The sequence below is a fragment of the Ruditapes philippinarum genome, unplaced genomic scaffold (assembly GCF_026571515.1).
Source record: "Ruditapes philippinarum isolate M1 unplaced genomic scaffold, ASM2657151v2 ctg242_1_1_1_1, whole genome shotgun sequence".
Taxonomy (NCBI): domain Eukaryota; kingdom Metazoa; phylum Mollusca; class Bivalvia; order Venerida; family Veneridae; genus Ruditapes; species Ruditapes philippinarum.
In genome coordinates this window covers 207,153-272,003 of record NW_026855075.1, presented here as the reverse complement: position 1 = coordinate 272,003, position 64,851 = coordinate 207,153, and the positions used below count along the sequence as shown (strand labels likewise).

The following is a 64,851-nucleotide window of genomic DNA, read 5'->3' as shown; positions in this document are numbered from 1 at the left end:
AGTGTTTTTCTAAAGTAGTTGTGAATTTTGTATATTTCTTTTACATATCTGTTATTAGTGTATTTAGTTACACATAATAATCTGGTATAGAATTTGAAGAGGTTCATTGTTAAATAAAGGGATTTTTCAAATAATATTGATAGAATTTAGCCAGAAGCATTAACTACATATACACTGGCCTAACTCTAAATGATGGCATAAACTTGTTGATATTGCCATACATATTTAGATTGATAAATGGCATTATTTGCTACAGAAGACATGAAAATACATAATGTTCAATATAAATGTTGTAGAACATTTTAGTTGTGTTTTTCTAAAGTAGTTGTGAATTTTGTATATTTCATTTACATATCTTTTATTGGTGTATTTTGTAACATTATTATCTGATTTGTAAACTCCTAATCTGCTGAATTTATGTAATGGTTTTGACCAATTTTGAATCTGGAACAGTCCATTATAGGATATGGATATCAAAACATAAAAAGAGCTGTCAGGTTAGCTCAATAGGTAGAGCGTTGGACTGTGAATTGGGCGACCTGGGTTCAATTCCTGGACAGTTCAGGTCACTTTCGTTGTGATTGATCATGAAATCTTTGAAAGTGAAGGCCACTTGTACTGGTAAACTGCTTGACAGCCTGTTCAGAAACAATGTGGTGGCTGAACTGTGCTCTGGTAAATTCAATGTGGGCTACTGCCATGATCAGGAGTGAAAACTACCAATACCACCAACATCAAAACACAAGATTCATCCATCAACTGAGCCTGGTCAGACTGTAGGGATATGCGGACTGGACTGGCTCTATACTGGTGGCAAATGCTAATCACTTTATTAGCAAAGAAAGGGTTAACCAGTTAATTATTTAGAAACCAGTCTAAGGCAACCAGAAATTAGTAATAATTGCAAGTACTCATTGAATATTGCATCAAGTCATGACATATGCCAAAATAGTGAGAATTTAGCACCAATATTCAAAAGATTGTATCCTAAAAATATTTTTTTAACCTTATCACAATTCTATATTTATATATAGCCATTTTGAGAATTTGGAATTATGTAATCAAATTATTATTGGGACCAAATTTTTTACATGACAATTTTACATTATTGTTATACTTGCAATTTGAAGCATTTACATTTACTTGTATTTGTATCATTTCTAGAATTTTAATTTATAGATATGAATATATATATGAAAGATAGATAATTACTATATTTGTTTAAAAACCATATATACTTACATTTACATTGTTGTCTATTATGCTACTATTTTGTTGTGATTTTTATGCCACCGCAGCATCTGCGATGCGGTGGCATATAGCGATTCACCTGTGTGTGTGTGTGTGTGTTTGTTTGTGTGTGTGTGTGTTATATAGATTATATAGTGAACTTAAAAAATCTTCTTGTGAAAAACCACTAGTCCAATTTCAACCAAACTTGGCATGGTTGATCCTTGGGTGAAGGGGTTCCAAAGTTGTTCAAAGAATTTCATTCCATGGAGAAATCTGGTTGCCATGGCAACCAAAAGGAATTATAAGAATAAATTTAAAAAATCTTCTTGTAAAGACCCAAAAGGCCTAGAGCTTAGATATTTTGCATAAGGCATTGTCTGGTAGACCTCTACCAAGATTGTTCAAATTAAAGCCCTTGGGTCAAAATCGGCCCCGCCCCGGGGGTCATTGATTTTCACTATATGTACATATAGTAAAAACTTAAAAAAACCTTCTTGTAAAGACCGAAAAGGCCTAGAGCTTAGATTTTTTGCATAAGGCATTGTCTGGTAGACCTCTACCAAGATTGTTCAAATTATAGCCCTAGGGTCAAAATCAGCCCCGCCCCGTGGCAACCAAAAGGAATTATAAGAATAAATTTAAAAAATCTTCTTGTAAAGACCCAAAAAGGCCTAGAGCTTAGATATTTTGCATAAGGCATTGTCTGGTAGACCTCTACCAAGATTGTTCAAATTATAGCCCTGGGGTCAAAATCGGCCCCCGCCCCGGGGGTCATTGATTTTCACTATATGTACATATAGTAAAAACTTAAAAATACCTTCTTGTAAAAGACCGAAAAGGCCTAGAGCTTAGATTTTTTGCATAAAGCATTGTCTGGTAGACCTCTACCAAGATTGTTCAAATTATAGCCCTGGGGTCAAAATCGGCCCCGCCCCGGGGTCATTGCTTTTCACTATATGTACATATAGTAAAAAACTTAAAATACCTTCTTCCAAAGACCCAAAAGGCCTAGAGCTTAGATATTTTGCAGAAGGCATTGTCTGGTAGACCTCTACCCAGACTATTCAAATTATAGCCCTGGGGTCAAAATCGGCCCGCCGGGGGGTCATTAGTTTTCCTTATATGTATCTTCAATATATACTTATAGTAAAAAATCTTATTGTCTTTATTAGAGCTTAAATATTTTTTAAATGATATCATCTATAGGAACTCTACCAAAGTTGTTTAAATTTTGCCTCTAGTGTCAAAATTAGCCCCGCCCAGGGGGCCATAGGCTTTCCTTATATGTATATATATATACATATATATATATAGTAAAAAAATAAAAAAAATATATTTTTATCTGAAGGTACAAGGCATAGAGCTTCGATGTTTGCTATATAATATCATCTATAGGTCCTCTTCCAAAGTTGTTCAAATTATTCCCCTGGTGTCAAAATTGGCCCTGCCGGGGGCAGTGATTCTCATTATGTACACATAGTAAAAACAGAAAATAAAACAAATGTTTTCTGAATGGGAGAAAGCTACAGCTTAGATATTTGACTTGAAATGTTGTTTGGTGGACTTGTATCAAGATTGTTTTGAATGAAACCCTTGGGTCCAAAATTTTGCCTTGCCCAAGGGGACAGTGACCTACTTTCTTGTCCTTTGATGTACAGCAATGAAATTTTGACCATGTGCACAGTTTTAGTTGTAAAATTGAATTTTGATATCAGGTGACCTAGATTTTGATGATGTGACCTACTTTCTTGTCCTTTGATGTACAGCTATGAAATTTGAACCATGTGCACAGATTAAGACATAAAGTGAACTTTGATTTCAGCTGACCTAGATTTTGACAAAGTGTCTTACTGTGTTGTTCTTTGATGTAGTCATGAAATTTAGGCTGTGTGAAATATGACCTTCACCACCAAATTCACTAGACTCGAGTGCATTGATATATTCCTACTCTGATCTTTTATTGAGTTAACAACAGATTTAACCACTAATCTCATAATAAGAATAAGATAGGTCAGGGATCTATGCATTATGACAATCTTCAAAATTGTATAGAAACAAAAAAAAATCTGTTCCAACACTACTATTTAGTGTTGTATTAATGCGGTGGCATAGCATTTTTCTCAAATGCAATCTTGTTTTTCTTCTATTTTTTGGTGCTATTTTTTCTACATGTCTAGATTTGTTTTGTTTATCTCAAAATGTTATTCATTATATTTACTTATTTGCAAATACAGAAATCAAATATATCAAAAAAACATAAGTGAAATTGGCAGTGGTATCACATTGCCTGGATCTGAGGTTATAAAGAAATTCTATAAGATGAAACCCAGATTTCAGGTATTTGATTGGTCAGAAACTGCCACAAAATGTACACTGACCAATGAAAATCCTTAGATTCAAGACGGAGTTCAGAAAAATTTTATGACCATAATACTTGAAATCTTATTCACGTTTTCAACTGTGAAATCAAAATTTAATTGGCTGAAACTGAACTTGAGTAGCATTCATTGACTGTAACTTCTTTAAGGGACTGCAATGTCAAAAATCTTTGTCAGTTAAAAGTATAGTGTACAGATTACACTGGAGTACTGTAGGGTAGCCTGGGTCTTTACACCCCAGTTACACAGAGACATCGGTGATTGATCAGTAGTTTTTTAAGCCAAATTATGGAGTGAACCGATGACAAAGTATTTATCACCGATATCACCTATTGGTCACCTGTTTAACACCTATCAACTGCTATTGGGGAAAGATAAGTTTCATCGGTGAAAAATTACCGATTGGGATTTTTAAACACGTTTAAAATTCTCGATCGGTGAAAATATTTTAAAAATAACCGACGGCAACCTATATCACGAGATATACAAGCTCTTAATCACCGATATCGCCGATCGGACAAAGATAACCAAATATGAATCACCGGCCATATCTGACGGAAAGTGTTTAACCACTAATGACTAGCTATTAAACACCGATTAATCAGCGTTACGCCCGACTTAGCTCCGATTTACAAACGATAAAAACCAAAAGTATTTCAGCATTTAATCATCGACCCATTCCCGTTTGAGTTTGCTTTCTGTCACCGATGGCCGTTTACACAGAAAACCAGAAATAAAATCACGCATGACAACCGATCAAAACAGCGAGTAAATTTAAAATTAAATGACCGATTGGGGACCGACCGTCTGTGTAACTGGGCCCTTAGTTATGGCATAAACCTGTTATAACAGCTTGTTCTTAAATCTTTAATAAAGTGTTCATTTTTCCCTCGCATAATATGCATAAACGTTTCTCAGACAGCCTTTGAAAAACAATCAAATTATTTTCTGATTTTCTATGTTGACATTTTAAGAGACAGAAAATATTGAAGGATCACTAACTTATGATTTAATTTTCTACGTACTGCATAATATCAAAGGACCAAAGTACAAACATTCCTCAATTAGACATTATCATTTGATTTGATTGCATTACTGCTGACAGCAACTTTAATGTTGATTTTTAAATTAAATGTCATTTTTTTTAAAGCAACTTTTAGTTTAACCCTTTTCTTTGAAATCAGCAAGAATTTGTGTTGTGTATGTTTATTTTTTCATAAATTAATGTGTTGTTTGCATTATACAGCTGAGACTTGCTTTATTTTAATTGTGTTTGTGTTATTAATTTATGGCTGTATATTAAAAAAACATGTATGTGATATTATTTATATTCAGTACATGCTGAATTTGGCTCGCTTTGATAGGTGAAAGGCAGTGAATAGTTAACATTTACACTTGTGTAAAAAAAAACATGAGAAAAGTGATAAAAACACTCTGAAATTTTCCTGGTATGTTATCAACTTGCCCTCTAGTATGGAAACTAATCTGTCTAACATTTTGAATACAATTTTGTGTAGTTTTCTATTATTAGTGATTGATATCAATACCTGAATATTAAGATTGATTTGAATTTCAAGGTATATGAAGAAGGCAACATATCAACATACTTTGAGGTCCCAAAGAGAGTTGCCTTTACAAGGAAAAAAAAAGTACTCATTGGTTCATTTTGTACATTTCAAATTCGTAAAGATAGAAAAAATGACTTAACTTATTGTGTTCTTATCTCTAATCTTTATCAATTTTGAACATACATTGTACTCCGAGCATTATCAATTTCTATCGCTGAAACACATATACATGTACTGTATTTTAAAGTTTCACCAACAGAAGACAAACACTTTTGTTATGATGTTGCTTAAGTAGATGTAAAGTTATTTATGTAAAAACTTATATTTTCTTTAAATCATGTTGTTGTTGATTTTGTAAAAATTATATATTATATTGAAATTCTTATTTTTACCTCTAAACAGCATTTTATTTGTGATCTGATTTTTGGTACCATATCTTTATTTTTTTTTGTTTTGATCTGAAAGACCATGTTGTTTCACCAAAACATAAATGAAAGTTATTTACAAGGGGTTTACAATGTTCTTGAGGTAGTTCCAATTTCTGTCTTATTGGCTGTTCTGTGCTCATTTTTACCTCCATTGACATTTTATGTGATATCTGGTGATCTTATATTGTATTGCAGTTACAGTCAAATCTTTAAAGGGATATTCAGGCAAATAAATGACAAAAATATCAAAATGATTTAATGTACTAAAATCATGCTAAAATGACATTTTCTAAAGTCCCAGCAAAAAATTCTGTTTAAATTCTATTTATTTTGGGGTTGAAGCGTAAATATATCTAGATGTATTGAAAGAAGTTTACCGCCGACATAATCACCGAGTTTTTTTTAATCGAGCCATGTGACTTGAACAAACCCTGGAAGTTACAATAACAGATTTTGTGGATATTGAATAATTGAAACAAGTCTAAGTCATTCATTTGATATGTTCTTTAACGTTTCCATAGTTCACTGTGGCAACTTATGTGAAATCTTAACGCTCTAACCTGACCCACGCGGGTCAAGTTAGGAAACCAGCATTTTATTCTTTATAAGGAGAAAAGTTTTGTTCCTAAGACTGCCTAGTTTATTTATTTTGAGGACATTTACAGAAAGATGAATGAAAAACTCAAAACGAAGAATTGAACATTTTGCCTGTGTCTCCCTTTAAACAAAGGCCATCGAAGGGAGAGACAAAGTATGGTCTTTATACACAAGTGGTCTTTATATAGAGGTTACTTTAATCCATTATAATAAAGAAATTTACAGGGTTATATTTATTCAGATGTGGTCTTAAACACATGTTTGACTGTATTATTATTAAGGGAACTTTGTTGTTATTTATTTGTTACATGTATACGGATTATTTTGATCTAGTCAAATCTATAAGATTTCATGTAGGAAATGTTATGCTGTTATTTTGTTTAATATCAGTTACACCTGAAGTGGCTGGACATGTTGAATTCTAACATCTGTTAACAGTAGAATGTCACTGGGCCTTAAAATATAAATAGTATTGTTTACTTCGTTAAATTTTAAACATATTATAAAAGGAAACAAAACTATCAAATTTTTCAAAGAAATGTTTGATTCACAAATATGTCATGTGATTAAAAATTGTAAGTATAGTACTAGGTTGTCTTTTTAAGTCTATTTATACTATATAAATCATAATTATTTTATATGTTGTTATTGTTGCAGAGTATATAAATGTTGTTCATAAATAAAAACATGAAAAAAACTCAGTGATAAGACTTTACTTTTTATTTCAGTTTTCATTTAACAATAGCACAAGATAATAAACAACATACACTACATTTGTATCCATCTCTTAGTTAAAATACCAAGTCCTCCAAAACTTTATACCTTTCAAAGTTCCTCCCCCACACTGATTCCCAAAAAATCTTTCGGTATATTATTAAAAAGGTGTTAATAAAGTTTTTAAAAAAAAGAAAAAAAGCAATGCTTTGTCACTGAAAAAAAAATCTTTTATTTTTCTTGCTTGTAGTGAATCGCCTTCAAATGTTAGCACCCTGGCATGCTTACTGACTGCCTTGACCAAAAGAGACAGTTCTGACAGGGTCGTAACTGGTTATTATACGCTCGGAGCCACGTCTCTAAAGTTGTATACACCATGTCTGTTTATGCTATCTATCGTTCATAGATGGTTTTGAGTCGTCATCCTTGAGCTGAAAGTACAATGTATAAAAGTAAATAATTATAAATATAATTATGTAAGTAGTTGTAAATTCACTCTAAATAATCATATTCTTAAATATGTGAACTTTGTAAATAGCATGCAGTTACTGTAAGAAAAAGTTTATCTTTACAAATAATTATTAACATAATTATGTAAGTAGTTGTGAATTCACTCTAAATAATCATATTCTTAAATACGTGAACTTTGTAAATAGCATGCAGTTACTGTAAGAAAAAGTTTATCTTTACACTTTAAATTTATGCAGCTGACTTGCCCCAGTTTCAAGTTGAAACTAACCATGGTGAATGTACAATATTGCAATAAATATATCAAACAATAAAATTAAGCTACCAACAGTATAGAGCCTGGTCAGACTGGATGTACAGTCTATATTGGTGACATAGGCAAGTAATTATCACCTAGAGAAAGAACTTACAAAATTTATTCAAAGTGGTAACTATTTAAAATAAATTCATGTACTATTGTTAAAATCCTTTGCCAAACTAAAGATCTAAAATGGACTTTTTTCAATGTGAACAAGACCATTTATTGGTTTTTAGGGAAATGTTCAAAATGTGTACTGCAAAAGTTTAACCAAAGTATGAGGATGACGCATGGCTAAGTACAACAGATTTCCCTATTCTTCAAATAGTCAAGCTAACTATGTGCCAATTCAGTAGCTGTCAGCAGTGTAAGGATTATTGTACAAGTAACCATCATTATACTAACTTTATAAGGTCATGTTGATCACCATATAAAGAAAGGTTATTAACCATTATGTGTATAATTATATTGCCTTTTCAATTGTAAAATATTAAATTAAAGTACTTTCTTTGATATGATTTATAAACAAACTTCCATAGACATGTATTTTGATAAAATGCTGAAATTATTTACGAATTTTTGTCAATATATCAGAGTTCAAAGTTAAAACGAAATTCTCAAAGTTCAAACTCAGACTTCGGGCAATTGTTTGGTATGAAACTACCTCAGAATGTACACTGATCAATAAAAATCTTGAGATTTGAGACAAAACTCAGAAAAAAAGTTATATAACCTTGAGGCCTGGTTAAAGTATTACAGAGCATTAACAAATTTTAAAGGCTAAAAGGAGGGAACCTTTTCTCATAGCATTTACCCTAGATTTTTTGCCATTTACTAAATCAAGGTTCTTGCAGTCCCTACATTTGTCTTCAAAGAATCTAGCCCTATCTCAATAAGAGTATAATGTTAACAACACTAATAAGTATTAGTTTTTTAGATACAGAAAAAGAAAAATATTAAAAAACAAAAATTACCATGAAAATTGAACGGATAAAAATCTACGGTAAACTTTAATGAAAAGATAATAATGTTTATAAAAAAATATATAATATTTACTTAAACAAGAATAAGAAAGAGTAAATAAACAATAGGATAAAAAAGATATTATAGGTACAAACAAAATACTCACCTACCAAACACTTTGTAAAACATGTTTGTCAAATTAAAAGACGGACGGACATACATACAATACTGAAACCTGAAGACAACAGCCATTGGATAAAACAATTCTCCCCAAGTGAAGACTTTAACTAGCTTATATATAGGCAGCATGCATCCAGGATACAAAATACATGTATGCAAATACAGGAACAAAGAAAATTTGTTGGCTTACAATATACATTGTATAGAGATTTGGTGATTTGCACATAACTGCTTAAAATACACATAGTGTTAAATTTGTAAATTTACATCTGGCAAAAATTATTGTGTTGTCCAAAATTTAAGGGCTAATGAGTCATACAAAACTTATCATTCAAATTTAGAAATTTCTATAACAAAATATATGTCAAAATGTTTTCAGGTATACAATATCGGGTACATGTATATAAACTAAGGTTAAGTGCGCTACGGTTACATGTGCATTATAATCAAAACAGTGATTGTGAAAATTAAATCTAGGAGTCAGTAAATTACAGTACAATAAACTACATATTTAGTGAAAATCATAGGTGCTCTATTTTTTATTGCCCATCATTATCATGTTTCTTGGTTTTTGTTGTAGTTTTTTTTTCTTCAAAATTTGCTTGTGAAACAAGCATTGTATTGAATAAATCGTTTTCTGGTTCATTTCTATAACAGACTTATTGTCTTTGTATAACTGTCACATAACTGGCTACCAACCGGGCTTAAAACCATTATTTCTTCGTTAATTAACAACTCTGCACCTTACTGATTGCTTTGACATACAAATGTTAAATCAAAGAAAGAAGTGTACATTTTACATAAAATAATAATACTTTTTCAACACACATATTTTTGGCAGTGAATCTTTCATAGTTTTCACTAATTTCGAGACTTAATTACAGTTATAATACAAAACATCTATATCTTATTTCTAGCATATTCAAGAATTCTATATACTTGCAACATGATAATGGAAGTAAACATACATATAAACAAGAACATAAAAATAGCAAAAATAACTTTATTCTCAAAACATAATAAAAGCAAACCCAACATAAAAGTATATAAAATAGATATATAAAAACTACACTACACTATCGCATCAGCTGTCACAGTAAAGTTTTCATGGTTAGAGAGAGGTTTAAAAAGAAAGAGACAAAAAATATTAGGATATACAGAGATAAAATTCAAACAAAAATTTGCTTTCATAAGTAAATTTGGTAAGTTTTCTCATATTCAAAGTTTACATGGTGTTTTTGGTGAAAAAAGTCACTGTTGTATACAAAATGTGAAGTGCAAAGTTTGGTTAAAGCATCCAATACTATATTTTTTTTTAAGGTAAAACAAATGGTGAGCTGTTACAAAAGGGAGGTAATCTAGCTACATAGCATCCCAGCGTGCTATCATATCACTTACTCCTCGGTTTAATCCATCAATTCTTGTTAGAAGCACCTGTAAATATAACACAATTATGACATAAAATTATGTACAACATCATTATTAAGTTAAAGCAAATAAATAAGAAAATATTCATATATACTGCCAAAATTATTTTCCAAAATATCTAAGGCTTGCTCTAAAAGCTAAATGTCTTTATCATAAAATTGTGAGTACCCTGGTACACAACTGTATGGCAGTTACACAAAAGTTTGCCTTTAGACTTGTATCTGTTCATAAGATTTAGTTTGTCAATAGAAAATGCAGCAATCTAGTCTGTTATCTGATATTACTAAAAGAAAACTGAGCAACAAAATGTTAACTTGATGAAATTTTAACCAAGTATTTTGAAAAATCTACCAGATATTGCAAATTCTTCCCATTTGCTTTATGAAAAGAAGTAACACTTTGATCTGGTATTTTAGGAATTGTTCGCTCGTCTGTTTTTTGTTTGTTTGGTTTTATGGTGCACCAACACAGTTTAATTCATGTGGCTGCGAAACAGGCAGGATTATTTTGACTCATTATTTTGGGAACAAGACCTGTCTGTAAGGCAGGCTGCTCAACTATACTAAGTGCTTGATAGTAAAACAAAAGCTTGCATAATGTGGAATTTTCCAAAAGTTCAAAAAGGGCCAAAATTCTGTCAAAATCCATGTAAGAAATATGGGCCTTCTATAGTGACCTCCTGTTATGCTCTCAAAAAAAGTGAGAAGTTTTAACCTATTCCCATTAGCAGTTTTGGAAATACTAGCTTGCACACAAAAACTTGACCAAAATGTGACGAGTACAATAGCTCTCAATATTCTTCAAATAGTCAAGCTAATGAAATGCCATTACATCATCTAAAATAAGAGCATTGGTTTTGCTGTTTACACAGCCATTTAACTGATATTCTTTTTTTTAATTATACCTGCAAAGTATTAATCTGACCAATGAAAATGAATTATGTGTCCAAACAAATATTCTCCAATTGCTTGCCTTATCTACTGTTGATTAAATGTTAAATTCTCTTTATGCATACACTTCAATCAGATCAAGAAAGATAATCCTTTTAAATATACCACCAAAAAAAATCTTTCAGTAAGTTGTAAACTTAAAAAGTTATAAACTTAAATAAAGAACTGCAGTGATTGCTATATACAAATCTTTTAGCATACTTTGCTGAAAGAAAGATCTATCCCACCAGTTACCTTAGTGCAGTAATGGGCTAACTCCTAATATATAAGGAATTAACCCATTACTGCACTAACAATTTAGAGCCAGGGCAGTCAGATGTAAACCAGTACAGAGCCAAGTTAGGTTCGAACATTTGTGAAAAATGACCAGGCTCTATGGTGCTGACAGCTTTTTTTTTGTATTTTGTTATTAAAATCCATTTCAATTTTACTGGACTGTCATATTCAAAGCAGGACAAATCCATCACACTATCAATGGGCGGCTCCAACTTCAAAGAAGGTTCAGAAATTTTATAGAATAAAGAGTAAAGGAAATATACCTGTATTTTTGTAACAAGAGACTTGCGTTTGCCCCTGCCACCTTTATTAGACTCCTCAAAGCGAAGAGCATCTAGTTTCTCTAATAATCTCATTAAAGTCTCGGCTACAACAGCTAAACGTTTCTCCAAGTGTTTCACAGATTCAGACTGCTGATCTTTGTTCAAATATCCCTGTAGAAAATCAAATTAAATCAAATTAGTACTTATATGAACTTTTACTAGGGTTCAAACAACCAAGCAAGCAATCAAAACAATGTTAAAAGACTGTCTCATGACTTTTTGTTTCAGATATAACTGCAATCATAACTTTTCACAAACAAACATTTATGTTCCCATTAAGGTAACAGTAAAACACTAAGGAACACATATCTCCTACTTGTAACAATGACTTTTTTATTTTGAAAGAATGGAAGCTATCTTGCACCTGTCTAAAATGATTGTAGTATTACATGTATTATGTTTTTTCCCATATTTACTGAAAAAAGTCATGTATTCAAAAGTACGGAATGGTTGAATAGATTGAGCAGCCTTTTTTTTATTCATCTCAAGTTTTTATTACACTGATACTGAATTCATTTCATACAGATAGAGCAATCATTAGAAATAATAAACTAAACATTTTCTAATAAACAATTTCAAATTCAGTATATAAATGAAAGAACTAGCTAAGATAGAGCAATAAATGCATTAATTGATACAACCCTACTGGTACTTTGACTTTTTATTTGAATAATAATAGATTTAACCACAAACATGCGTTCTATTTGTGGTGAAGTACTTATTGTAATCCACTAACCTGATAATTAGAATTAGACAGGTTAAGAATCTATGCATTTTAATTGTAAATCAACATAATTTCAAACTAACTTATAGCAAAATGTACATACTCTATGTACACCATCAAGTTCATATGTAATATCACTGAGTTTCTTGTCCTGTTTCTCAAGGTTTGCCTCAACTTCATTCATTGCACGAGTATCTTCATCATCTTGTGGTACTGGCTATAAACAATAAAACATAACAAAGCTGATTTCCGGAAAATTCTGTACATTAATAGTGACCATTTCATGTCATGCAGTTACTTAACTCTCATTTATGTAACAGACTCCTCCTGTTAAGAATTTTAAGATCAGTCCACTGTTAATGGTAGGGATTTAATGATGATAATAATACATCAAAATTGAACAACCTGAGGCACAGTCTGGTAAAAAAAAATGCTAAATAGTGAATGATTTTGCTCTTTTAACTGCATTCTATGAAATGTTAGTGCTGATAATACTAGGTGAATTCTTAAAATTCCATTTAGTACACCAACGTTTCCCCTGAACAGACTTCTTCTGGGTACAAAAATATAATTATATCAAACAATAAACTGGGAATTATCTCAGCGTCACATGACGTCAATAGAAACGATGTCAAACAATTTAGTTAACTGATTGTAAATAATCTCATATCTCTCTTCAAAATTGATTAAACTGAACTATTACTGTACATGTACTAGTATATTGTTTATGCTTAATGGAAGTCCTGTCCTGGTTTAGGACTTATAAAGTACAAACCGGCATCATTGTTCACCTTGACTCCTTACCTTTTTACCAATCAGCATCACCTTTGCTCCAGATTTTAAGCCAAGACTGGTAAGCTCCTCACCTAGGTCTTTCAAGGATTTCCCTGCAACAGCATTTCTAGTTTTATCATAAAATACATTTAAACCTGCTTATAAAGCAGGTCTTGACAGTGGCAGTGTGGCCAAGTGGTTAAAAGCATCAAGACTAATAATCTAAGGAGTCTAAGGGTTCTTACTTCTAAGCTGTTCTTTGTGTGAGCAAGAAACTTTACATTCAGGCTTAGTACTGATTGGTTCCAGGAATGGATTTAAGTGTGTTTCAAATTAAAATAAATTAGTTTAAACTAAAATAGGTCCTCTGAAATAAAAAAATATATGGTGCTATTTTATGTTGCAGGGTAGGAAAATTGTGCAGCCTGACTGCCCATGACTTGGAATTTGGGAAGGGGGAGTAGGGTCTTGCAATAGTATTCTGAAGCTCTACTGACTGAGTTACCTGACCACTTCAAAATCTTCTGCCTTAGTAGTGAAAAGTTCTATATTGTACCTTAGCAGTGAATAGTTCTATACTGTAATATTTAATAATTAAATAAAGGTTTCTTTTTAAATGTTCAAATGGAACAATTAGAATGAAGATATTTAGCAATAGGGATTCTGTCTATGGTATGTCTTCCTTGCAGAATTTTCAAGGACTGAGGACTAAAGATGTTGTTTATGACATTGCCAAAATGACTGAAGGTTCAAAGTCAAACATATTTGAAAATGGATTAATTTAAAGTTACAATATGCCAATCTTGAATAAGTCAATTTATCACTGCTATGTAATATTTATATCTAGAATGCACTTGAAATTACTGTAAAATGCACCAAATAAACTAACATAACAAAATGAGTCAACAAATAAAGCAAAAACCTAGATCATTACATCCTTTCCACTTTATGTTTTAAGAGGCAACAAAAATTAGATTCACATAATATTGTATGCAAATAAACATCTTAATAATGCACTATAGCTTTTCAATGAAATGTCCTTTATTGAAAATAAAATAAGTGATATTATATAAATGTACATCAATCCAATTAAATACTTATAATTATATCCAAAATTGGAAATATTACTTACTAGGTAACATAACAGTTATTCATACAATATTACTTTATTTATTCACTTTAATGAAAATGTGCTTTAGATTTATTACACCTGGTTAACTAAAATGTAATTAGGCCGAGTAAACTTCCTGTCCTCAGGTCAAAAAAATGTCACATGATTAATTCTCCACATGTTGCTTTTTTTGTAGTGCTCTATTCAATTAACAACATTGCAGTACAAAAAGATAACTTGGTTTTAAATATACACAGGTAAAAAAAGAGAAAACCTAACTTTCAAAATACATTAATGTGTGTTTTCTTCTGCAAAAATCATTTAGGTTTAATATAGTTAATGCCTGAAAATCTCTGAAAAGAAAGAAAGCCTTGTAGAAGCAATGTTAAAAATGTATGTCATATAGACTTTTAAAAAGGCACTGGGGAAAAATGTCTGAAAAATGAAACACTGGTGTATTGATGTAGAGGTTGATCTATCTTAATATTCTTTATATGCCCTATTTCAGTGGCATTTCTTGCACTGCTTTAAATTCAGAAAAGGCCTGAGGCCATTTAAATTTGTATAAAGACATCTGCATAGACAGAATGGAACTTTTTAACACCTTTGATAGAGCTTCATGCAAGTATCATTCCTGCCAAGTTTCATCAACATTCACTTGGTGGTATCAGAGATGACATTTAAGGAAAATGTTAAAGGCTTTATGACATACATGTACAACCTACAGGTTTTTTTTTCCAGGATTTTGGGAACATGACCAATACCCATGGAATTGGAAACTTCAGCGATGTTTTGTTAAAAATTGGGAAAAAATGCATGAATTAAATTTTGCAAAGTTTAAATGAATGCAAAGAATCAATGTCTAGGATGGCACCTTCAAAAATCTAAGCACTATAACAGTGAAGAGGGCCTTATTTTCAAAAATATTAGAATTTGTTGTTCAATAATTTTATTTTGTAACTTTCAATTGCGAATTTTTTCCTGTGGATTGGGAAAATAACATACTATTTTTAATTGGGAATATGACTGAATATCGGCTATAAAATAAGCCAAAAAAAAATCCCTGACCTACAACTGAAGGAGTGGTCAAATTTGCTCACTGTATAGGTGATCTAACATAAAAAAGTGGCAAACGTTTTAAAGTTTACCTTTATAAATAAGCTTCTGGGCTTCAGCTGGGATTTCAGTTAACTTGTAAACAGCATCAGTCAAATGTTTGACACACAAAGCATCCCCAGCCTCATTTTCTGCCAATCCTAATTTCACATCATACTTCTGAGGGCCTGAAATTTAAAACAAGTAAAACATACTCTTTCAATTTGTGATTTTTTTTCCGATCTATTTGCAATTATATTCAGTAAATAAAGTTTGCTTTCATTAAATACTAAAGTTTAATAAGATGAATGCCAAGTGTTCAAAGACTCTTTCACTATACATTTCATTAGGAAAAATATTGCTGATTTGTGTCATCTAAAACTTGTGTAGTTTTTGGATGGTTTATGATATACTAGCTAAAGATACTTCAGCAAACAGGTTTAATAGTACTGCTAGACCTGTTCCCTGAAGCCAATCCCGTATCAAAAGTCAACCAGAAACGTGACATATTTATGTCATGCTGTAATTCAATAAATTTGTGTGATCAGGACAAAATCTATTTTAATACAGGTAGTTTGATATATTTGGGACACTTCAGTCTATATTTTTGAACAAAGAACGTTTGATGAAATAATGCCTCAAAGTTTATCAGTGGGTTCAGATTTCATAAAATTCGCCGCAATTGCTGCCCTAATAATCATGTGACTAGCGAGAAAGTAGGTTCGCATACCTTTGCATGACATCTGGTGACCCATGACCCAAAAGCTATTTTTAATTGAAAACATGGCTTTGAAATTATGAATAACGGTGTATTTATTCAATAACAGACATTGTACCAAAAACATGTTCGATTTATATTATTTTGAGTGATGATTCATAATTTATTTGCTTGTTTTTATTTAAAATCGTACACTTACTAAAATAGTGTATGGTCCGTTACTAAAAATAGATGCTATAATTCCCAAAACTTGAAGTCCCACGAGATTTCATTTGTTTTGAAAGCAGACTCCATATTGGTAAACATTCTCTACATATTTCCCTAACAAATAGTTAGGTTCACAATGTCATTGAAGTTTCATTTAAAAACAAAACATGAATTGATTCAAAATTGATTTGTTTATCAAATGGTATTTTTATTTGACCCAAATTTGATTAATAAGGGTGATTTTAATAGGTTTTTATGTACTGCACACGAACTGCCAAAATTTTGGTAGCCTTTACAAATAGGGTTGACCCATACCTTTATTGTCGCACAACGTCAAAACAAAAGCGACATATAAAGTTATGGAAGCCAGAACTAATGATATAAAAGCGTTTATAGTGACCAGACATTAATTTAGGTCACAAATGATGGTAAGTCATGAATAGATGATGATAATAAGACAGGCAATAAAATTGAATGTGTGTGTTACATATATTCATCCGTCCATCTACATGTTGTATCTTCTATTATTGTCAAACCCCTCACCGGGGATGTAGACATGACTCTAGACTTAAGAGACGGCTATAAGATACAAGGGAATCCCAGAACAGTACACCTCTATGTAGATGGGAAACACTGAAAGTGTCTCCAAAAAATTCCAATCCAAGGGTGTTACACAGGATCGAACCAGGGACCTCAGGAGTGACAGGAACCCGGGACCTCAGGTGTGACAGTCAGTGGAACCAACTGAGCTATCACGCCACCACAATAACAATACATATGGCTTATGCTATAGCTGATAGCTACATTTAATAGTTAATTAAAATCTTTATTTTGTATTGAAAGAATTCAGATGTCAAATCTCAAAAACTTAATTTTTCTGAAAATATTCAATGTCAAGTAATTTTTATGAAAGTAAACAAATCTGTAGTATAAATATTTCATTTGAGCCGGTAAATGAATATTTTAGACTCTTCAAATTTGTTAACTACCGTGAATAACTTGCAGTGTCAAAGACTGCCCTGTGGCCATTTTGTGGGTTGTCGCTTTGTATCAACACACTCAGTATTATTCCCTATCAACACACTCAGCGCTTTTCCTGTTGACTCCGCCCAAGTCACGTGACATAGTATCACTTCCTGCCTCTTCTAACTATTTCCTAAAGAGCGGAAGTATTAAACCTTAGTGAAAAATCATTTAATGTAGCGTTTATTATAAAATACATAAAATACATGATTTATTGAAATTTAGATTAAATAATGAAATGAATAATTTGCTTTCATTTTTCATAATAGAAATATTTTAGTTGTTATTAACAAATCTGTAATTAAAATGACTTTGATAATAGTCTAGTTTGCGTATAACGTTACTTAAAAATATTGATTAACTTCGCAAAAAGTCAGGGGCGGATACAGTATGGTTTCCTGGGGGGCTGACATATGGGTGGAAGATTTTGACAAAACTAAAGCAACAGGCGAAAATTGTGCATGTGACCAAAAAAATGTAATAGATGTGTTTTATAGCTCATCTGATGAGTGGCAATGCACTTTCGCTTTATATATGTGTATGCTAATATTTTAGATGATATGGAATTAAGAAAAATATATGTAATTGGGGTGGGCCAGGGAGGGGAGGGGTGTCCCTCCCACAGACTGAGAAAATTTTGAAATATGAGGTTGAAAATGGTGTTATTTCCTTGACTTTCTAGTGCTGTTTATGGTACCTTTTGGATGGTTTTACAGGCTAGTGTTTGCAAGCTATTTCAAATAGAATTACCCTGGTATTAGTTTCACTATCTGTGACTATTAATTTCATTAGACCTTGGGAAAGTAATAAACCAATAATGCACAATTATGCAGTTTAAACATTGAAGTCATTCAAGCATGTTGATAGAGAATGATCTCTGCCAAGCCCCCGGGCAGGAGATTAACAACTGGATGACAGCAATTAATGTTTTGATAAGGGAGTACACTACAGCCAATAAAGTTTGAAACTGACAAAAATATTTTCCAGCCCAGCTGGTAAACGTATCTTTGGGCCGAGTTGGGGGCGGGGCTGCAGCCCTGAAGCCCGGGCCTGAATCCGACACTGAAAGTACATGTTTTAATGAACAAAAAAAAAAATACATAAAAATATATTGTTCTTCGAAACCTCTTCGTGACGAGTTATTTACTTGAAAAGAAGAATGGCAGATGATGAGGAAGGTATGTACGTGCGAACATGACTTTAAATATATTATTATAAACAAAATACACAACTACAAAGAGTTCGGATTTAAATCTTTTGAAAAACTTTACAACTCATGTGTTATACCAATACTTGACTACTGTGCGTCTGTTTGGGGGAATAAACATTTCCAACAGATAGATACTATCCAAAATCGCGCAATGAGATATTTCATGGGCGTTCATAGATTCACACCCGTACTTGCCATGCTTGGAGACACAGGCTGGTTACCCAGCCGTTACCGTAGATGGACCTCTATGTTACGCCTCTGGAATCGATTAGTGTGTATGGATACTAACAGACTGACATACAAATTGTTTGAAACAGACTATAGACAGTGCTCAAATAATTGGTGCAGTGATTTTAAAAAAACAGTTATGTACACACTGGGATTGAATGATAACTTTGACCATTTATTCCCGGTCAATCTCTCTCAAGCAAAAACTCTCATTAATAGTTATTATTCAAACATATGGGCTCGAGACATTCAAAACTTACCAAAAAATTAAGAACATACAGACTGTTCAAAAGGGAATTTAAAACTGAGGAATATTTATTATTAAACTTAAAGAAAAATGAAAGGTCATTATTAGCTCAATTCAGGACTGGCATTTTACCTTTACGGATAGAGACAGGTCGATATGTCGGCGAATCTGTAGAAGATAGACACTGTACACTGTGTAATTCCGGAGCCATAGAAACAGAGACACATTTCTTACTAGAATGCAGTTTATATTCAAATGTTAGAAATACTGTATTTTGACAACTTATTAACAGACATTTCATTTGTAAACCTAGTGACCGAACACAAACTCGAACACTTAATGACAAAATATCCTCGTAAAATGTCTAAATATATTGTTGCTGCCTTTATGTGTAGGCGAAACCGAATTTATTCATAAACAAAACAAAAAAAACTGTGATATCCAAAAATAATGACAATGATAATAATAAAAAGTTCCATATAGAACGTTAAACGTTTTGAAGCCCTTGAAATATTGTTTGTAAGCATTAACCAGAATCAGGTTACACTTTATATTTGTTTATACCATGATTTATACATTCTATGTTTTATGTGATGCATTATGAAATCATTACATTGGTGACTTATAGGCCCATTGGGCCGGGTGCTATAATTGTACACATATACGATTGTTATTTGTATTTGACTATGCACATGTCACAATAATAAATAATTTACTTACTTTACTTACTTACTTATAGCTTTTTTCTTACTTATAGATATACAAATGTACTAGACAGCGCATAATTGCTATATACACTTTTTATGCACCCAAACAAATATTTAATTTTTATGCAAAGTAGCGATTTGCAGTAGAAAAGTCATTATAATCATGTATAATTAGTAAACTTTTTTCAAAGATTCATAAAAATGTTATCTCTTTCTACATGTATTTGATTTGCAAAAGTATAAATACATTTTCTTAGATTAATTCATAAGTTCTGTAAGAAATTTGCTTGTCATCTATAAATTCAAGCTTTTAACAGACTATCTTAAAAGAAGTGTTGTTTAAGATAATCTTTTCGTGAAGTTATAACAATTTTTACGACTTAAGACCCATTATCTTTCTTCCCGGTTAGTGCACGTGCTTTTCAAATGAAAAGTTTGGTCAAAAAGACTGAAATGAGTTAGTGCAATTCTGATGATTTGTTCCGATAACCATATGTTAAAATCGTGCGTTAAGTATTCCTTCGTATGATATACTTCTGTTGTGTGATAACCAATACCCGTTTCTTATAGAAATTAAATAAATTTGCATTTTAACATATTCTTAGAATAAACATCCATTTTTTCAGGAAGAGTATGATTTTTTTCTCTATATGAATAATATTCGTGTGCAGAATATAATGCAATTTATAACATATAATCCGTTCAGTTTCTAGTGTCTTACCAAAATCATTAAACAATATAAACAAGTTAGACTAACTTTACAAAATACCGACCAATTATTTTCCTGATTTTGGTTAAGAAAATCTGCATCAACCTTTTCAGAAAAATTGTAAGTATTTAGTATATCGTTTCAGGCAAGGAAGAGAACTTGTAACTATGTCTTTAGGTCAAATTGAAGTGTAAAATATGCACCGGTTAGATTGTTTTAAACGTTCCAACAATATTGCAAGAAATGATAAGAAAATATGCATCAACCTTTTCAGATGATTTATTAATGCATCAAATAATGTTAAGTTAAGCGCTAAAATATTTGCCAATCAAAGTTATGATACAGTTAAATAATGTTCATGTTGAATAATCAAAACCTAATTTTTAAGAATTGTTTGAAATTTAATCATTTCTCTTCTTTCTAGAGTGAAATTTTGGCATCAACATTTTCAGCCAAATTACAAGTATTTACCACATCGCTCAAGGCAAAGTAGAAAAATAGTAATTATTGTGCTAAAAATATTTGCCTATCAAAGTTATGATACACTTCAATAATGTTGAAGTTGAATAATATCAACCTAATTTTAAAGAATCGTTTGAAATCTAATCTTTTCTCTTCTTTCTATATTGAAATTTCGGCATCAACCTTTTCAGCGGAATTATAAGTATTTAGCTTATCGCTTCAGGCATAGTAGAATAAGCTTTAAATATTTGCGTATCAAAGTTATGATACAGTTAAATAATGTAATAATGTCCAAGTTAAATAATCAAAACCTAATGTTTAAGAATTGTTTGAAATCTAATCATTTCTCTTCCTTCTATAGCGAAATTTCGGCATCAACCTTTTCAGCCGATTTGTTACAATAATTATATTACATTTCGTACAGAAATCATACATTTAATGGAAAAGGGCTTTTTAATCCGTTAAATCAATTCTGAGCATTGTTCATATATACTCAGGTAAGGCTAACTTTACTGTGAATTGACACATTTTTATCGTCACAATGATTCCTGTTAGAAAATCTGCATCAACCTTTTCAGCCGAATTATAATTATGTAGCATATCGCTTCATGCAAAGTAGAGAAATTGTAATTATGTGTTAAAAGTCAATGGAACTGTGAAAAAATGCCACTTTAGATTGTTTTAACTGGATGATGGAAAATAATCGAACAATATTACAAGAAATCGTTAGAAAAACTGCATCAACATTTTCAAATGATTTATTTATGCATCAAATAATAATAAGTGCTTAATGTATTTGCCTATCAAAGTTATAATACATTTAAATAATGTTGAAGTTGAATAATCAAAACCTAATGTTTAAGAATCGTTTGAAATCAAATCATTTCTTTTATTTCTACAGCGAAATTTCGGCATCAACCTTTTCAGCCGATTTGTCACAATTTGATAACTTCTATGCTTCAATCATTCATTGAACGGAAAAGGGCTTAATAATCTGTTAAATAAATTCTGAGCATTGTTCATATATACTCAGGTAAGGCTAACTGTTCTGTGAATTGACACATTTTTATCGTCACAATGACTCCTGCATCAACCTTTTCAGCCGAATTATAAGTATTTAGCATATCGCTTCATGCAAAGAAGAAATATTGTAATTATGTGTTTAAGTCAATGGAACTGTGAAAAGGGCCACTTTAGATTGTTTAAACCGGATGATGGAAAATAAACGAAAAATATCACAATAATTGGTAAGAAAAACTGCATCAACCTTTTCAGATGATTTATTTATGCATCAAATAATGTTAAGTGCTTAATGCATTTGCCAATCAAAGTTATGATAAGTTAAATAATTTTCGAGTTGAATAATATTAACATAATGTTTGACAACTGTTTGAAATCTTATCATTTCTCTTAGTTCTATAGTGAAATTTCAACATCAACCTTTTCAGCCGATTTGTCACTATAATTATATTATATTTTGTACATACATTAGCTGCTTCAATCATACATTTAATGGAAAAGGGCTTCATAATCTGTTAAATAAATTCTGAGCATTGTTCATATATACTCAGTTAAAGAAATTGTAATTATGTGCTTTAAGTCAATGGAACTGTGAAAAGGGCCACTTTCGATTGTTTAACCCTTTCCCCCATGAGCATATTGTGAAAAATGGCCGTTTTCACTGAAAAGCCTCCTGTTACAAGTTCAAACTGCTATGAAACTATGAAAAATGCTTCAATACTAATCAAACTTGGCACAAATGTTGACTGGACCGTTGCCTTTGTAACGACATGCTCAGTCTTAAATTTCCTGTTACCATGGCAACGAGGGGACATCTCAAAATTGCCAAAAATCACTATTTTGCCTCGATCTTTTCCATCAAAATTTATTTCAAAGTGCTGCAACTGCTCAAGGGATTGAGATAGAGTCAAATGTTTTTCAGCGTTGGTTAAGCGTTACATTATGATCGACCTGGGGTCATTTTTAGCCTCTCACAAGTGCAAAATTTTCTTGGCGATGAGGGGTACTCCGCCCCCCTTCAAACCCCCCTAACAGAAGGGGGCACATCCCCCTTCTGGCAACCCCCTGATGTATCTTTTGCATGGGGAGCGGCCCGAAAAAGTGCTCAATTTTTTTAGCAACATTTCTCAAACGAAACCTTATGTTTGGGGCCCAAATAGGACATTTTTTCACTATTTGAGGCCTAAAAAAGGGGGGGGGGTCGAAAGTGCGTTGTTTCGCGTATATATGTGGTAAAGGGTTAACAAAAAATGATGAAAAACTTTGGAATCACCTAAAAACTAGTTTTTCCATGTTAACATGTGGTCTTTCACCTAATTTGGGTGAAAAATTGTTGTTTTGTAACATTTATAATTTTTTTAGTTAACCCTTTCCCCCATGAGCATATTGTGAAAAATGGCCGTTTTCACTGAAAAGCCTCCTGTTACAAGTTCAAACTGCTATGAAACTATGAAAAATGCTTCAATACTAATCAAACTTGGCACAAATGTTGACTGGACCGTTGCCTTTGTAACGACATGCTCAGTCTTAAATTTCCTGTTACCATGGCAACGAGGGGACATCTCAAAATTGCCAAAAATCACTATTTTGCCTCGATCTTTTCCATCAAAATTTATTTCAAAGTGCTGCAACTGCTCAAGGGATTGAGATAGAGTCAAATGTTTTTCAGCGTTGGTTAAGCGTTACATTATGATCGACCTGGGGTCATTTTTAGCCTCTCACAAGTGCAAAATTTTCTTGGCGATGAGGGGGACTCCGCCCCCCTTCAAACCCCCCTAACAGAAGCGGGGCACATCCCCCTTCTGGCAACCCCCTGATGTATCTTTTGCATGGGGGGCGGCCCGAAAAAGTGCTCAATTTTTTTAGCAACATTTCTCAAACGAAACTTTATGTTTGGGGCCCAAATAGGACATTTTTTCACTATTTGAGGCCTAAAAAAGGGGGGGGGGGTCGAAAGTGCGTTGTTTCGCGTATATATGTGGTAAAGGGTTAACAAAAAATGATGAAAAACTTTGGAATCACCTAAAAACTAGTTTTTCCATGTTAACATGTGGTCTTTCACCTAATTTGGGTGAAAAATTGTTGTTTTGTAACATTTATAATTTTTTTAGTTAACCCTTTCCCTCATGAGCATATTGTGAAAAATGGCCGTTTTCACTGAAAAGCCTCCTGTTACAAGTTCAAACTGCTATGAAACTACGAAAAATGCTTCAATACTAATAAAACTTGGCACAAATGTTGACTGGACCATTGCCTTTGTAACGACATGCTCAGTCTTAAATTTCCTGTTACCATGGCAACGAGGGGACATCTCAAAATTGCTAAAAATCACTATTTTGCCTCGATTTTTTCCATCAAACTTTATTTCAAAGTGCTGCAACTTCTCAAGGGATTGAGATAGAGTCAAAGGCTTTTCAGCGTTGGTTAAACGTTACATTATGATCGACCTGGGGTCATTTTTAGCCTCTCACAAGTCCAAAATTTTCTTGGCGATGAGGGGGACTCCGCCCCCATTCAAACCCCCCTAACAGAAGGGGGCACATCCCCCTTCTGGCAACCCCCTGATGTATCTTTTGGATGGGGGGCGGCGCCGAAAAAGTGCTCAATTTTTTTAGCAACATTTCTCAAACGAAAACTTATGTTTGGGGCCCAAATAGGACATTTTTTCACTTTTTGAGGCCTAAAAAAGGGGGGGGGTCGAAAGTGCGTTGTTTCGCGTATATATGTGGTAAAGGGTTAACAAAAAATGATGAAAAACTTTGAAATCAACTAAAAACTAGTTTTTCCATGTTAATATGTGGTCTTTCACCTAATTTTGGTGAAAAATTGTTGTTTTGTAACATTTATATTTTTTTTAGTTAACCCTTTCCCCCATGAGCATATTGTGAAAAATGGCCGTTTTCACTGAAAAGCCTCCTGTTACAAGTTCAAACTGCTATGAAACTATGAAAAATGCTTCAATACTAATCAAACTTGGCACAAATGTTGACTGGACCATTGCCTTTGTAACGACATGCTCAGTCTTAAATTTCCTCTTACCATGGCAACGAGGGGACATCTCAAAATTGCCAAAAATCACTATTTTGCCTCGATTTTTTCCATCAAACTTTATTTCAAAGTGCTGCAACTTCTCAAGGGATTGAGATAGAGTCAAAGGCTTTTCAGCGTTGGTTAAACGTTACATTATGATCGACCTGGGGTCATTTTTAGCCTCTCACAAGTCCAAAATTTTCTTGGCGATGAGGGGGACTCCGCCCCCATTCAAACCCCCCTAACAGAAGGGGGCACATCCCCCTTCTGGCAACCCCCTGATGTATCTTTTGCATGGGGAGCGGCCCGAAAAAGTGCTCAATTTTTTTAGCAACATTTCTCAAACGAAACCTTATGTTTGGGGCCCAAATAGGACATTTTTTCACTATTTGAGGCCTAAAAAAGGGGGGGGGGGGTCGAAAGTGCGTTGTTTCGCGTATATATGTGGTAAAGGGTTAAACCGGATGGTGGAAAATAAACAAACAATATTACAAGAATTGGTTAAAAAAACTGTCTCAACCTTTCAGATGATTTATTAATGCATCAAATAATGTTAAGTTAAGTGCTAAAATATTTACCTATCAAAGTTATGAAACAGTTAAATAATGTTCAAGTTGCATAATCAAAACCTAATTTTTAAGAACCGTTTGAAATCTAATCATATCTCTTCTTTCTAGAGTGAAATTTTGGCATCAACATTTTCAGCCAAATTACAATCTGTTATACCAATTCTGAGCATTGTTCATATGTACTCAGGTAAGGCTAACTGTACTGTGAATAAACACATTTTTATCATCACAATGATTCCTGTTAAGAAAATCTGCATCAACCTTTTCAGCCGAATTATAGTTTTTACCATATCGCACAAGGCAAAGTAGAAAAATAGTTATTATAGCGCTAAAAATATTTGCCTATCAAAGTTATGATACAGTTAGATAATGTTCAAGTTGATTAATATTAACGTAATGTTTAAGAAGTGTTAGAAATCTTATTATTTCTCTTATTTCTATAGTGAAATTTCGGCATCAACCTTTTCAGCCGATTTTTAAGTATTTAGCAAACCGCTCAAGGCAAACTAGAAAAATAGTAATTATTGTGCTAAAATACTTGCCTATCAAAGTTATGATTCAGTTTAACAATGTTCAAAATAAATCAAAACCTAATGTTTAAGAAGCGTTTGAAATCTAATCAGTTCTCTTATTTTTATAGTGAACTTTCGGCATCAACCTTTTCAGCTGAATTATAAGTATTTGCTGTAACAATGTTGATATAGAGGACGAATACCATTTCATATTGATATGCCCATGTTCTTAGAAAAAAATATTAAATAATACTACCATAAAAGACCTTCCGTGATAAAGTTTATTGAACTACTATGTAACAATCAAAAGAATATATTATTTAATCTGGCAAAATATATAAAAGAGTCATTAAATTACAGAAATACTATAATTGTTAATTCTGTCAGATAAATATGATTTATGAATATATATGTCTTTATTAAAGAATATATAAATTCCATTCAACATTTTTATTTGTAGATTTTTCCTGATGATATGTCTGCTATGTAAACATGTATATTTAATTATGTTTAAAACAGTTTATCCTCAACACTCTAATATCAATATTTGTTAATTCGAAATTACATTCTAGAATAATTACTAAAGCAACGTGATATTGTCTTTAAAGTTTGTTTTGATGCATTGAAAATTAGTATTGAAAATGTATTGTAATGTATTGCAATGTACTATCACACTATGTATGATTATGAAAATCTGCATCAACATTTTCAGCCGAATTATAATTATTTAGCATATCGCTTCAAGCAAAGTAGAGAAAATGTAATTATGTGTTTTAATTCAACGGAACTGTGAAAAAATGCCACTTTCGATTGTTTAAACCGGATGATGGAAAATAAACGAACAATATTACAAGAATGGGTTAGAAAAATGGCCTCAACATTTGCAGATTATTTATAAATGCATTAAATAATACAATTTATTAATGGTGAAGTTGAATAATCCAAGCATAATTTCTAAGACTTGTTTGAAATCTAATCATTTCTTTTATTTCTTTAGTGATATTTCGGCATCAACCTTTTCAGCCGAATTATAAATATTTACCATATCGCTTCAGGCAAAGTAGAGAAATTGTAATGAATGTGCTAAAATATTCGCCTATATAAATTATATACAGTTAAACAATGTTAAAAGAAATTAAACATAATGTTTAAGAATCGTTTGAAATCTAATCATTTCTTTTCTTTCTATAGTGAAATTTCGGCATCAACCTTTTCAGCCGAATTTATTTAGTATTTATTTAGTATATCGCTCAAGGCAAAGTAGAAAAATAGTAATTATTGTGTTAAAAATATGCCAATCAAATTTATGATACAGTTATATAATGGTTAAGTTGAATAATCTAAACATATTGTTTAATAATCATTTCAAATATAGTCATTTCTTTTCTTTCTTAAGTGGAATTTCGGCATCAACCTTTTCAGCCGATTTGTCACAATATAATATATTTTTTACAGAAATTAGCTGCTTCAATCATACCTTGAATGAAAAAGGGCTTTATAATTTGTTAAAATCTTAACTTCAGGTAAGACTAACTGTTGAATGAATTGAGATATGTTCATCATCTCACTTTTCTTGTTGAGAAAATCTGCATCAACCTTTTCAGCCGAATTATAAGTATATAGCATATCGCTTCAGGTAAAGTAAAAAAATTGTAATTATGTGTTTCAAGTCAATTGAACTGTTGTGAAAAAGGTCACTTTAGATTGTCTTTACCAGATGACGAAAAATAATAGAACAATATTGCAAGTAATGGTTAGAAAACTGCATCAACCTTTTCAGATGATTTATTAATGCATCAAATAATGTTAAGTAAGGTGTTAAGAATATTTGCAAATCAGAGATATAATACAATTTATTAATGGTGAAGTTGAATAATCTAAGCATAATTGCTAAGAATTAGTTGAAATCTAATCATTTCTTTTCTTTCTATAGTGATATTTCAGCATCAACCTTTTCAGCCGAATTATAAGTATTTACCATATCGCTCAAGGCAAAGTAGAAAATTAGTAATTATTGTGTTAAAAATATTTGTCTATCAAATTCATGATACAGTTAAAATAATGTTTGATTTGAATAATCTGAACATACTGTTTAATAATCATTTAAAATATAGTCATTTCTTTTCTTTCTTTAGTGGAATTTCGGCATCAACCTTTTCAGCCGATTTGTCACAATATAATATATTTTTACAGAAATTAGCTGCTTCAATCATACCTTGAATGAAAAAGGGCTTTATAATTTGTTAAAATCTTAACTTCAGGTAAGACTAACTGTTGAATGAATTGAGATATGTTCATCATCTCACTTTTCTTGTTGAGAAAATCTGCATCAACCTTTTCAGCCGAATTATAAGTATATAGCATATCGTTTCAGGTAAAGTAAAAAAAAAATGTAATTATGTGTTTCAAGTCAATTGAACTGTTGTGAAAAAGGTCACTTTAGATTGTCTTTACCAGATGACGAAAAATAATAGAACAATATTGCAAGTAATGGTTAGAAAACTGCATCAACCTTTTCAGATGATTTATTAATGCATCAAATAATGTTAAGTAAGGTGTTAAGAATATTTGCAAATCAGAGATATAATACAATTTATTTATGGTGAAGTTGAATAATCTAAGCATAATTGCTAAGAATTAGTTGAAATCTAATCATTTCTTTTCTTTCTATAGTGATATTTCAGCATCAACCTTTTCAGCCGAATTATAAATATTTACCATATCGCTCAAGGCAAAGTAGAAAATTAGTAATTATTGTGTTAAAATATTGTTTATCAATTCATGATACAGTTAAAATAATGTTTGATTTGAAATCTGAACATACTGTTTAATAACTATTTAAAATATAGTCATTTCTTTTTTTTTTAGTGGAATTTCGGCATCAACCTTTTCAGCCGATTTGTCACAATATAATATATTTTTACAGAAATTAGCTGCTTCAATCATACCTTGAATGAAAAAGGGCTTTATAATTTGTTAAAATCTTAACTTCAGGTAAGACTAACTGTTGAATGAATTGAGATATGTTCATCATCTCACTTTTCTTGTTGAGAAAATCTGCATCAACCTTTTCAGCCGAATTATAAGTATATAGCATATCGTTTCAGGTAAAGTAAAAAAAAATGTAATTATGTGTTTCAAGTCAATTGAACTGTTGTGAAAAAGGTCACTTTAGATTGTCTTTACAAGATGACGAAAAATAATAGAACAATATTGCAAGTAATGGTTAGAAAACTGCATCAACTTTTTCAGATGATTTATTAATGCAGCAAATAATGTTAAGTAAGGTGTTAAGATTATTTGCCAATCAGAGACATAATACTATTTATTAATGGTGAAATTGAATAATCTAAGCATAATTTCTAAGAATTGTTTGAAATCTAATCATTTCTTTTATTTCTATAGTGATATTTCGGCATCAACCTTTTCAGCCGAATTATAAGTATTTACCATATCGCTTCAGGCAAAGTAGAGAAATAGTAATGAATGTGCTAAAATATTCGCCTATATAATTTATATACAATTAAACAATTTTCAAAATAAATCTAAACATAATTTTTAAGAATCGTTTGAAATCTAATTATTTCTCATTTTTCTATAGTGAATTTTCGGTATCAACCTTTTCAGCCGAATTTATTTAGTATTTATTTAGTATATCGCTCAAGGCAAAGTAGAAAAGTATTGTGTTAAAAATATTGGCCTATCAAATGTATGATACAGTTAAATAATGTTTAAGTTGAATAATCAAAACATACTGTTTAATAATCATTTAAAATATAGTCATTTCTTTTCTTTCTTTAGTGGAATTTCAGCATCAACCTTTTCAGCCGAATTATAAGTATTTACCATATCGCTCAAAGCAAAGTAGAAAAATAGTAATTATTGTGTTAAAAATATTTGTCTATCAAATTTATGATACAGTTAAATAATGTTTAATTTGAATAATCTAAACATACTGTTTAATAATCATTTAAAATATAGTCATTTCTTTTCTTTCTTTAGTGGAATTTCGGCATCAACCTTTTCAGCCGATTTGTCACAATATAATATATTTTTACAGAAATTAGCTGCTTCAATCATACCTTGAATGAAAAAGGGCTTTATAATTTGTTAAAATCTTAACTTCAGGTAAGACTAACTGTTGAATGAATTGAGATATGTTCATCATCTCACTTTTCTTGTTGAGAAAATCTGCATCAACCTTTTCAGCCGAATTATAAGTATATAGCATATCGCTTCAGGTAAAGTAAAAAAAATGTAATTATGTGTTTCAAGTCAATTGAACTGTTGTGAAAAAGGTCACTTTAGATTGTCTTTACCAGATGACGAACAATAATAGAACAACATCGCAAGTAATGGTTAGAAAACTGCATCAACCTTTTCAGATGATTTATTAATGCATCAAATAATGTTAAGTAAGTTGTTAAGAATATTTGCCAATCAGAGACATAATACAATTTATTAATGGTGAAATTGAATAATCTAAGCATAATTTCTAAGAATTGTTTGAAATCTAATCATTTCTTTTATTTCTATAGTGATATTTCGGCATCAACCTTTTCAGCCGAATTATAATTATTTACCATATCGCTTCAGGCAAAGTAGAGAAATTGTAATGAATGTGCTAAAATATTCGCCTGTATAATTTATATACAGTTAAACAATGTTCAAAATAAAATCTAAACATAATTTTTAATTATCGTTTGAAATCTAATTATTTCTCATTTTTCTATAGTGAATTTTCGGTATCAACCTTTTCAGCCGAATTTATTTAGTATTTATTTAGTATATCGCTCAAGGCAAAGTAGAAGGTATTGTGTTAAAAATATTGGCCTATCAAATGTATGATACAGTTAAATAATGTTTAAGTTGAATAATCAAAACATACTGTTTAATAATCATTTAAAATATAGTCATTTCTGCTCTTTCTTTAGTGGAATTTCGGCATCAACCTTTTCAGCCGATTTGTCACAATATAATATATTTTGTACAGAAATTAGCTGCTTCATTCATACATTTAATGGAAAAAGGACTTAATAATCTGATTAATTCTGATCATTGTTCATATATACTCAGGTAAGGCGAACTTCACTGTGAATTAATCACAATGATTCCTGTTGTGAGAATCTGCATCAACCTTTTCAGCCGAATTATTTAGTAAATAGCGTAATACTTCGACAGTTAAAGAAGAGAATTTAAGTATGTGTTAAGTCATTTTAAATGTAAGTCATTTATATGTTCAATTAACACTCACGTTAGACTGTTTAAAAAAGATATGAAATTTTTTCTACATTTTGTAAGTTATCCTGAGAAATTGCACGTCAACCTTTTCAGTCGATTTTTTACTTTAATATCTAGATCTACTGCATAAAAGTTTTCTGAGTTAGGTGCCTGTTTAATTAATCGCATATTAGTTTAATAATGTTCAAGCTCAATTAATAATCTATAGATCTATAGATACTGGGACTTAAAATATGTATGTATGTATATTTCAAGTCCCAGATCTATATAAAATCTAAAAATTGCGTAGAAAATTTAATATTTTTTCTTATTTTTTGGTGAAATATCGGCATCAACCTTTTCAGTCGATTTGATACAATTGCTTTAAAAAAAATGGTGCTTTGGTTTTTTCAGTTCCACTGGTTAGTTAATACAGAATTACAAAATTTGACCCCCCCCTCCCCCTATAAAAAAACAAAAAAAAAAACAAACAAAAACAAACAAAAAACAACAACAACAACAACAAAAAACAAAAAATGTTTCGTGCCAATAAAATCGATCTATATGTATATAAATACAGCGATTCTGTTTTTCACTGTTTTACTTTTTTAATATCGCTTCTATCCTGTTGAATCATTTTGTACAGTAAACTATTACTCAATGCTTTATATTAATGGTTTATTAATGAATAACTTCTTTTATTACCGAGTAATTTAATCTAGAGTTTCTGTTCAAAGTAAAACTGTAAAGAGTTAAACGTAAGGCGGAGTTAAATTGGTCATGCTGAGAAGGTTGATAGCGTTTATATCTGAGTGAGTTGATATAAAGTTTTAACCCCATTTTGTGATCTTGGATACGATTTGTCTGTGTCACAGATCTATAAGCGAGTCACCTCTGTTAAACGAAATGTCTGAGAAGCAGTCCAAATTCGCCGTGGTTAACAGACGCTTGTGATCATCATACCAACAACAACAACAAGTATACGGATCGCAAGTGTACATATAATTTTCGTTTTCCTATTTTATTCCAATCCTGTACTGCTTAAAAAGTGTACTGGTTGGAGAGATAACTCCGACACTAAATCACATATTTTTTGCAATATTTTAATTATCTTCCAGTATATTTTAAATATTGAACCACCTAATCAAAGTTCAGTTCAAACACTTTACATTACCATGATTACACCACAAAAACTATGTATAAAAATGGAATCTGGTACTTCTTTAAGGTATTGAATGAGGGAATTAGTAACGATTCGCCACACTAACGATTCGCCACATAACGATTCGCCACAGAGTAATAACGATTCGCCACAGTTAAATAACGATTCGCCACAGTATGATTATAACAATGATTTTTTAGTAATCAACAAACTTTTTCCTTTTGTTTTAATAATTTGACAATGACAATAATTTAATAATGTTTCTTAATACAAGTAATATGAAGTTAAGGCCCCCATCGCGGATTTTCAATTTATCAAAGTAACATTATTACAGGAGTACATTAACAAGAAGGTAATTATATGTTGAAATAATTATTGAATTACTCATAAACATAAGTATATGTCAATTAATATTTATATATAAATTATAAATATATAGTTCATATATTATAATATATGTCAAATATTTAAACAAAGTATTGCGAAAACATGTGTTCATACGAAAATTGATTTACGATAATTGATTAAAGAACGCATATGTAAAACATTTGTCACACCTTTAATTTAAACAAGCCAATCACCATAGGATTGTTGTAGAAATATTTAATTGACGCCGAAATTATCCTTTAATTATCTGACAATGTATTCAGATTTCAAAACAATGCGGCAATTAAGCTTATGTTTGTTTACAAATTAATTTGAGCGAGCCGATATATGCCGATTAAGAGGGTTTAAATAGCTTAAACACATACATAAAATAGTATACAAACGAAAAATAACGAAATCAGAATCATGTTTGTATTCGTAAGAAGTTCTTCTAATTGTAGGTATGGCTATAACTTAAGAAGGCAATGAAAACATCTACTAGAAAAGACGTTAAAAGTAGTAGAAGGCATGACTTATCCATTTAAAAAATGTCATATTTAAAGATTGTCCGTGTACAAAACATTACAAACATAATGGCATTTAAATATATTCAGAAATTCAAGACAAACTAAATATACGTACACGTATATTTTTCCAGTTTATATAAATAACGAAGTTATAAAATGTGTTATGTAATTTTGTTAATAAAATATTTGGTTTTCGTGTGTTTTTATTCAATAAAATGTGTATTTAGTGTAATTAATTTATGTAATTAACAAATGAAATATAAAATGGAAAAAAGTTTTCCATCAACAGTTTGAAAACAGATGTGAAAAAGTTTGTATTTGAACACGTGGCGAATCGTTATTACTCTGTGTCGAATCGTTATGTGGCGAATCGTTAGTGTGGCGAATCGTTACATTACCGAATGAGGTATACAAAACATGGTCTTTTTACCCCACAACAGTAGATAAAGTCGACACTTAAATTTTTAAGTAAAAAATGACTGGAAAATCAGCATCAATAATTTATTTTTACATCTTATATGGTTTATCTATTTTTTGTAAATATTTAAACAATTTTTCAAAAATCTTTCCCAAGTCAGTGGCCTGTGGTCAATACATTTCTAACTACCTTACTGTAATTTAGTAAAAAGAACGTTTTGAAGCAGTTTTTGCCTACAAAAAGTTTAGGTTATTTGAAAAACATTAAAAAGTCTACCAAATTATAACAAATCATCACATTCTGTCCTGTTCCTATACTGTTAGGTGAGCATGTGCTTATTTGTTGAAAAACAAAGCTAAAACAATTATATTTATCAAGTGTCGGGGTTATCTATGCGTCGGAGTTATCTCTCCGACCAGTACATATAATTTTCGTTTTCCTATTTTATTCCAATCCTGTACTGCTTAAAATTGTTGATGATCATTTTGATAAGTATTATTGTTTATCAAGTATTCATTGAAATAATTATATAGCGTTTGTGGGTTTAGATACGTTTTAAATTTAAGCTGGCTGTTTCGACCTCAAGCTGTTTCGAACCAAACATTTCAAATCTTTCTTAAAGATTTTAAACGGAGAATGAAGGGTGTTGGGTGTTGCTTATCTTGTTTTTGTTGTTTAAATTGCTAAATTGTCAAACTCATTTCTGGAATTAAAAACGCCTCTTTTAATGGCATCTTATTACAGCTGCCAGCACAGACACTGGTGGTGTGGAGCTAAAAACGCCTTTAAAATCCAAATAAAGTGCATATTTGTCAATCCCAGCACATTGAAAAAAAATGTTTTTTTTAGTCATTATCATGCTTATTGACGTTATTCGTTTGTCATGGTGTATACAAAAGCATTTACAGTTTGCGTACATTGAATGACTTGGATTTTATTTGCTTCTAGTAGGTGTAATCCTTTGTTAAAAGGATAGTAGCAAGCAGGGCTCATGCTGTCGGTCACCATAGTCGCGATTTGCGATTAGTTTATAAGATTAGCGATTATTTTTGCATTTTGGCTACAAAATCTGGCGATTATTTTTTACTTCCAACAGTGTTTATATAAGGTGTAAAAATCGATAAAGAATGCAGTAGACCTAAATAACACCAGCGAGGTGGATTTAATTGAGTGTCAACTTTTTACCGGTCACGTGCTGCTTACTATATTGCCCGAGGTGATAAAATACATGCAAGATGTATAATAGATGTATAATTGTATAAGTACTTTAAAGATATTGTCCAGCATTTATAATAGCCATCAAATATCTGTCAATTAGCCACAAAAATCGTTTTACAATTGATAAACTGTATATTGACTTACCCAAAATTTACTGTGAATTGCAAATTTTGATTTTTTTAATTTTAAGCTACTTGACTAAATCGCCAGTGGAAAACAATGGTAAAATATTTAAAAAGTATTAACTTCCAAACAACTATTTGCACAACAACCAAAATTGTGAATATTTCTTCAGAAAATAGAAAAAATCCGATTGTCACATATTTTCGTGACACCGATAAAGGTGCAATAAGCTATGTTCTGTTTAAAAATCTTTACTACTATGGCAGAAAATTTGTATTACATTGGTGATAATGATATTTTTCAGTAAATTATTCAGAAAAAAGGCAGCATTCTGTAAATGAGTTTGCAAACTTGTGTTATTTCTATAGGCTAATATGACCTAGATCTTCTCCAATTCTGTGTGAAATGTGGAAATTGACAGTGGTTATAGCTGACAAAATTTGATTAGAACAAACAAAAGAAGTTGTCTGATAACAGCATTATGTAAAATTATAATGAATCTTTAATATTATTGTTAAACAGTAATTATACTAATTATAACGTCTTTATTCTGTTCTATAATAAGAATTAAAGTTGTGGTTCTATTTTAAAAAAGGTAGTTATCAATATACACAAATGTATCAGTTTATTTGAGAATCCTTATAAAACTGAAAGAAGTTTTATATAAATGTAATGTTTATTTAATCAACTGCTTATGTTGTTAATCGCTAATTCGTGAATAGTCCGCTGAACTTTTGGCTATTATTTTTTTAAGTTGAAAATATTGGCTATTATTTTATTTGAGCCAGTGTGAGCCCTGAGCAAGCAAGTGCTACATTGATAAACAGCTGTTATGTTGTTATATCACAGAATCATCACTCGAACTACAAGTAGGAAACAATATTTCCAAAGGATCAGCAATTCTTTCCGTTTTTTAGGTGTAAAAACATTAGGTATCAACATTTTGAAGATAAAGTCAATTATGATTCAAATGAGAATAAAAACTAACTGGTCTAACTAAATCTTACTTAATCACATAGTGAAAAAGGTAAGGAAATAAGTAAAAAGTGTTCATAGAACAACCTTCCGTGTTTTACTAGTCAATAGATGAAAATGTATCGAGTAACATAGCGTTTAAGGCACTACTTGTCAAAATAAATGAATTAAAAGTTCCAAACAGGCAATGTCATGCATGAAAAACGTAGCCTCCAAAAATTGTAATTTAGGCCGTAGCAACTAAAATTTCGCGGAATTTGCGGTTACTACAAATCCGCGAAAGTTTGTCTCCGCGAAAATGCCGATGTTGTGAAAAATGCGAAATATTGTATCCGCGAACATTTCTAGGAATACAGTATGTTACTAAATATTTTTCAAGGGAAATACCTGCTTCACATAGATTCTACATGTTTTATACAAGATTCTATTATAGCTTAACAAATATAACAAATAGAGTAGTATTTTTATTAAACACCCAAAATTTATGGATCTTTTAGCTCACCAGACTGTAACCAGAGCACCACATGCCTCAGTCATCTTCACACTCTCACATGATATTAATGATGAGCCAAAATATTTTAAGAAAATCAACATGAGAAAAATGTACTGAAATTTTAAGAAAGGTAAAGACATTCAGTACAAGTTAAATTTTACATGTTATTTGCAGTTTAAGACTGATTTTGCAGTATTTTATTACTTTATTTCTACTGTGTCACTAATGCAGTAAGGGCTTTTATTGCATATGATGACGACTTTATGGTAATTTTCTTGGATTGTAACTGCCGATTGCAATATGCAAATTACTTTATTTGTTCACCTCACAATATTTTACTTTTAAATACATTTCCAAAATTTTCATAGAAATTAACATAAATCTAAAGGTGTGCTGCTTTAAGATATACAAGGTCACATCTTTTTATTTTGATATTTTGCTAATTTTGTTTTTTATTAATAAATTTGATTCATACTTTGATGAAAGAAAGTTTATCACAAAACCTACATGTTAAATCATTCAAATAACTATGACCTTGAACTTTAAATTAACTAGACCATTAAGGTCAAATTATTGAATGATGCTCAAAAAGTTTAAATCTATGTATACTGTCTGTGGATTGTAAAATAATTGCTTTTATTGTGGTTGACTTCCATAGAATTAGATACCATTGCATTTGTAATCAGGTGAGCAATATAAGGGTAGTCATTGCTCTCTTGTTTTGTTAGTAGACTGACTGAACCTTTCTTTGTACAGACTGGTTTGCCCTACATTTATATAGACTGGCTTATCCTTACATTTTTAGCTCGACTATTCGATAAGAATAAGTAGAGCTATTGCAGTCACCCGGGCGTCGGCGTCTGCGTCGGCGTAACCACTTATGTTAAAGTTTTTGTAATAGTTCAAATATTTTCAAAGTCCATTGACATATGGCTTTGAAACTTTGCACACTTGTTCACCATCATGACCCCAACCTGTAGACAGGAGGAGGTAACTCTATCAAGCATTTTGACAGAATTATGCCCCTTTTTCGACTTCGAATTTATGTTAAAGTTTTTGTAATACCTCAAATATTTTCCAAGTCCATTGACATATGGCTTTGAAACTTTGCACACTTGTTCACCATCATGACCCCAACTTGTAGACAGGAGGAGGTAACTCTATCAAGCATTTTGACAGAATTATGCCCCTTTTTCGACTTAGAATTTATGTTAAAGTTTTTGTAATACCTCAAATATTTTCAAAGTTCATTGACATATGGCTTTGAAACTTTGCACACTTGTTCACCATCATTACCCCAACCTGTAAACAGGAGGAGGTAACTGTATCAAGCATTTTTTTTTACTATCAAGCAATAAGAATAGTCGAGCGTTGCTGTCCTACCGACAGCTCTTGTTTAAAGACAGCTAACTAAAGACTAACTTTTATTTGTAGGCACTAATGGCATGACTTCTTAATTATTAATTACAAGTACCGGTAGAGGGTAATTAAAGTAAAGTAAAAGTTTTGTTTTTATATTTCAGATTACAAGGTGTAGCAAAAATCATGACCAAAAATGTGACAATTATGCAGTATATAGATCTATAAACTATACAAGCATTAATTCTGCAGGAAATTTCCACTTCGGGCCTGTTATTTCGAGTCAAATTGTCACCACATACTTAAGAAAATGGGGACATAATTTCGGTGGAGACATTGTGCGTTTATGAATTATACACAGAGTGTTCTTAAATAGTTGTACTGGAAGTACAGTGGTACTGTAAGTACAAACAGTTATGCGGAAGATTAAATCTGAACGGGATTTTTAATTTGTATACAATAATAACATATTTTTTGGCATGTTTTTGAAAAAATATTATTAAGACTCAGTCTCAGACCTTTTCAAGTGATATTGTGATAAAAAAAATAACCTATTCAGTGTAAACTAATACAAAAGTGGTGCATATAATTTCTGTAGAATTTTAATCAGCACGATAATTACCTATGATATAGTAATAACTGAGAACAGAGAAAATGAGTCAAGAGTGGCTGTAACAAGTTGGCAGAACTTACCTTGAAGTTTTACAAGAGAGAGAGTGTCTAATAAGGCATGGAATCAAGAGAGAGAATGCTGTAATTATTTTGGAGAGTTTTTATGCTGATGAAAAGGTGTTAATTGTTTGGCGGAAATTGTTTATCTGTGTCAAAAAGGATAGGTTCATCAACTAAGAAAGAAAAAGGGAGATTTACTATGCTGGTTTTACTGTTTACTGTGGTTATTGCTGGTTGCTATGGTAATGGAGTGGAGGTTGATTACCAAGATCCCGATAATCAAAGGGTTTGTATACTAAATTATAAATATTATATTAATGTATATATTATAATTATTATTGTATAAATATGTGTACATGTATTATTAAGTAATCATTAATGGTATATTTTTCATGCTTGTTTAGAATCTAGGACAAAATTTAACAAGCAGTCTTTTGTAGAGAAATCTGATAAATTAAACGGGGAGAGAAGGAGGGGTGAAAAGATAAATTCAGATTTTATTAAGGCGTGGTGTAGAAATGTTGAAAGATAAACAGAATTTTCAACACCTCAGACTTTTTATTTGTGAGAAAAGAGGATTTTTTGTCTAGAATTTCATTCAGCTCATTATTTTTGTTAGGAACACACCCTGATTATGTCAAAATTTTAGTTTGTTATTCTATAAAACATAAAAAGTCTGTTTTCCTATTTACCGGTAGATGTATTTTTTTGCATATTTATGTATTATTTATACACAGCTATATTTTTCTAGTGGTTGTGTTCTGAAAAAGAAAAGTAGATTAATGGAGAAAAAAATAATTTCATAATAAAAGAAATCAGGAACTATTTTCATATATTTGCATTAAAAAAAAAGTAATTACCAAACCACTTTGAATTTAAAAAAAAAAAGTAATTTGGGTGGAAGTTTTTTCAATGAATATATACATGTATAAATTAAGGTTTTGCTTCTTTTTCCTCTATATCTTTTTAACCATCTGTTTAATCATGTCTATTTATTTATGAATTAATGTGAAATAACATAATGATGAGTCACTAGCCATAATTACTTTAACTCTTAGCTGGCAATTAGTACATACATAAATAAACTATAAACTGTATTTTGAAATTTTCCCTTACAATAATGACATGTTTTTGTCTAGATTGAAAGATGGACAATTTCATGAGTCCTTTAAAGATACATGTATTTACTGTCGTAAGGGATAAAGTTTAAAGAGCTATTTTTACATGTACAGTCAAATCTGAGTACAGTAGAAGTGGCTGGTGTGCATAGTACAATCTCTTTAAAGTGTTGTTTATAAAAATAAATGTATAGTATGTAATTCATGTACATGTACGTACATGTATGTACATGTATTTTTGCAATAAACATGCATTGTATTTCCAATAAGACATAAAACAACCTGAGTGTATTAATTTCAAATTTTATTTCATTTTATTCATTTTGCATATATTAATTCATTATACACAATTTGTTTAAAGAAGGAAAATACATGGGCGGACTTTAGCTGACTGTTGTATACAAATTGGCTGTTGTGCAGGTGTGACCCCTCATTCAGATTTTACTGTATTTTATTATTATATTTCAGTATTTTTTTATTATATTTCAGTATTTTATTATTATTATTTCAGTATTTTATTTTTATATTTCAGTATTTTATTATTATATTTCAGTTTATATATGATGTAAGGTTAAATCATGAACATGATATTCACAAGCGCAGCCCTAGTCAACCTTTAAAGATTCACCTATATTTTGACAGTAGCATAAATAGACTTCCACTTGAACATCAAAGACTCATAAAGGTGAGTATCCTTTACAAATTACTGTAAACACTGTAATTAATGCACCATTCTTTATTTTCATAAATGCCCCATCTGTTATTTTATTGGTAAAATAAAAACAATAAAATTAACTGTATAATGAACTAAAGGAGGAAATTAGGCAAAAGTTATAAGCACAAAAATTAGTCCACTCATTAGCCACATATGACATAATCTTATTTATGTATTTCTTAGAGTTAATGTTGAATTTTTTTTAACAGACATATAACTGTCTGATTTTAATCTTTTTTTTTTTCTTTTTCTTTTTTTTTTTTTTTTAAATAGTTTTATTAAAAATTAATGTAAGTGGTTTTTTAAGATATCATACTTAGTGTAATAGATAAAATACTCTTTTTAATTCCTGACATTTAAGCTTGTTTTATGAAGATGTCAGAAAAGATACACAATACCTTTAATATTCATATATATTTTTTTTTAAACCAAGTGAATTTAAAAAACCTGCATCAAAGACTTACAATAACCTGCTTGTTACTCTTTTATAAAGATTATTACATTTTTTCATTGTATTGTATGTTTTAGGTTCTCCTCTAAGGAATGTAGTATTGGCATTTTTTCTACCATCTATCAACCTTTACACTGTGAAATCTTAAAAGTCATTAGTACAATCATGTACATGTAGTTATATTTAGATATAATATATTTGCCAAAAAAAATAAAATAAAAATTCTGACATGACTTTGGAACATGATCTTTTGTTGAATGGCTCTGCATATTGAAATTATTATGATTAATTTTGTATGCTTCAAACAAAGTGGAATATCCTGTTCGTGGGTAATTGTCGGTAGAGGCGATTAAATTAATAATGAATTTTGAATATCAGATATTTTACTTCCAGAATTGAATTTAAAATACTGTATAATATCAGATCATCATTTGTGTCCCCCATGTTAAGATGTCCCCCATGTTAAGAAAATGAATTAAAGAAAATGTCATTAAATTTTAGATTGTTTTACCCATTAGATGGCAAATTTATTCTGAGAAGTTAGTTTCATACCAGTTATATGTCTGTCGTAGTCCTTTCTTTACCCATAGCCTCCTGGTACCAAAACTGATTTGCCTTCGCTACCAATATAGAACCAGGCCAGCCTGAACATCATTCTGTGCAGTCTGACCAGGCTCTACACAGTTGGAGCTTGTTAAATAAAGGGTATATAGCTGTATCTACATGTATCAATATATTTAATATTTGAAAAATTTGTTAATGCTTAAAGTTAAAATTATGTTGTTTCCATAATAGGCTGTCCCCGTTATTTAACACACATGAACAGTGTATGTTAACAGAATACATGTTTCTTAGTCACATCAGAACAATATAATTATTATACTGCTATTTTTAGAAATATTTCAATCATTTTGCAATGATTTTGATAATGTGCCAATCTCTCCAAAGGAAATATACCAACAAATAAACATATTTCTTTCATACATGTGTTTTGGAAGTATTGTTTTTCAAAATTCAAACAATAGTTTTGTAAACTACAAGCAATAGATATACTTATAGCTTTATATACTTTAAGACACAGACTATTTTATATTCCTTACAATAAAAAAAAAAGACAAAAAAAAGGATGTTGTTAGCAAGGTTGTTTTTGCAGGCTATCTTGTTATCATGTGTGTGCAGGAACCTGGTTATGATCTGGTCATGATCTGGTGATTAAATACCACATGAATCTATACAACTGATGTTTACTTGATAATAATGTATTGTATTTACCTAGAATGTTGCCACACACACCAGTATTATCTCTATAAATCTTAATGAACCTGTGTTTTCAGTAATTTTTGCATGACTGTTTTTGTTATGTGATAATTTGTTTGGTATTTTTTTCCCTTGATTTTTAGTGTTTTGTTTTTTTAACAGGCACTTTGAAGATAAGAAAGTCAAGTTGTGTAGTAATATAATTTTATTTATTACATGTACATGACTGTATAATGAAACCAGAGTACTTTAATTCCAAGAAAAATGTTTGAAGTTTGATAATATTAAAGGAACTCCACTGAGGTCAGAAAGTCTATAAATATAAAATTTTGATTTTTTTACATAGATCAAGTGAAGCACATAAAAAGGGAAAATCTGGGAAATAACCTAACAGTCTAATAATAGAAAATTGATTTTTGTGTGATTCCGTTCCCAATATGATTGAAAAGCATTGAAACGCTTTTCCTTTTGGGGTCATTTTGCACAATAAAAATGAATATTCTGGAAAATAGAGTGAAGGGAATGATCTGAAAATTTGCTTGTTCAGACTTAAATCAAATGGTTTACAAATCTGGTGAAAATATTTTGAGTCCTGTTATGCATAAAAACCTCCGTGGAGTCCCTTTAATCTTGTAGAATTACGTTGAATTATTTTATGATCTTATTTTTGTTGTAAAATGAAATTTTGTTACTTTATATTTCAGGGAAAAGTTCATGATGCTGTTGCATTCTGGGAAGATACTTTAATGGTGTATCCAACTAGTGCTAATATACTTTTAAACAGGTAATATGCCATTAGTAATATTTCTAATTTGAGGCTATTGATACATTGATTAAAGCAAAAATACCAAAATGCAGAATGATTTCATATGAATATTATATAAAATTACTCATACAGCAGTGTGTGTAAATAATTTACACATTACATTATTATTGATAAAATCATTCCAGTATCATAGAATCAAGTCAGTTTGCTCATCAGTGCAGTATGAGCAGGTTCTATACTGTTGGCTGATAAATTATAATATTTTGTTATTAGAAGTCACATTTAAAATGAACAATTCCAAATTTAAAGCAGGAAGAAATCTGTTTTACAAATTTAGTGTGGATCCAGTAATCCTGATTGTTAAAATTAAGTTCCTATTTTCAAAACACTTTGGTTAATTGACAGTTAGGTGTATACATGCATACAATTTCACTTTGTCAGCAGTGATCATATTAAGTTATGAAATTAGGGACAGACCAATCTGACTATCTTTTAAGTGTTATTTTTAGCTTATTTTGAATAATGTAAATTAGGTGAATTAATATGTTAATTAGGCGATGTAAGACAGATACTGTAAGATATTATGATGGGGTACGTTACTGCTCAGACGGCTGTGCTACAGAGACAAGATGTGGTGATATAAGGGTGCCAACCTCACATCTACGGGTAACAAATTTATTATGATTTTATTTGTTATATATAATAAAAAATATTATGTTTTAAGACTTGATTAGCCAACAGCTTTGATAACAAGGATTGGATGCTATATCATGTTGTGTAATTAAAGCTGTGATTAACCTAATGATAATTCATTAATATTGCAAACTTCAAAATGATGCAGCATTTGAAATTCACGAGGTCTTTTTCAGTTAGCTACAATTACCTATACCACCAATTAAGTACATGTTCAGCTATCTCAGAATACAGTGTAGTTTAAACTGTTTGCAGCTCAATTATAAGTCAATTTCTTTAATGATAGAAATGAGTTGCATGTCAAGCCCAGGGCATGACATAGAAACAACAGGAACAGGATTGGGCTTTTCCATTTTGTAAGGAGGTTAAATGTGTCAAAATTATCGTAAATATCTTGCAGTTGAGAAATGAAAATAATCTTTATTGTAATATTTTACAGAGTTGTGAGTGGTATGATCGTATCGGGAACGAGTACTATTCTCCACCAGACACCATGCCAGGTGTGAACGCTAGCTTTATTCTCTATGTGGCAGCACTGTCCTCCGACAAATGTTCCTGGCAGAAAACTGTCGCCTTTGCTGCACATTGTCAACAAGAACAGCAACTTGATCGGTAAGTTCACAGCAAGTTTACCTGGTTTTTTTTCTTCAGCTAAATGCCTTTAATAAAAATTGTTACAAAGTAATTAAATGTTAGGTCTGTTTCACCACAAGTAAATTTTGAATTATACATTATAGCAGTTGTCTTCCAAATGTTTAAAGGCACATTATGCTGCAGAGATCAATAATTTTCAGTTCTTTAGAAATGTCAAACATGTGCTCAATAGTGTTTGAATAATGGATTTAGTGCATGTTAGGTGTAAAACAATTTAAGAAAGTAGCGCTGAATGTGAAGTAATATTTTGTTAAGGTAGCAATATGTAAAGGAAGTAGTTTTTGACTTCAATGCAAAATGCCAACAGAGCTATAGTTTCAAAGGTAGTCCATGTATATGGCAAATGAGTATTACTTTGAAAACTGTAACAAGATCCCAAAAATTTGAAGTTTTTTGAGAAATAAAATTGGTAGAATTTCTGAGGCATAAAAGGCTTTTAAAATGCAGAACAGAACATAAATTGACAAAATTATCTTTTTAAACCATGCAATAGGAGCTTATTGCATACATATTTATATTAAATATTACCTCTCACTTTTTCAGACCAGTGGCTGGTTATTTCAGTATATGTCCAAGAAGTGTGTCAACCAGTATACATAAACATGAGGAACTTCTTTACACAATAAAACATGAGATTCTTCATGCATTAGTATGTACATTGTATTTATTATCTTTATTATAAAAATTTATCAACATTTCAATGCCTACCATAGATTATAATTATGATACTGAAAAAAATAGTCAATAAATTCAGTGTCGGCTTTTTACCAGTGGGTGGCACCAGAGTGCCTGTTGGTGCCTGAAATAATTCACGGAGAGGTACACAATGTCTTTTGTTCCAGTTGAGTTTGAAGTTGGCAGTGTGACAGCAGTGTTTATCAATAGTATATAATTATGTCACTGAAACCAAACCAAAAAAGAAACAAAGGTCAGTGGTAGTTTGTGTGACTGTGAAAAGCGGAATTAGTTATGTTGTACATTGTTAATGCCCCTTCACCGTCAACTAATTTCTTTGTATGTTATTTTCAATGCTTTGGTACATAAATATACATTTGTACATTTTGTAAATACCCCTGTTACAGCAGACTCTTATTTTGATATAAAGTTAAAACAGATTTACTACATCAATTAAAAGCTTGACTATAAGAGAAAATGTATAGTGAAAGAAAAACATTTTTGATGAATCTAAAGTTTCACTGTATTTCAGGGGTTTACTGCTGGTCTGTACGCCTTTTATCGTGACAAATGGGGCCGACCTCTAACAGAGAGAGACAGACTGACTGGCAAACCTCTCGTGTTTGATAGAAAGTGAGAACAAGAAACTGAGCCGCGTCACGACAAAACCAACATAATGGGTTTGCGACCAGCATGGATCCAGACCAGCCTGCGCATCCGCGCAGTCTGATCAGGATCCATGTTGTTCGCTTACAAACCCTTTAACAAGTAGAGAAACTGATAGAGAACAGCATGGATCCTGATCAGACTGCGCGGATGCGCAGGCTGGTCTGGATCCATGCTGGTCGCAAACCCATTATGTTGGTTTTGTCGTGACACGGCTCAATTTATCATTAGATGTTGTCTTTGATTTGCTTAAATACATTGTTGTTATTATAGATTTATGCAAAAAATGTCCAGTTTTTCATAAAGATATTTTATTATTTTAGTCATATTTCACTTCCCCATTCATATAATTTGTAAAAAATTTGGGAAGAATAATGTTTTAATAACACAAAAAATCTTAAGTGGACTTGTTCATCTTCAAGTGTGGACAAAATCATTCATGATTTGTAGGGAAATGTTTAAAATATTTACTGACTGATAGCAAAAAGTGCAGGCCATGATCAGTTAGTACACAAATGCCAGCTGATCCTGGTCTGCACTGGTCACTTGGGTAGATTATTAAGCTGCCCACAGGCTAAGAGTTTTTGATTACATCATATATGAAGCTAGTTGTAACCAGGGGCGGCAAATTCAATTGTCAGTACTGCCCAGGTTTCCCAAACTTGTATGGAGAAGTGCTTTTTTTTCTCCAGAATTTACTTAATTAATATCATTCAGACGAGTGAAGAAATGCTTTAAGGAAAACTGACAAGTATGGCAAAATCAGATTTTGCCAGCCATGGTTGTAACTTAGTTAAGAGAGGTGTCAGAAAAGTGTGTAATGAAGCGTATGTACATTTATGATTTAAGAATATGAAAACATTATTTCATGTTACCACAGTTACTCTGTCTTAGGTGCCAATTGTTGTGTTTCTATGCAAGATGTATTGACAGACTTTGAGTTGCATATTTTTGCATTGGAAACAAACTATACCTTAATTTATTCAATAAAAAAATTTAGTACATGTATTTGAAATTTTAAATGCCAAAACTGGTAAAGGACATTTTCAAATTGAACACATGAATGATAACTGTGTGCTGTGCAATTCATATAGGACAATTGAATCAAAAACCAACACAAATTAAGTATCAAAACATGTTTCGCTTTATTCAGCTTCCTCAGTTGATACATAAAGAAAAATGACGTTAACATACAAAAGAAACGTTTACGTTAATAGACGTCACATTTGGCGCGTAAAAGGAACCTTATAATATTACAATAAGTAATCCAATAAAACATGTGCATATGTATGTATAAACATAATTTTTTTACATAGCATATATAATTTTCGAAAAGAATTACATAAAATATAATATGCAATTCATATAAAAGAATCATAATAAAAAAACCATTAACAAAGAAGATATGTTTGATTAATTTTTTTCCAGTGCAGGAATGTACATGTGGAGTGACCGTGTAGTCAAACAGTTCAGTAGATATAATTGGAAACTAAAGGGGCGGACCATAGAGAAGAAAGTCAACATGATAATTACACCAAATGTTGTTGTAAGTAGGGGGAGATGTTAAATGATAGTTTATTTAATTTGTTAATGTCAAGATTATATTTTTTCATGGGAGGGCGTCTTGTTATTAAGTATTTCAGCTTAATCACTTGCCTGTATCCTGTCATTGATAATAAATTTTTTCCTGAGAGGAAGGGGACACTATCAAGGTATCTTTGGAATGCTGATGTTTCGTTCTTCCTAGAGGTGCTCTTGTCACATGTTATTCGTCTTCCTTATTCAGTAAATCTTTCACCCAATGATGTTACTGGTAAAAGTGTCCAATATTCCCATACTCATTGCTAGTCGACTCCTCCATTTACTTTTTAATCTGACTATAGGCAGTATACATGACATTGTGGTGTTGGTGAAAGCAAACAAGTCCAAATTATAATAATACATGTTATAAAACACGGCATGGATGAAGAAATATATGTACATATATATAGTTTTAGTTTATTGTACTGAAGCATTCATTGATTTATATTGTTATAGAGAGAGGTCCGTGCTCATTTTCAATGTGATACATTGGAGGGAGGAGAATTGGAAGATCAAGGGGGCATAAATGGAACAGCTGTCACACATTGGGAGAAAAGGGTGTTTGAGGTAATTGTACAATTTCCTCCCAAAATTTTAAGTATATGTTGCAACCACAATAATGAAAGCAAACAAAAGTTTCTAGGCCAGTATTAACATGTTTTGTAATTACCAACTTATTCGCAAATTTCACTGGAGGTCAAATGGTGCTATATATTTTGTCTTAAGTTTATTCATTTATTGTCACAGAAAACTTATTTATGTCCAGTACTCAAGACCTTATATTGTGTCTAATTTTGTGAATAATATAGCTAATGTATTTATTAATTTCTTTGCTTTGAAATATAATTTTCAGAAGAGACACCAATTATATAAATCTTTTTTTATTCTTGCAGAATGAATTTATGACAGGGACATATACACAGAATCCTGTTATATCAAGAATAAGTTTGGCATTGATGGAAGATACAGGGTAGGTAAATTGTTTGAATAAAAAATAACAAAATAGCCACAAAGGTTTACTATTACTTTAATGTTCTATCAATATTTTATTAGATATTTTGAGTAAGTGAAAGATAACCTGATTAAACTGAAAGTGATACAGTCGGCCTTGACTACAATGTAGTCGGACCTGGCTCTATTATACAACTAGTTGCTTAACTTTTGTATTTTAATATTGAAATCCCTTAAACTTCAATTGTACTGTTCCAAATTCAAAACTATTTTGATTTTGAAATCCCTTAAAATTCAGCTAGACTGTTCCAATTCAATGCAGGGCAAATCCATTATACAAATTCAGCGGGTTAAAAGTGCTTGAAATATTTTATGAATGTTATTGATATTACTTTACCTGCTTCTTTCCTTATTCAGTTACCTTTTGGTTTGAAAGTTTTTTACAGACATAATATCATACCCCTGCCACTAGAGCAGCCTCGACAATCATGCATTGCTGCTGATTTTAGTGTTATAAATTGAGCTTCAGGTTACCCGCCACTATGAAACACTGAAACAGTGCCATTTGTTCTTATGTCCTTATATGTATCTGTACCAGACACAGTTCTTCACTCTATTTAAGCTGAAAAGTTTTCTTATTAGATCTTGATGTTATCAGAAAAAACTTTAACTCAGCTTAAATAACATTTTAACTGTCAGAATAAAAAAAGTTATCTAAGACAATATTTATTGATCACATTTTCCTGATACCTAGAATATTGTCAATATATGAACTGTGTCAGGACAAAACCAACATAATGGGTTTGCGACCAGCATTGATCCAGACCAGCCTGCGCATCCGCGCAGTCTGATCAGGATCCATGCTGGTCGCTTACCAACTCTATTTCAAGTAGAGAAACTGATAGCGAACAGCATGGATCCTGATCAGACTGCGCAGATGTGCAGGCTGGTCAGGATCCATGCTTGTCGCAAACCCACTATGTTGGTTTTGTCATGACGTGGCTCATATAACTTGTGATTTTAGTTGGTACAGTGTTAAGTACAGCAATGCCAAAACTCTGGAATGGGGTAAGAACCTTGGTTGTGACTTTGCTACAAAGAGTTGTTATGAATGGATGGAGACAAAATTAAGCAAGTAAGTTGCTTCATTGTTGCTTATACAAGTGAACATTTATTATTGGATAATTTACAATGATCTTTTACCTGATTATAAATGGTCAGGATTTAATGGGAAAAGTCTGGGCCTTTGTGGCTGAGTGGTAAAGAATAACCACTTACATTTAAGGTTTAAATCTCACTCACTTTGTATTTATTTATGAGAGGAAAGTATGTAGCTAGGTTATGGAGGGTAAGTGGGTCCAACTAGATGCTGGCTTTGTCTGATATATTGCACAGGAAGGCACCTTTGGTTTTCCTTATCCTGAAATTAATGCCATATTACCTTAACAGTAACAGTGACTTAAAACAGACAAAATTTCACCAGAAAAAATGTACAAAAAGTACTTGTATTAGTTACTTTCTACATAAATCATTTTAGTTGGATTATGTGGGAAGCTGTAAGCTTATCAAATCTGTACTTGTTGTGTCGCCTTGAAAAGGTGACATATAGGGGTTACTTTTGTCGGTGGCGTCGTTGTCGGCGTCCCCTAAAGCTTGTCTGGAGCATAACTCAGTCACTATAAGTCTGATTGACTTCAAACTTGGTATGCATGCTTCTTTCAATAACCCAAAGTGCAGTGCACAAGGACCGGTACTCTGCAGTTCTTATTTTTTGAGTTATTGCCCTTTGTTAATTTTCATACTTTAATTTTGTCCGGGCCATTTCTCTTCAACTAAAAAAGCTATGGACTTGAAACTTCATAGGATGATAGATCTCATTAAGAAGAAGTGCAGTGCACAAGAACCGGTACTCTGCACTTCCTAATTTTTGAGTTATTGCCCTTTGTTAATTTTCATACTTTATTTTTGTCCGGGCCATTTCTCCTAATGTATAAAAGCCATGGACTTGAAACTTCATAGGATGATAGGTCTCATTAAGAAGAAGTGCAGTGCACAAGAACAGGTACTCTGCATTTCTTATTTTTTGAGTTATTGCCCTTTGTTTATTTTCATACTTTAATTTTGTCCGGACCATTTCTCCTTAAGTATAAAAGCTATGGACTTGAAACTTCATAGGATGATAGATCTTATTAAGAAGAAGTGCAGTGCACAAGAATCGGTACTCTGCATTTCTTAATTTTTGAGTTATGGCCCTTTGTTAATTTTCATACTTAACTTTTGTCCAGGCCATTTCTCCGAATGTATAAAAGTTATGGACTTGAAACTTCATAGGATGATAGATCTCATTAAGAAAAAGTGCAGTGCATAAGAACTGATACTCTGCATTTCTTATTTTTTGAGTTATTGCCCTTTGTTGATTTTCTTACTTTATTTTTGTCCTGGTCATTTCTCCTCAAGTATGAAAGCTATGGACTTGAAACATCATAGAATGATAGATCTTATTGATAAGAAGTGCAGTGCACAGAAACTGCTGCTCTGCACTTATTATTTTTTAGTTATTGCCCTTTGTTATTTTTCATATTTCATTTTTGTACTGGCCATTTCTCCTAAACTACATTGTTCACAAGGCGACACATCCGACTCGCGGAGTTCTAGTTGTATTTATCAATCACAGTAATTTTAGATGGATAATTTTTATGTCTTTCAATATTAGTTGTTATAAATATGTTTGAAAATATTTTAATTTCCTTTTACATGACACTGTATGTTCTCTCTGTATGTTGTAGGAATGAAGATATTCATCCATTCTGTATAGAGGCAACAAGAGGGCAACCAGTGACTGATTGTTCCAGGAATAGAAAGGCTGTGGCTATATGTAATCTCTCAGAATTTAATAAAAATCTGCCTTCACAATATCAGGTAAATTCTGAAATATAATAAATAGAGAATATTTGTTTATTTTGAGTCAAAAAATGATAAAACCTAGAGTTTCACTTATAAGAAAATTTTGAAAATATTGAATTTTTTCACTTTTGTTAAAATCTTAGTACATTTTACTAAAGTTTGATTTTCTTGAAATATTTTGGCACATCTGGCATTATGCAGCTTTAATATGAAAAAAAATCATATTTGGCACCAAAGCAAAGATAAAAATATGCTATTTGTTATTTATTTGTATTTTAATTCCAGCTATTTATAAGATATGTCATATTTGCATTGGTGTAAGTAAAAATAGGTTTTGCACGCAACTTTATATTTTAACACAGAAGGTATTCACCTGAAACTTCATTCAGTATTTCAGTTCTATACCTGGGGTTCCGTACTCTGAAACAGGGAGATTTGGAGGCAGTGTAGCCCTGGCAGATTACTGTCCATATCTGCAGGAGTTTGTCTGGAAACAAGATAGTGACTTCATCAGGGGATCACGATGTGCCTTAGTACAAAACACCCTAGAACCTAGCCAGAACTATTTACTGGAAAAATATAGTCCGAGATCTAAGTGTTTCAATCATGCAAGCGGATGGGCGTTACGGCAGTGCAATAATATTTTCACGCCTCACTCAGGGAGCGGATGCTACGAGTATTCGTGTAGTTCAGAAACTGGGTTGACTATATACGTCATGGAGAGAGAATACAGGTGTTATTATCCCGGACAAATGTTGACTATACAATATACAGATCACCAGTGGTTGTATTTAGGGAACATCACATGTCCATCTTGTGTTGAAATATGTCAGGTGAGTCTATGAGATTCATTTTATTCTGCAATGTAGAAGGCTGATTTAGGTTCTTCTTTTTCTGTCCTGATAAAAACATATGGATTAGTGTAAGCAAATTGAAATTAAGAAAGGTAGGTTTGCCATTTACCTGCTTATAATTTGTAAATGTCCCATAGCATGCTAAATATCTAAAATGAACTTGTCCATTTTTCAATCTGGACAAAACTGATCATCATTTAAGGAAATGTTTCAAAATAGAATTCAACTATATAGCAAACAGTGCAGACCATGATCAGAGGGCATGGGACTTGGTCTGCACTGACGAAATGGGTAAACTCAGTTTCTGCCTGCAGGCTAAGGGCTTTCATTACAGTCAACAGTATAGATTTTTGTTATGTTGCACGGATATGCATGCTGAACTGGCGGAAAACCAGTGGCAAAGGGTTGTTCTTATCACCACCAACACACTAATGGTTTGGCAACTAAATGGAAAATAATGGTGTATGACTGTGTCAGAGTTATTTACAGTTCAACATTTAATATTTCTTTTTATGCTTTAGCATTAAAAATATCGGTTACACTTACCAACTGTTTGTCATTGAGTGGGAAATATTACATATTATATTTTCAGGACCAAGGTGTTCAATGTCCCCCTATGGACAGAAGTGTTTACAGAGTTCATCAAGAACCTACATATCGTGTTCCATGCAGCGAAGCAATAAATCTCAGTGCCAAATATTGTTTTTCTTTATCAATGACTACTATATTTATATGTTTATTATTATCTATAGAAAAGTTTGACTTGTATTTTTTATAAAAATACTTGTATTTTTTATTAGAATTGATTTAAATAGGCTTTTATTATTAGTAATGCTTGGTTGCTTACAAATATCATCTGTTAAAAATCATTCCATTTATTTACCATGTAAAGTTATATTTTTAAAGTCAAGTGATAAAGTGAATACCTCCGTATCTTCAAAGTCACAATTTTAATCTGCTAAGTGTTATTTTGGGTGTTTTTTTTTGTTTCTTGTTTTGCCAGAAAGATTATTGTAAAAATATCCGACAGTTAACTACTTATTCTATGGGTTATCCTTGACATAAAAAAGTACAATCATATCTATGACAAAATTTCCACAAAAATCATTATAGTGAATCTTATCTATTGTGTCTAAGGCAAAATGGCATTGTGACTCATTTACTGTGGCTAAATCGCTACTAGTAAGGTTATTACATATTGCAGGAACTAAAGATTTTAGCAAGTTTAGCTCGAGTTTTATTGAATTAATGCAAAAAATGTCATATATTATATACATATATAACATTATCTTCTTTATATGAAAAGTTTAACTAGATGGATAAACTTACAGGAGTCTCCATGGTTACCATGTCCTGTGTTTTTGATGTATTAGTGGTATTGTTAATGGCCGTTTTGTTACATTTTATAATCATTTGGCTATAGCAAAGATTTAATGCACCACTTTTAAATAACATGAACCTATGCTTTGACGATATATTCTTGTCAGTCTACATATGCAGTAGAATCAGACACCAAATTGTCGACTGACCAATTAAAATTCAAGTATTTGATGCCAAAATTCCCCGGCTCAAACTCATAATCTCTTGAATAATTTTGCATGAGCCCTTGAAGTTCAAGGAATTTGAGGAAGAACAATATACATTGATATTATATAGGGACTTTTCTCATATATGAGCAAAGGGAAATTTCTCTCAAACAAATTTGCATGGGCCCTGAGAGTTCAAGGAATTTGAGGTAGAACAATTTACATGTATTTTATTTAGGGATTTTTCTGGTATATGACGGCGAGTTCAAGCAAAGGAAGGTTGTTGACTCAAATGAGGTGTTTAAGCAATCTGAGTATGAGTGAACAAAGTTTAGAACTCTTAATGAATTGTTTTAAATTCAAACCAGGGCAAGTCTATTATTATGAAAATTAGCCAGATTAAGTAACAAAGGTCATGTTTCTACAGAAATGCATTGAAATTTCAGTTTGCTTTTGTTACGTTTCAACATTCCATCATTTTGTTTTAAAGATCTCTGTTTTTAAAAAGCTTGTTTTTGTTAGAGTATACATGTATATTGCTTAGGAAAATATTCTTTGTTTTTAGTTTTGTAGAATCTTTCAGGAATTTGTAATAAGACACTTTTTAAGTGTTGTTTAAGTACATGTATGTATGGTCATTCAAACTTTCTTAAAGTATGAAACCATTTAACTGATTTATTTTAAAATTAAATATTTCAAGATAATCAGTAACTGCAACTTTTTCATGAGGCTTTATTTTTAAAGGCTTCAAAAATAAATGTTTATTTTGTTGTTGTTGTTTTGTTTTTAAAGGACATCACAAAAAATTTTTTTTATTCATTTTTATATATTTATATATTTGTTTAAAGCATTAACACAGACGGACAAAAAATATATCTTAGTTTGTTGGTTTTTTTGTTAGCTGATATTGTTATGCTTAGTTAAATTCAGTATACATTTCATATATTTATATGTATTCTTCAGTGCTTGTTTTAATTATGTTGTTTTTGTTTTTTTAAGGAAAATTCATTTATCAATTAAGAGCTATCATTGATTCAGTGCCAAGAATATTAGTGATATATCGATATAGGTTGTCAAATATTGATGATACACCAATATATTACTAATTACTTATAATTGCTTGTCCGTAAATTACTTTTATACCTGTTTAAATGATTTCAGTAACGATGTTCTGTTCATGCAATTATGATGTGTCTTGTTTATAAATACCCATCGCATGATTTTTTTCCCCATCATTGCTATGAAATATTTCCATTATGTAATAAAAGGACAGTGTAAGACACGGACGTTTTTGGCGATCAACAAAAAATATCGACACATCAATATCATTCTGTCAATGACAGCTCTGTGTGTGTATCATTCCCAAGTGATTTACAAATTTACCTCTGGGTTTGAATCTCAGTATTTAGAAACTCTTTTATTTAATAAAGCTAATCAGCTTGTATATGAAAGGTTGGTGGTTCTTTGATGGTGCTTTCCTTTGCAGGTTTTAATGCAAAGAAGAGCACCTGAGATTGGCCTCCACTCAGAAAGCTGGAAAGTCATTTCTTATACATGTATAAAAAAAACAGCAGTAACAAAGTATTCTGTGTTAGATTGAAGGATGTCTTTAATTTTTAAATGCTTTTTATATTTCTTAACATTTGATATGTGTTTTTTATCATTTTAATTGAATTTCAGTAATATTTTGTACTTTTTATATAAAGTTATGCTGTGGAATTATTTATGTGTTGTTTATAGCTGACCAATATGGAAAAACAAAATATATTGTTATTTATTGTTATATAAGACAGAACAAAAAACTGTTGATGTTCAAGACACATAATATATTTCAATTTATTTACAATAACACTGGTTTTGTATGATTTACAAATCATTTGCAAAACAAAATTTGATAAGCCAACAGATAATAGAAAAAGCTTTTTTTTTATTTCGGGGTAGGGGGGACTAGGCAAAATAATTCATAAGTTTAGTTTGATTTTAGTTCAGATATACATGTTGATTAAGCTCTGTGATTTAAGTTTGATAGCGGATATTTGAGGTTTCTTGTTTGTTTCAGATCTTTTTCCCATATTACAAAAATGAAGCAGCATAGCTAAGTTGCAATCACTTGAATTTCAGAGAATGTACATTTGCTATTGATTTGATTTTTGTGTCGCCTCTACGGAGTAGTGGCGACATATAGGGATCACTTCTCCGTCGTCTGTCAGTCCGTCTGGCTGTCCGTCCGTCTGTCCGTCCGTCCGTCACAAAACTTGTCCGGACTACTGCTCATAAACTACTGGTGCAATTTCATCCAAACTTTACAGGAATGATCAGTACCAAGTCTAGCTGTGCATATTGTCAGCATTTTCCGGTTCAATGATTTTTGTCAGAGTTATGGCCCTTTAATAATTTTTAATTTTAAAGTTTGTCCGGACTACTTCTCTTATACCACTAATGCAATTCAATGAAACTTTACAGGATTGATCAGTAGCTCAAGTCCTTGCGCATATTGCACGGGTTTTCCGGTTGAATGATTTTTGGCCGAGTTATGGCCCTTTGACAAAAAGGTGTTTTTTTCTGTGTGTTGCCAGATACACAAAAGCTTGTCCGGACTACTGCTCATAAACTACTGGTGCAATTTCATCCAAACTTTACAGGAATGATCAGTACCAAGTCTAGTTGTGCATATTGTCAGCTTTTTCCGGTTCAATGATTTTTGTCAGAGTTATGGCCCTTTAATAATTTTTAATTTTAAAGTTTGTCCGGACTACTTCTCTTATACCACTTATGCAATCTCAATGAAACTTTACAGGATTGATCTGTAGCTCAAGGCCTTGCGCATATTGCACGGGTTTTCCGGTTGAATGATTTTTGTCATAGTTATGGCCCTTTGATAAAAAGGTGTTTTTTTCTTTGTGTTGCCAGATACGCAAAAGCTTGTCCGGACTACTCCTCATAAACTACTGGTGCAATTTTATCCAAACTTTACAGGAATGATCAGTACCAAGTCTAGTTGTGCACTGTCCGTCTGTCTGTCCGTCCGTCTGTCACAAAATTTGTCCCAACATGAAATTGGCCATCATGAGGCGACACATGTGATTACTGATCGCTCTTGTATTGAATCCTAGCTGTTAAAAACTTTTTATAATATTTTTTAAATGATTTAACAATTATTTATAGGTTGATTTCACAGAATATACAAATGCTATTGATTTAATGTTATTGAATCCTTGCTGTTAAGAACTTTTTATAATATTTTTAAAATGATTTAACAATTATTTATAGATTGAATATTTGAAATGTGTTTATTTACTGTTGTGTGAGTGCTTTTATGTTGTAACATGAGTCTTTCAGACAAGTATATACCGTGCAATACAAAGTTTGAAAAATAAAAGTCTGACTTGTCTTTTATGTTTGTTCATTCCCCAAATTGTTGCCCATTTCAAAATCTTATCCATAAAAAAAATTCAACAGTGTGTTTTCATTTTCTGAGTACAGTTGCTATATTGTTGATCTTTATATATTTGTACAATGGGCATAAATTAATGTATGTTAAATTGTCATTGCAATAAATTGAAAGAGACTCTAAATGCAACACATGGTGAGTAATAACCTATTTTGTCCCTGCAATTGCTAAGTAATTTTGGGGTTTGTTTGGGGGGGAAGGGCTGTTGGGTTACTTGCTTTAAGTCTTGCAAATGGTGGAACTGTATACACAAAGTATGCACCAATCTCAACAGCTTAAATGCCATTTTGCCCATCCAAAGGTACATGTATATAGAGAGAAATCAGGTGAAGGTCAAAATAAGTTTTTTGTAATAATTCCTGTCAATTTTATAATTTACTTGGAATGAACGGTAAATGATTCACATGACTCAATGAAATTTCTGTAAATATCCATCAAAATTACCTGGAGTGTTTAATTAAAAAAAAATGGGACAGTCTTTTAATATTTATGGCAGATTTATATTTCATCCTAAACATTTTCCAGTATAAGAAATAGAAATACAGGAAACGACATTGGCTTAGTATTTACAGACTTGCATTAATTGAATTAAAACTATGTTGCACAGCAGTTTATATTCACGGATATGTGGAAACTTCACTTAAAATTTTCTTTAAAATATAAATTCATTTTATCAAACACGTTTACATCACTTCCATATTCCAAGTTAAAATATGAACACTCTCCGTTAGAGGAACAAGAAAGTTTACTATAATTTGAAAATAACAAACATAAACAGAAATAATTGAATAAAAAAGGACTTCGTTTAGTTACTATGGAGATAGATGAAATGTAAATGGGAATATTAAGGATGTTCGACCCGTTGATCAACTTCCTAAAAATAGTGGAGTGATCCCTTGAATAAAATTGTCACAACGTGCGGACATTACGCCACCGTGTAAAAAAAAACAACGCGCGAGAATCAAAATAGAATTAAATTTACACAGATTTTGGTTACTTTTTTAACATATAAAAGTAAATTTTCTGCAACAACTAGCAGATAAGGATCCAGTTATTCCATTATTTCAGCTGTCAACTAAAAAGGTGATAATCTTTTTACAAATTAGGACCGTGTTTATCTAGTCATATGATTTCGCGATATCCTATGTCTGCATATTCGTCTTTAGAATTTTTAAATCTTTTAGGCCGCGTTTATATAAACCTGAATGTTTAATCGAGTAGCAGTTATTGTGTCTCAAATAACATTTGTTTTATCTACAAATCTTAAACAGTATTAAAAACTAAAGAAGCTAGTCCAAAACACCAGAAGTTCCAGGATTGTTTTAGTTTAGGAAGTGGCTAGCCATACGACTAGCCAAAAGTTCTAGCGTATGTGAGTCACGTACGACTAGCCAGGACACACTATTGTTTAGCCGGCACTTCAAAATTATATGAAAGTCGAAAATGCATGTTATTTTGTGTATTTAAACTAGGATTTTAACAATTTGATCCGCATTTGTTCTTGTGTGTTCACTTTAATAAAGATGCTCCACCATTTTGTAAAAAAAAAAATGGATAGGTAATGCAAGCCTTGTTATCTTGATAAAAGTGTCAAAGTTGCATGTTATAAGTTATATAATGTCGTGCCGCCTCCGTGGTCGAGGGGTTAGAGTCGATGACTTCTAATCCAGTTACCTCTCTGGCGTGGGTTCGATCCCCGGGAGATGCTTTGGTAGTTTAGCGCGGAGGAAGGTAGTCTAGTACTGGTGTAACTCTCCAGGAACGATGGTTAGGAAACTACCCGCCTATATGACTGAAATACTGTTGAAAAAAGGCGTAAAATGAAACAAACAAACATATAATGTCGTTGTTTTCCACGCTTATGATTTGTTGTTTTATTTGTATGAATAATGAATTATCAAATCATATTTTGTTAATTAAGCACATTGATCGAATAAATTAATCGTAACAGCAAAAGAAGCTTGTTTCATAATTTTCGGTACTTTTTTCATATTTAAAGGTGTTGAAAATTTAACTTATTGAAACAAATTAGGATTATCATCACAATTTTGTTAACTATTTCAATTGATGTTATTCAACTGCAACCAAACGCTCTTTTTTTTTTGCCATCTGGAGATGACATGTTAAGAACGATATTCGTACTTTCTTAACTGTAGGCAACATGGCGGTTAATCTCTAAAAAGTAAACATACGAAGACAATTGCTGTTTCTTGGTTAAAATCCCCGCTTAAAGTCATAAAATAGATCTAACATATGCATTTTCTGCTTCCATATAACTCTAACATATGCATTTTCTGCTTCCATATAACTTTGAAAAGTGCCGTACGGCTAGCCAATACAGAATGTCTTGGCTAGCCGTGCGTGACTCTCATAGGACTAGAACTTTTGGCTAGTCATACGGGCCCGTACGGCTAGCCACTTCTTTTAGTTAAGTCTTAGTTTATGTCGGCCAAGTCTGACATCTAATAGATCTAGCTATTGCTGATGCTCATAAACGCATAGCATCATAAAAAATTCAAAAAATGTCTATTAAATGCCTTTCAAGCTTTATTCAAAAGCTTATCCAAATTTCTTTCACTGTCATGCTATTGTAAATTTTGTTTTGTATTTCATCACTTTAATGTGTAAATAAACAAATACACATCTTATCTGGAGCTCTCATGTATTTATGTTCTAATTTGCAGACCCATCAAGATGCCTATTGATCAGATATCATACTCAGAAAAGTATACTGATGAGAAATATGAATACAGGTATGTTCTCAGTCTTCGAAATTAGCACTCGCCCGATCGCCCTGGGTTACTAAAAAATCCAATTTTGCTCGCCCACCTGGCGAATAAAATTTCCGATCGTGAAATTCATTATAGTGGTGTTCACCCGCGCACTTTTTGCCACATCACTACTGTTTCTTGGCTTACCTCCGTTAGCCATGTAAAGCGAGTAATTTATTGGGAACCAACTTTGTTTATGTTCCGTTTTCCATTGTCAAGTATCGTATCATAGTAACCGTGAAAAATGATTTTCATGTACAGCAGGGAATAACAATAAAGTAAATTATGACACAAGACTTGTATTGGATTTCCTTTTGTTTCTTTTATTTACCTTCAGCATTAAAGATAAGGAAAAAAACATCAAAATTCGAAAAATTTATTCGGGCTAATAAAGTTGTTTTCGGGTGAGTAACTTCTCAAATGTTACTGGCCCAAATGGCCAGTAACTTCAAAATGTTAATTTTGAAGACTGTGTTCTTCAATGCAGACCACTCATTAATTATCTAAATGTTAAACTACATGCATTTGACAGAAAGAAGAACCTGATGTTTCATAAAATTTCAAAGGAAAACTGTATGATTGTAAAGAAATTTTTAGGGGGAGATGCCTTTAAATGGCACCTGCTTAAGAAGGATAAAAAGTCCTGACTTGCTATTTTTATAATGTATACTTTTAATACTTGTAGTGCCAGGAGTATGAATCATGTAAAATCATTTTACAGGCAACAGATGAATAGTCTGCCATTTGTCTGTCTTTTACATTATACCTGGAATTTCTCTCTGCAGGCTTGATTTGAACATATTTTAATCATTAACATCAAGTGAAAGCTTGTATTTTATTGATTCATTGACTTTGTAGAACTGATTGTGCAGAAATGGCCGTTAATGTTCATTATATTTTGTAACAATTTTAAAATTGCAGGCATGTAATTCTGCCATCAGATATATCAAAGTTGGTACCCAAGAATCATCTTATGACAGAAACAGAGTGGCGAAACCTTGGTGTGCAGCAGTCACCAGGCTGGATACATTACATGGTCCACTCTCCAGGTATGACTTGGTATAGTTAAAATCAAATTGTATTTTTAATTCATTTAAAATATAAGAATTGTTTGACATTAGATTTGTGAGGATTTGGTTTCATTGGCTCTGCAGCTTTTACTTGTCCACATGGTATTGCCAATTTACTTTTGGTTGAAAGTACTGTTTGTAGAATAGCACTCTCTACATCTCAGATTCAAAATGAATACTGGACAGAAGCTAAGATTTCATTGGCCAAGAACATTGATTTCATTCCTCTTTCACCTATTCTTGTCTGGGAAAAATTATTTTTTTAAATTTTTGAAATTTCCCCTTTTTAAAAGGTATTTTTATTTGCAAAACTGAAAAAACTGTGCTTTTTTTTTTAAAATCCACATTTTATATTATAGTGAAAAACTTTCAAAATTTGTTGAAAAAAAATTTTTTTAAGGAAAAAAAAAAAAATTGGGGGTATTTTTGTGATAAGTTTTTTTTTTTTTTGTTATTAAAGCCCATGTTCTTTTTGTTTTTTCGACCCTTCCTGGCAAAGACTGGAAACTAGTAAGGTCAGAAAACAATAGCCGCCCCTTTGAATCACCAAAAAACTTTTTCTATTTATAAACACGTAAATATGGCAGTAGTTTATTTTTGTGTGTGGGAAAACTTGAAAAATTGAAAAGGTCTCCAGGATGACAAAAAACACTTTCAATTGGTATGTAATTTGCTTTATAGATGGCAAACTTCAATAAGGCCTTGGGTATTTAAGCACTGCCTATTTTTGTCCCATAAATATAGAAATAAAAATGGCATTTTGTTTTATGAATGAGGAAAAAACTTTTCTGTCAACCATTGTGATAAATTTTATTCTTTGAAAATATTTTTTTTCTTTTTTGATAAATTTTATTCTAAAAAAAATATTTTGCTTGAGCTTCATATTTCAGTAACATATTAAATTTAATAAGTTTTTTTTCAATGTAAGGTTTTAAGTCAAGCTTTTCAGGTTGAAAGGAACTGTTAGAACAGTTGAAAACTAAACTGAGATTGAAATTTTATACTGTGAACAAAGAAAGAGAGACTATTTATGATCATTGTTTGACACACATGACTACAGTGTAGATTTTTTTATTTTTTGACATGTAAATAAGTATTTATTTAATCGCATTAGTTTCATCATTATTATTCAAGTGTCTTAATTGTTCATGAATTTTTATCTTCAGTGTTGTATGTTTTTCATATTACTGTGCATATTTTTATAAAACAGTAAGAATGCTGTGATTTGTGTGACATATAAAAGCATGGGTCTCTGGGGCCAAGTGGGTAAGTTACTGACTTGCAGCTTTGAATCTCATGGCCTCTATACTTTGGGTTTGAATTTAATTTCTTTCATGTAAGGAAGCTATTCCGCTAGCTTATGGAATGTTGATGGTTCAACTCAAGATGCCCACCCTTGCCTCAAATAATGTATGAAGGGGCCCATTAATGTAACGTCCCAGGCTAGTAGCTCAGGAAAGTCATATCATTTAAACAGTACAAGTTTAACAAAAAGAAAACCACTGCCAAAATGCATTTTAACATTCAGTCATCAGAAATTTTTCTGTTTTGTAGAAAGATGAAACCTTTCTCAAATATCAAACTCTATGTGTTTATTAAAAAATTCAGAATAATGTATTCAAAATTTTTTTCCTAAAAAAATCATAATTAAATGTTAGGTTTAAACGGGGTTAAATACTTGAAATCACATTTAAAAACGGGTAGCTTCTTCTTCCCCCATGGTTTTTTTTATTCCCAAAAAAAAAAGACCTGGTCCTTTTGTAAGTGTTTTTTTTTATAGTTAAAGGAAAGGTTTTTGTTAAAAATGTGACATGATAGTTTTTTTTTTGGGTGTAAGAATGTTTTTGAAATGAATGAAATGTATATTTCCCCCTTTTTACTTACCTTCTGTAATTCTCCCCTCTATATTTTGAGGGGAATATTGAAAATGTTTTTTTTTTTAAATTTTTGCGGGCTTTTTTAAAGGGATTTTGAACAATTTTTCCTGTTTTTTATTTTCATTACAAAATTGGTTAAAGGTTTTATTATTCAATAAATTATTTATTTTGTATAACTGTATATGATACTTTAGGAGCATTCATTGTTAAGATAAGTGAATTTAAACAAAATTTGGAAGAAGGTACTAGTATTAAGCGAAATCTTTGGACTATAAAAGACACTGGCGGACCGAAGTTGTAAGTAAGCTCTTCATATCCCAAATGTTCTTTTACTGTTTGATGAATGCACTTTCAATATGTCTTTAAATGATACCATATTCTATATCTTGAATCTCATATTTTGAAAATTGATAAATACCACTAGTATGCAGGTATATCAACTTAACTGTATGCTGTATCTGATCAAGGTAATTGAAAGCGTAAAACAGAATGTTTCTAATTATATTTCTGACAAAATAGATAATTGCAATTTTGTAGAATTTCTTTTACCACTTAATGGTTTTATGAGTACTGATATGTTCTGTGAGAGGAGGTGTATTAATCTAATATTCTTGTTAAGTTGTAGCTGTGCTATGTTAGATATTATTAGTTATATACCATTAATGTCTTGTATTAAAATATCATTTTAAATGTAGAATATCTTTGTGTTATTCTTTTAGATACTTTCACAGCATATTTCCTATTATGTAGACTATTACTAAATAAAATGTTTGTACAGTTAGCAGTCGGGAAGACAGCATATGGTTTTAAGTCCTGGAATGTATCGCCTGTAAATTTGATTGACAAGGGGTATTTTCTTCTCTAAGACAATTTCAAATGATCCGTTACTGTATTTGGAGAAATATGTAGCAACTATGTTTGAAATAGGCATGAACCTAATAAAGTGCGAGGGGCATATTTAAATTAGTGGCAACAAACTTCGCTAATTTAATAGATTTTCGGGAAAAACAATAAAATACCGTTGGAATAATTTTTGTTTTTTACCCCCAAATCTTTTTTGCACGAAATTTCACGTGCAAAAAAATTTTTTGCGGCCATTTTTAAAACGTTTTTATTGTAAAACATGGCTGAATTGATTTGGGGATTTGAGAGGAGGGCAAAAGAGTTTTTTAAAATTTTTGGGGATTTGGGGGAATTTCGGGAAAAAAAAAAACGGATTTAATTTAATTTTTGGAGAAAATGCCCTTCCAAAGTAAAAAAGCTGTCCCCTGTTTTTAAAAAGGGAGAATATGAAAAAAATGATCCCCCCCCGGCGGCCCCTTTCCCCTACCCCGAAAAAAAAACCCGGGGACTGGGCAAAGCCTTTGATGAAAAATGCAAGATCGGGGGAAATAAGTGACATTCGGGTTTAAGTCAAATTTTTTTTGAAAAAAAGTAAAAAAAAAGTGCCCCGTGATCCCATTTTTAATTTCTGGGAAAAGGGGGGGGTTGAAAAAGCCTCGGCCTTTTTTTAAAAACGGACCCCCGACACCGAAAAGAAATTGTCAAAAGGGAAAGAAATGCTTTTTTTTTTTTAGCCCAAAAAAAAAACTCATTAAAAAATGTTTTGGGAGGGGAAAAACACGATCCCTTTTTGTTTTTTGGGCGTAGCAGAAACTTAAAAAATTATGTACGCTCTTTTTTGACTGGTGGTGTGGCGGGGGGTTGCCCCTCCTTTTTTGGGGGTTTTTTTGTTTTTTTTCCCCCCCCCTTTTGAAATTTTAACCGGCGCTTTTTTTCAGTAAATAACAGTAACCCAAAACTTCAAAAAAGCTATTTTTGGAATGCATTCTGAAGGTGGCAAAGTGTGAGAGGCCCCTGGGGAAAAAACTTTAATTTTTTTACAGTATGGGGCTTTTTAAAAAAAAAAGGCCCCCTTGCCACTGAAAAAAAAAAATGCCCCTCGAAAAAAGTATTCCTGGCCCACTTTAAGTACGGTCCTGGGGAAAAATGGGAGTGATAAAAGTAAAGAAAAAATTTTTTAAAAAAAGGGGCCCTTTGTTTTAAAATATAATTTAAAAAAATAATTTTTTGGGCCCCCTTTTAAGTCTGCAACAAAAGGGTTGGTTTAACTTAAGAGTATAAACAAAAAAAGAGTTTCTTTCCAAAATTTTTTTTTAAAAAAAAAGCAGTCCCCCCCCTTTTTGTA

At 31.5% G+C, this 64,851-nt stretch overlaps 2 protein-coding genes across 3 annotated transcripts; one reads left to right on the top strand and one right to left on the bottom strand.

Moving 5' to 3' along the window:
- Positions 1 to 6,909: 6,909 nt before the first annotated feature.
- Positions 6,910 to 32,302, bottom strand: LOC132742028 (BAG family molecular chaperone regulator 1-like). 2 transcript variants are annotated; one of them, XM_060730307.1, is made up of 8 exons: positions 32,217 to 32,302; positions 17,423 to 17,468; positions 15,562 to 15,696; positions 13,333 to 13,415; positions 12,632 to 12,745; positions 11,745 to 11,915; positions 10,226 to 10,261; positions 6,910 to 7,349 (listed from the first exon to the last, which is right to left on the bottom strand). In XM_060730307.1, exons 2-8 carry the CDS (start codon positions 17,460 to 17,462, stop codon positions 7,308 to 7,310), a joined length of 621 nt encoding a protein of 206 aa, XP_060586290.1. In that variant the 5' UTR covers positions 17,463 to 17,468; positions 32,217 to 32,302; the 3' UTR covers positions 6,910 to 7,307. The 2 variants fall into 2 exon arrangements, with proteins under 2 accessions (XP_060586290.1, XP_060586291.1); XM_060730308.1 differs by lacking the exon at positions 6,910 to 7,349 and having other exon boundaries at positions 9,817 to 10,261.
- A 5,852-nt stretch (positions 32,303 to 38,154) lies between these two features.
- Positions 38,155 to 55,047, top strand: LOC132742027 (leishmanolysin-like peptidase). The gene is made up of 14 exons (XM_060730306.1): positions 38,155 to 38,969; positions 40,355 to 40,486; positions 42,929 to 43,008; positions 43,545 to 43,656; positions 44,123 to 44,295; positions 44,881 to 44,986; positions 45,545 to 45,645; positions 47,107 to 47,224; positions 47,716 to 47,826; positions 48,153 to 48,229; positions 49,235 to 49,345; positions 50,997 to 51,129; positions 51,504 to 51,947; positions 52,561 to 55,047. Exons 1-14 carry the CDS (start codon positions 38,883 to 38,885, stop codon positions 52,744 to 52,746), a joined length of 1,971 nt encoding a protein of 656 aa, XP_060586289.1. The 5' UTR covers positions 38,155 to 38,882; the 3' UTR covers positions 52,747 to 55,047.
- The last annotated feature ends 9,804 nt before the right edge of the window (positions 55,048 to 64,851 follow it).

Coding starts and splice junctions, on each gene's coding strand:
- LOC132742027 (XM_060730306.1), top strand. CDS start 38,883: ATGCTGGTTTTACTGTTTACTGTGGTTATTGCTGGTTGCTATGGTAAT. Junction 47,225..47,715: donor TAATTACACCAAATGTTGTT/GTAAGTAGGGGG, acceptor ATATTGTTATAG/AGAGAGGTCCGTGCTCATTT. Junction 51,948..52,560: donor CTTGTGTTGAAATATGTCAG/GTGAGTCTATGA, acceptor TTATATTTTCAG/GACCAAGGTGTTCAATGTCC.
- LOC132742028 (XM_060730307.1), bottom strand. CDS start 17,462: ATGGCCACAGGGCAGTCTTTGACACTGCAAGTTATTCACG. Junction 15,697..17,422: donor GACACTGCAAGTTATTCACG/GTAGTTAACAAA, acceptor TTTAAATTTCAG/GCCCTCAGAAGTATGATGTG. Junction 7,350..10,225: donor TTGATGGATTAAACCGAGGA/GTAAGTGATATG, acceptor TTGTACTTTCAG/CTCAAGGATGACGACTCAAA.